General features: G+C 42.8%; 1 long non-coding RNA gene across 1 annotated transcript; it reads left to right on the top strand.

Moving 5' to 3' along the window:
* Positions 1–29,677: 29,677 nt before the first annotated feature.
* On the top strand, positions 29,678–52,721 carry LOC105875546 (uncharacterized). The gene is made up of 3 exons (XR_012913632.1): positions 29,678–30,115; positions 38,042–38,115; positions 52,596–52,721. It is a non-coding gene; the product is annotated as an uncharacterized LOC105875546 (long non-coding RNA).
* The last annotated feature ends 19,368 nt before the right edge of the window (positions 52,722–72,089 follow it).

Raw genomic sequence — 72,089 nt, 5'->3', positions numbered from 1 at the left:
TATTTATCTTCCCTCTGCCTCGGGTTGATCATTTATGAATGGGGATTATAATAGTACTGACCTTCCAGAGGGGTTTTGAGGGTTAACGTGCTCTGAACAGTGTCTGGCCCAAAGTAAGTGCACAGTCAGTTGGCTACAACTATTATTTTATGTCATTTCTAATCATAGCACGGCTTGCTGACTGCTGTGTACCCAATGTTGTTCATAGGACCTTACAAGGTTTAGAAGTACCTCCTGCATGACAGAATGCAGTTAAGCAGAGTTGGATAAGCTTATTTCCTTGAACTAGAATTTTCTGGATTTCATTAATGGATTTCATGAATGGATATTTCATTATCCATTTCATTAATGGATAATAAATGGCCACTACCATTAATCGGAAACATAAAGAGTTCTCAGAGTTCCTTGTCACATCTGTAGCCCTTATTCTACTGTGATTTATCCACCAATGTTTCTGTATCCTCCTCTAGTCTGTGAACTCCAAGGAAGACTGTGATTTATTTACTACTAATTCTCCCAGATTCACCCTGGGCTCTTAAACACAGGAGCTCACGGAATATTTTTTAAATAAATGAATGAACCACCAAATGATCAAATAACCAAACAGGCACCCGACTCTCCAGCCCTCTTATTTAATAGCATTCTGCTACCGGCTTTGAGCAGCGTGCAAGTCGGAACTGGAAGCCCCACAGGCTAACGGCGTGGATGGCAGCGGGACAGGTTTCACCTACTTGAAATGTATTAAAAGATCATCCTTCAACAATTCTTTAAAGCTTCTTAAAAAGAGGAAATGCCATCATCATATGTGCTTTAGCCATGAATTTCAAAATTTCTTCTTTGAGAAAACATGAAATATTATACCAGCGTAGATAAAATCTTTTGGCTACTTTTGTTGGTCATTCATGCATATATATTGTTACAGTTGAAACAGAATGGAGGAGGGTAACCAAAAGGGAATGTGTTTTAATTTAGGAGAATTAAAAGGATGGGAGGAAATGGATAAATATGGTTGAATTTGCTGAATATTAGTCTATGCCTGGAAAAAAATATCACCTAATACAGTGGTCCCCAATCTTTTTGGCACCAGAAACCATTTTCATGGAAGACAATTTTTCCATGGACCTGGGACTGGGGGGAAGGTTTCAGCATGATTCAAATGCATTAAATTTATTGTGTAATTTATTTCTATTATTATTACATTGTAATATATAATGAAATAATTATACAACTCACCATAGGTTGGGGACCCTGAGCTAATGGGTATTAGATACTTGAACAGAATGAGATATCAGTTTGATTCAGAAAATATTTTGAAGTTTTGATTTTTTTTGGATGAGGTCTTCTTTTCTTTCTTTAAATAAAATATCTAGGTTAGATTCTGTTTGGATGATCCTTTAATGTCTATTTCTCTCTAGTAAAACTTTGTGTATTTCTACTGGAGTACAATGTGCAGTTGAGTTTGGTTTGGCTCAGGGTCCACTGAGGAAATACGGCTCATTCTGGTGGCGGTGTTGACGGGGTTGTCATTCACACTCTGGTTTAGTTCATGTCCCCAGTATTTGTGTGGGGCTTAGGGTTCTCTTTTAGAATAGCAAAAGGAGATCCCAGATGGGATCGAGTGGGGCAGACTCCTTAAATCAGAAACGGGAACTGAAGAAAGACACCTTTCCCTGCGTCCCTGTAGTGGTTAAGGGCCCCGGTTGTTCAACTCAGAACTAGAGGATTGTGGGCGACTCTCTGTGCTGTCCTAAGCAGCCAATGGAAACGCTTTTCCCTCTGAGTTCAGGATCAATCAAGAAACAGCTATGAGAATCAAAGAGAGGAGGCTCAAAGACTCATCTTCATAGCTGGCATGGCGCCACTAGGAAATGTGGCTGCAATGTGTGGCCTAAGGATTGGGCTGCCACATCCTCCTCTCACACCCACCCTCGTCCGGGACAAGGCATGAGGACGACCCCTTCGTAAAGCAGACGCTTCCTTGGTCAACTTCACATGGGATCGCTCTCTCCCATCTGAAAAATCTCGTTAGTTGGGACCTACAGAAATGGCCTTCTACCCTGTCCCTAGAAAGCAGACACGAGGCCCAAGGCAGAAACGCTCAGCCCGAGGGAGCAGGGGAACGGAGAGAAGCCCCCCGCAGGCAGGCAGACCTGGGAGAGGCCAGGCATGTCCACAGCACGTCCAGGCCCTCCCGAATGCCACCGATCAGACAGCCCCTCCTTGTCCTGTGGGGTCAGAGAGTGAGCGGGCAGAAAGGCACCAGCACTGTTGGGGCCTGGATGTTCTCTCTTAGAAACCAGAGGACAGGCAGGCGGGTAGCTCTCCACTTGCAGGGGGTTTGATCCATGCCCTGTCTGTCTTGCGGTTCAAAACAGCACTTTGAGAGCTTTCTGCAGACTTCCGGTTTTATAATGGTGGTGTAGGAGTAGGCTGGCTTCCTGCCCCAACAAAAAACCGAAACCAAACATACAGCTCTGAGATTTTCACCAGCAATAACCCAGAACTCGGATATGAGGATGAGACAGATCCCAGGGCCACAGAGAAGTGGAAAATCTCCGAGCAAACTGTAGAATTGGACCCCCACATCCATGACACCCCTCTGCCCCATTCTGCCCAGCAACAAGTACGAAGAAAATCATCCCCTAACTAATGGTTTCTACACTGAAAAAAAGTGAGATTGGGGCAGTCAGCTGGCTTTCCCACCATCCTGGGGTCCCTGGCAGGGGACCTATCCTTGTCTTAAGCCACAGGTAACATTGAGACTGCCTGAAGGGAGTGATGTCCCCAAGGACAGGCAGAGACCAATGAGGGAGGCGAGACTCCCACCCCCAGTCCCAGAAACCCTGCTCTGTAACTCAGCCAGAGGAGACACCAGATCCGAGTGGCACTGCACCGTAGGCGGTATGTTCGGCAGGTTCCTTGGACACAAACCCCTAACCAACCTTCCTGCACTGCTGGGAGGTAACCCATTTGGGACCTCCCCCATGTGGGACAGGCGGCACTCCAGTCGTTTGCTGGAACAGAGGTGAACCTGGGCCTGAGACACCACCCAGAGCTGAAAGGACATGGGAACCTAGTGGTAAAGATTTGACAAGCAAATATACTCAATGAAAACCAAAACAAGCCAGACAGAGAAAACTGGAATAAATAACTAACCCTTCAGTGCAGACATAGATGTACACCCACAAGAAACAACAGCAAGCAGGGAACAATGGCCTCTCCAACAGGACAAAGCGAAAATGCAGGGACTGACCCAAACAAGATGGCAATTTGTGAGCTCTCTGACCAAGAATTCAAAATAGTAGTTTTAAGAAAACTAAAAACATCTAAACTAAAAACAACTAAAAACATAAAAAAAATCTCCAAGATAACACAGAAAAGCAATTCAGAAATTTATCAGAGAAATTTAACAAAGAGATTAAAATAATTTTCTAAAACCAACCAGAAATCTTGGAACTGAGAAATACGTTTGCTGAACGGAAGAACTAATTAGAGGCTCTCAACAGCAGAATGGATCAGGCAGAGGAGAGCATCAGTGAGCTCGAAGCCTGGCTATTTGAAAATACACAGTCAGACGAGAAAAAAGAAAAGAAGAATGGAAAGGAACAAAGACCACATGCAAGATGTGGGAAATTACTTCAAAAGACCAAATTTAAGAATTGAAGCCAGGTTGGATGTACAGGCATGGGATGCATGGCAAAAACGTTAAACTCAATAGAGAGGGAAGGAGCTGAGCAAGGGCAAGGGGTAGAAAGCTTATTCGAAGACATAACAGTAGAAAACTTCCCAGCACTTGGATAAAGATAAATATTCAGGTACAGGGAGGTCTGAGAACACCAAACAGATTCAACCCAAATAAGACCACCCAAGGCATATAATTAATGTGCAAGCTCTCAAAGACCAAGGACAAAGAGAAGATCCCAAAGCAGCAGATCACATAAAGGGGCTCCAGTTCATCTGGCAACGGAATTCTCAGTGGAAACCACACAGGCCGGGAGGAACACGCTTTCAAAGCACTCAAGGAAAAAACCTGCCATCCAAGAATATTGTATCCACTAAAATTATCCTTCGCACATGAAGGAGAAATAAAGTCTTTTCCAGATGAACAGATGAGGGAATTCACTACCACCAGGCCTGTCTTACAAGAGATGCTAAGGAGAGTTCTTCAATCTGAAGGAAAAAAACACTAACACACGAAAAAAGAAAACTTTGTTCAGAAACTGAGTCCCCGAGCAAAAGTGTCTTCACACATGCAGTGGGGCTGCTCTATTGCTCCTCCACTGCTTCAGAGCTGGGAGAGCCAGGTTTTGCTTTCTATAGAGATTCCCCTTTCCATGACACCTCTCTTCCCCAGAGGTCCTCGTCCTTGTCACTTTCCTCATCCCTAAGAACTGAAAGTCTGTGGTCCTTTCTTTTTAGAAAGGCCTCTTTAATGCCGTCATGCAAGCCCAGTGGCTGTCACCCATTTACGGATATTTTTCTCCCTCCCCCAAACCCTTGCCCCTCACCCCATTACACAGAAGCTCAGTTTTAAAGCCAAGACTTGGACATTCAGATGATTTCTTAAGCACTCACTGTGGTCACACCCTATATGAGACGCCTTCCTAGGGAATTTTAATATTCCCTGTATATACTGTTTTTTTCTATACTTAGCAAATGTAAGAATCAAAATGCAGCCACTTATAGCTAACAACAGTGATTGCTGCTGCTGTTGATGATTTTGTGTTGTGTTCTGTTGGCCTTGCTGCATGTGACTTCTCGTGCAGATGGACTCACTCATTCACTCATTCATTTGTTAATTCACCTACAGATCTTTATTGAGTGGGCTTGGCACTGTGCTTGCTGATCTCTAGGGTTACAAATAGGACAATGCTCAACTCCTGTGTTTGAGGACACGGTCTGGGCAGAGAGAGATGAACACACAGAGATTTGACAGTCTGGCCAGCTAAGCCGTGCTACTGAAGATCACAAACTTTTGTGGGAGTACTGTCCCAGGGTGAGGACACCTGGTGTCCTGTGACCTAGATCTTGAATGAAGCTTGCAGGAAGGGTGCAGGAACCTCCTGTGTAGAAGGCGGATGGTCTGGGCAGGGCTGGTCTTCTCGTTCATGGACAGGAGCAGCGAGTGCCTTAGGAACCGTGAAAGGCAGCCGGGGCCCAGTCTGCAAGGCTGTATAGGATCAAGCAAGGAGTTTAAACTTCTTTCTGTAAGCAACGGGAAGCCAGCAGAGGTTTTAAGCAGAGGTGTAACTGATCAGCCTCCTATTAGGGGGATAACTGTGATGGGAGGGATGGCATTCGTTCTCAGCAAGTTAATCCTTAAAGGGCAGTAGGCATCTGGCTGCTGAGAAGCCCGGCTTTTAGCCTAGTGTTCAGAGGGGTCTCGAGTGATATTGATGTAATTGAGCTTTTAGCAAAAAAAAAAAAAAAAAAAAAAAAAAAAAAAAAAAAAAAAGATGAAATCGTAATAGCCAATATGTCTAAAATGAAAAGAACGTGATTTGCCTTATAATAACGCACCCCCTAAAAATAAATCTTTAATTCAACCTATGAATCTTTAATGCCCAGAACACAGCATACGCTTTGAAATTGAAACTCGAGACACAGGCATTGCGAAATCAGCCCTACCGTGGGTTTAGGGCATACAAATTGAGCAGTATGAACTATTGACACCTCCTGGTGGCAGCAGATGTGTGCTGTTTGCTTGGTCAAAACAAGAGGGGAATGAATCAAAGGCATTAAAAATAAATAACAACCGGCAGCCCAGGAGGAAGGGGTGGGAGGATGAAATGGCCGGGTCATGGGGCAGAGCTGGGGGGGCCCGCTGGAGGGAAGAGACGGCAGGGGGATCCAGGCCCAGAGTCAGGGCCCGTCTAACAAATACAAAACCGAAAGGTAGATTACTGACATAGGTGATCCTCAATGTCTGCTGGCAGGTTTTTTTTTTGTTTTTTAAAGGAAATTGCTTTCATTGCTCAGCCCTAAAGATCCAGCCTAATAAATGCTTTCTCCTAATAATCTCTTCCAGCTCTAGAAGCTCTTTTTAACCTTCCCTGAGCCTTTTCACTTACAGGATCGTATTTACTATGAAAGGTTGCAACTCGAGGGAAAAGCGCCCAGCGTCATCTTATTTCTCACTCGTGCTCTATTTCCATTAGTTAAAAATCACGGAGACATTAACTTGTGAGATGTTGAATAACAAAAAACAAAAGCCGATCAAAAGCCACTTGAGACCGACACCCTGACCCCTGCGCAGTGGGAAACCCGACGGCACAAAAGGAGAAGTTTGGGTTCTGACCTCGGACTGGGTGTGGGAATGGGCTGGAAGGGAGATGGGAGGTTGAAGGGTGCGGACTCAGTGTCTCACTTGCTGGACAACCTGGGACATATCCCTTAACCCCCCAGTGCTCTGCGGCCAGGCCTCAGTTTCCCTACAGGTAAAGTGGGAAGATAGGATCCAAAGATCTCCAGGACGTAGCGGGTACAGGGCTGCACGGTGACTTTCGTGGCTCTTAAGCACTTCGTCTTCATTATTAAAAGATATTAAATATTACGTCTTACTCCTGGTCTTTGTACCAACGCAGCTGAAGTGTAAAGCAGAGCATTCTCCGGGTGCCTGCGAGTGCCGTGGGCTCCAGCCACCGCGCCCGCAGAGGTTGGCCCCAAGTGGGTGGCGAGTCTAAGCGGCCAGGAGGGGCAAAATATCCCAGAGGTTCCGGGTGTGAGCTCAGCGTTAAATAAACCCGGAGTCGAACTTGTGCTCAGCTGCTTGCTAGCTGTTTGGCCTCAAGCAAGTTATTTAACCTTTCTGAGCCTCAACTTGCTCAAATGCAAAATGAGGCTAATAAATCACACCAACTCCGCGAAGGTGTGTGTGTGTGTGTGTGTGTGTGTGTGTGTGTGTGTTGTGGGCGGTTCTTAGACCAGGCAGTGCCTCTGTATCAAGGCCATACTTAGCTCAGTGTCCGATGCTTAGTACGCGCTCAATACATGGTGGCTGTTACGCTGCTTCTTATTTTGTGATTGTCACCATCTCCCCTAAGAGTGTGACCGGTGTGGAGAGAGAGGTTGCACAGCTCAGAGCACCTGTGTCCCCCCCACCCCAGCCAGGTGATTGGGGCTCCTTCCTCCTGCAGGCATCGGGCCTAAGTCACAGCAGCGTGGCTTCGGGGTCCTCTCTGAGAGAGGTACGCAGCATCGTCTGTCTGGAGGGCCAGCTGGTGGCTGTCCTCAGCCCTGAGCACGCGCTGATGAGCTGTGTTCACCCTCACACATAGCCATGGGAGGCAACGATGGCAGCCACCATTGTCCACCGTGAATTATTTAACACATTTATTAATAGTTTCTTTTTCAAACATTTTTTCTATGTCCAGAGATCATTATAATTTTTTTTCAAAGGATGAGACTTATGTACTTGAACTTGTCGTTACAAGTTATTGCTGGAGAGCAAAAGTGTTTCTTGAAACTGTATGTGTGTGTGTAGGCATGTGTGTGTGTGCACGTGGGTCCTTTGCTATCCTGAAGGTTCCATAACTACACCTGCTTAATATTCTGTGGCTATGCAAAGCTCATAGTGTTGATGGAGAAGGGTTATTTTTGCTTTACCAAAGGCCAATAACATAGGTCAGTGGCACTCCCTTGCTCAACCGCTTTTCTTTGGGCATTAATTTTAATGTTTAAATAGCAAGTGCATTTTCCAAAGGCGGCATACAGCGCCAGATAAGTAGAAGCCCACTGGCTTGGGAAGCGCAAATGCTCAGCGAAGCCTTCCGCATAGGGAGAATGCTGAATATCTCCCCCATTATTTAGCATCAGAATCAGTTATGGTTGTCTGACTGATGGACATTTTTTTTCCCGACCTGCTCTTTTTGCAAGTGACCTATACTGTCTAGACAGTTGCATATTATTTATACATTCATTTCAGATTTTATGGGTTTTTTTTTTTTCACTAAAGTTGTGCAGGTTTCAGGCAGCCAAGCAACTGTTGGAAATGTAGTCCACAAAAAAGCCACATAATTGCACCAGGTGAATGCTTGCTTTCTTAGATCTGTGTCACCATTAAAATTTTTTCTAGAAACCATTATATGAGTTCTGAAAAAAAAATGGGACCAAACTCCCCACCCCATAACCCCGCAACAGAGGCGCATGTGAGTGCATGCGCGTGTACATGCAAACACAACACACACACATACACACACATGTACACACACACACATCTATCTTTACAGTACCAGCAGCAAGCCATGGAGAGAATTAAAGACAGCTAATTTCAAAGGTTCTTAATCAATTCAAGTTGATCCCATTTGTTGATTAGGGAGTCAAAATGCAGTATTTGCATTCTGTTTCAAATTCAGAATTTTTTTTTGAGGAGGTTGGAGGCTGGAGAAATCTTTTACAGAGCGATCCCCCTGGGCAGAAAGGGAGTTAATTTGAAAACTCTGGTGAGTCTGATGGGCTGTGAAAGTTCCACATGAAACATTTATAATGGTCCCTCCCAGGGCGGTGGGTTTTGGGGATGTGTGTGCGTGTGTGTGTGTGCATGTGCGCGCGTGCGGTAGTCATGAACCAGTGACTGAAGCTTTATTTCAATATCTGGGTAATGTGCTAAATGCCCCACTTTCATCCAGAGACTTGGTGCTGCGTAGACATCGCAGCCAGAGGAAGGAGAACAGGGGAGTTCAGAGATCCTGTCTTCCTAAAAGAAAGAGCCCAAGTGGGGGCTAGTTGGCTAGTTCGGTGTAGGTCTCAGGCCCGGAGTCTGCCCAGCTTGAAACATTATTTTCCTGGCTTCCTTGAGGGGTCCCTTCAAGCCGTGACCTGCTAAGCTCCCAGAAATATGTCCTGGCCAGAGTGAGAAGCGAACCCCAGGGCCGGTTCTCTGGGGAGAAAATGCTCAATGTAGCCAGAAGTAAGGGCATGCGTCTGGAAGTCCCTCCCCTCTGATTTCATGCCCTGTTGACTTTTGCTAGAAAAATCCCAGCCCTGCTTACAGTCGGTGCATATGTGTCCTACATATTGGGAAGACGCTACTTTGGGGCAAGATTATACATTAACCTATTTGCATCTCATTTATGTCAACCGGAGATGGTGAGGATAAACATTTCATAGGAATCATAGGAAGGAAAAATGTAACTCCATCTGCATTAAATGTGTTCTGCAGCTTTGGAACCTTCACCCTTTAGCCCCCAAATACATATTCGCGTACACTGCTTGCTACTGGGAGTCACTATGGACATCTTAAAATTTACCCCGGCCACCAACGGCTAACCATGTCCTGTTTATCAACCAACACCAACATTAAATTGTAAAACTTGCTTATCGTGTGGCTACAGTTATTGTGGTTGTTAAAAAAAAAAAAAAAACTCACAAGGATGAGAGAATATAGTCCCCAACACTCTTTGAGAAGGGGAGAAAGTTTTCCTTGCCTAAATATCAATTCTAAAACACACCATTTCCTTCGATGACTGCCCTTTTCAAAGGCTGTTCCTTTCTCAGCCTCGATTTTATTTTCCATTTCACTCCTACAGTATAAGATTAATTCCCGCAGTCTGCACGTTGCCGGGAGTTCAGTGCACATGTTTACTGAGGTGTACAGCTCTCAAATAACTTTGGTGCTTCTTCCACCCACTGTTAGGAAGTATATTTAAAAGAAATTGCCTTTTATAGATTTAAATTACAAAAGTCCTGATATCATGCAAAAGGCAGTTTAACTCATGCAAGCATACAAATAGGTAAATCCCAGGGAAAAGATACCAAGGCTAATATGAATGTAAATGGGATTAGCTGCCTGCATTAGCAACGGCTGGGAGATTTTAAGTGCTCCCTGTTAGGTTATTCTTTAAAATACACCTATATTTCATGTGTGCGTTTGTAGATATTTGGCAATATATTTTGTCTTCGGCTTGAATTTTGAAACAAGGATCGACAATGGCCTTGACTTCTGCTCATTCGCAGCAGCCAAAGTAGGAGTGAAATTCAACCTTCTTGATGGTTAAGTGTTTACTGACATAAAATTTTAAATCTCTCAGTAAATATGACAGAGTGTGACCAAGAAAATACAGATTTATATTGCAAAGAAATTAGAACACTGAGTATAGTGTTTTAATTTCTCTCTTAAGGGAAGCCTTGTTTGCGCTCTAGCGTTAGCAGGAATGGTAGTGGCTGGGGGTGGCAGAGACAACTCCAGGGCCAACTTTGCTCATCCCCCCCAAATCAGAACTTTTAAAAATATTTTTAAATGGTTAAAAAAGACTCAAAACAAAAGTACTATTTCAGGACATGTTAAAAATTATATCAAAATTCAAATTTTAGTGTGTGCAAACAAAGTTTAACTGGAATGTGGCCACACTCGTTTGTCCAACGATTGGCTGCTTTGCCCTAAAATGGCGGAGGTCAGTAGTAGGGACAGCAACTTTGTGACCTGCGAGGTCTGAGATGTTTACCGCCTGGCCTTGTGCAGAAAAAGTGTGCCAACTCCAGCTTTAGTTAAAGTGTCTTCATGCACTTTATTGTTGAGGATCATAATTAGATTGCTGGAGTTGGAAATCAGTTCTAGGAAGCTCTTCATGTAGCCCTTTGAACTTAGATTCTGTTTTCTTAGCTGGAGCCACCAGAAATAGATTATAGATAACAAGTCATGTGGGATTTTTTTTTTTTTTTTTTTTTTTTGCTATTCTTTTTTGTCTTTTTAAATGAAGTCACCATCTAACAAAGATATCTCTGGAACCACAGGCATGACACGTTGGGAGGAGGTGTAGGAGATGAGGGGAGAAGAGCCCAGCATTGGGGCCCAACTTCCTGGGTTCAAATCTCCAGTCTGCCATATAGGATATTTGTCCCACTGCTCTGTGCGATAGTTTAAGGAATCAATGATGAGAACTTGCCTTATGGGATCATTGCCAGAATTAAATGAGATGATGCACATGAAGTGCCTGGACTTTGCAAAGCTCAATCCATGTTAGCTAGTATTATTGGTTTTTAAATAGGACATTTGCATTTATATCCTTATTAATTTAAGAATAAACTTCCATTGTAGGAACATCTATTCTTTGAGGCAGACCATTTTCAAAGGGTCCATTGGGTAATGGTGATTTGGGGTTTAGTTAGCAGAATATTTCCATGTGAAGTACATGCCTACTGAGGCCAAGACGCTAAAAACATACCTTCCTGCAGCATTGGTCATTTTTCTCAGGATTTACTGCTCTGACCTCAGAGAATGGGATGGAAACAACAAAACTGGCGAGTTGGTTTGCTTCGACTAGGCTTGCCCTGTGTACTATATACTTTAGATCTAGTGAAGGCTATTGAAGCGCATCATTTCAGATGAGGACAGTGAGTCCCAGAGACTGGATGGGCTTGGCTAAGGCCACATAGGAAGATGATGACAAGGCCATGAGAAGAACTCTTAGACCTGGAGTAAAAGTCATGCATTCGGCTCCCTTTGTCTTAGCAGCGGGACTCCTAGCACCATGCTTAGCACATACCCAGTCCTCAGTAAATACAAGAACAGCAACAAAGAAGAATGAATGAATGGATAAATGCATGAAGGAATGATCTGCTTGACACCTTCAAGGTCCCCTAGAACACACATAAGCATGAGGAGGAAGGAGATTTATTCCAATGGTTAAATGAAAAAAAACTGTCCACAGGGAATTTTTACGGTCGATCTGCCTCATTTTCTTACACTCGAGCATCTGCAGTGATTGCTAGAGTCCAGCCCATCATTCTTTTGCCAGGTAAGAGTCTGAATTATTAGTGATTCGGCCCATATATACTGAGTTTATGCTTTTTCCTTTACATTTTTAACCCACTCATAATTTATATTATCATGGTGTATGCCACGAATCTCTATAAACAACCTGCAATCCATATTGGAATAAGGTATGGTGTGCATAAACAAATAAATAAATGAATGGATATACGTGGATAAAGAAATAAATAAAAATGGGTAGAATAAATGCATAAGTAGGGTGAAGGAGAAATGGTCACTCAAACAACCACCAATCCCTGTTTTGATTGGCATCCAGTAGGTGCTTAATGAATTTAGCTAACAGGATGGTTGGAGTGATGCATTTTAAAAGCTTTTCAATATGCAGAGTTGTAGCAAAATATAAACCTGACCATTATTAACTGGAGTAAACTGAGCATATTATTCCAGAGTCCTTGTGTTAGACGAGTTTTTTTGTGTCTGTTCTCATGGAGGATCCAGAAATATAAGAGCTCATCCTTCCTGCAGCAAGTCTAATGCATGAAAATTTGCATCCCCAGAACAGATCAAAGAGGGGTACACCTCACTACTCATTCATTCATTGAGTTTCTACATGTTTGCCCATCTGGTACTAAATGTTGGGGATTTAAATCTTTGTTCCTGCCCTCATGGAAATTACAATCTAGAGGAGCAACAGACATTCAAAAGATCATCGCAAACTACTATATAATTACACTTCGCAAATGGATGTGCCGCAGCATACGGCATGTGGGGATTGGTTTGTCTAAGTGGTGCCTTATTTAGCAAAACTTGAGCATGTTTTTGAGGGAGGACAGATTTAATAATATATGAGTCTGAACATGTTCTCCTGGCTTTAATGGTAGGCGATGCGCTTCCCACAAGTAGGGTCCGTGATCACACCCCAGCCACCAGCACGTGGGGGAGTTTCTATTCTCAGTGGAGAGATTGTAAGACCAAGGACCAGAGAGACTCATCAGACCTAGCTGTGCCGCTGGTCCACTCAGGTCGCTTTTCTAAGGCTGTGTGCACAAAGTCAAGTTCATTTGGAAGGTAAAGGATGTGACAAAGAGGTCAACTTTTGAGGATGATCTACATCCAAGAGATCAGACAGCCCTGTTGGTTGACCACACATCTATTAATAGCTCATCAGTTGGGTACTGTCTCATTGTGATTGTGAATATTCATCTCACATAATCATAAATAATTGATATCTTAATAAACATTATTAACAATTTATGCATTTGACAAGTATTTAATGGAAGCATTTTATGCGTGCCTAGATTGCACAAAACACCGATCCACACACTGCAAGGTGGCGGTGATGAAGATGTACCACTCAGATCTCCCTTCAAGCAAGAACTTGCCATGTAGCTGCAAGGGAGGCTTACCTGGCAGCCTCTAGCTATTGGCATTCGGAATCCACCTCGGGTTTCAGCCAGGACCATGCTCTTCCTGGGTCATCTTCAGGAAATCTTGGCCATTTTTGCCCAATACCGTACTCTGCCAATGGGCAACCTCTGCTCCAGAGCTCCCTGTTGAGTTGGCTAAGACTTTATCAGATGAACGTCATGTTTGGACGTTCTGTATTTCTAATCCTGCTCCTTCCCACCTTTTCCTTGAGCAGGTATGAGATGTGCAGGGTGTTCAGAAGGCTTCCCCTAACCAATCTTAGTCCTCCCTAGTCCCATCCTGCCCTTTAGGATGGCCCTCCATTCTTGCCACCTCCTGGTATTCATGCCCTCCCCTTGAACATAGGCCAAAGCTAGTGATGCACTTCTAACAAACAGAAGTCAGTGAAAGTGATGGGATGTCACTTCTGAGATTAGGTCGCAAAACACTGGGGCTTTGGTCTTGCTGGTACACTCTTGTCCTCTCTCCCACGTGCCTGCCCTGGTGAAGCAGGCTGCCGTATCATGAGCCGCCTTATGGAGAGGCCCAGGTGACACTGGGCGTGGACTCTGGCCAACAGACAGCAAGGAACTGGATCCTGCCAATGACCATGTGTGTGACCCTGGAAGCAGATCCTTCCTCGTTTGAGGCTTTCCATGAGACCAGAACTTCAGCCGACAGCTTGATCACACGTTTGAGAGAGATCTTGAGTCAGAGGTGCCCAGTTAATTCATCGACCTACAAATATGACAGGAGACATTTTTTACCTAGCATTGGCTAAACAGTGCATCCTTTTGTTAATTTTTTTGTGAACATGACTCCTAACAAATCTCCTAACTCCTTGTGGCCTTCGCTTTCTGGAGAACTCAACTGGCACGTGGGCTGTCAAATCTGATGCTTGGGAGAAAAGTCCACCTGGGAATGCTGATGTGAAGGCCAGAAGCACAGATGAGCAGCAGGAGGTGTCAGCATTCCACGACAAGAGGCTGAGGAGAGGGGACCAAGGTGGGATACTCAGAAATCAAAAGAAGAACCAGACAAAGGGACTGAGAGTGATCAGAGGGCTTCCTCCTCCGCGACCTCTTTGCTCACCCCTCCCCACCGAGGCTGGGCGAGATGCGCCTCTTTCCTGCTAACAGATCACTCATCATGCTCTATCAGAATTGTCAATTTCAGCGTCAGCTCCCTAAGAACCCATGGGAGATCCTTGGAGGCAGAGGATCATTCACAAGGCTGGTGCTTAGTAGAAACTCATTTAACGTTTGGACAAATATATGATAAAAATGTATGAAATCAGCAAAATAGGATGTAAGTTTGATGATTAAAACATAACTAAGTCTAGAGCACTCCAGTAATGTATGTCAGTTTTCTCATTCAACCATCCTAACTCTATGAGATTGTTACTACTATTTCCCATTTTATAACGGGAAGACCAAAAATGAAGCAGCGATGAGTGAGCAGCAGAGCTAGACCTTCAATTCGGGCTTTTGGGACTCTAAGGTCCCCACTCTGCACAAGAATTAAAAGTCAGGGGAGGGCTCCCTGGGCCCCTGGGCCTTCAGGCTGGAGTTAGATTCTGCTTCTTGCGGTCAGAGGCTAAGTCTCCAGGCAGCATAATCTGCCTTCCTTGTCCCTCAGCCATTTGGAAAGGGCTGGAAAATCCAGGCCCTTCTTGCTGAGATCTGTGGAGTGACAATCAAATACCTAGTGTGGCTGACGTTGGCTGAAAATGTCTGAGTCCAGCCTTTTTTGTAGGAAGGGGCTGGTCTGTAAGCAAGAATAATATTCTAACTGTTTGCCACCCAGGTGTAAATTTCAGTGTCATGGAGACATGGAGTCTATCCTTTGAATCATGCCACAACCATTTGCTTAAAAATCAAAAGTTTAGGCCGGGCGCGGTGGCTCACGCCTGTAATCCTAGCTCTTGGGAGGCCGAGGCGGGCGGATTGCTCAAGGTCAGGAGTTCGAAACCAGCCTGAGCAAGAGCGAGACCCCGTCTCTACTATAAATAGAAAGAAATTAATTGGCCAGCTGATATATATATAAAAAATTAGCCGGGCATGGTGGCACATGCCTGTAGTCCCAGCTACTCGGGAGGCTGAGGCAGGAGGATCGCTTGAGCCCAGGAGTTTGAGGTTGCTGTGAGCTAGGCTGATGCCACGGCACTCACTCTAGCCTGGACAACAAAGTGAGACTCTGTCTCAAAAAAAAAAAAAAAAAAAAAAAATCAAAAGTTTAGTCAATGACAGGTCATTTTCCTTCACCCCTCCCCTGTTTTAAACTGACAAGGTATATGGCTGTTCTATAGAAACAATTTCAATTAACTGATTTTTCCCGGTAATATTAATGAATATGAGACTGGGGTGATTATATACACGCAGGCACATAAGCGCTCAGAGTGAACATGTTTCCCTTGTAGTATAGAAACTTCATGCTGAGCGAACATCTGGTAATCATGATGTATTTATATTTTGGTGATAGATAGTTGCACAATTTTGAGCAAATTTTGATTAGACGCATGCCACACTTTTCCAAAGGAATTGAGAAATACATGAAAATGGCCATGGGAAGTGTTCTGTATTGAGTTAATTCAGTCAAACAATGGTTTTGAATGATTTTTAGCAATAGTTCTAGACAGATCCTGGGAATAGGCCACTTTGGTCAACATTTATTCTGTTTCTAATTTATAATATAGCAAAAAAACATTATTTTAGGGCCCAGGAAATATTTCCTTAATTTTGATGTGTATTTCTGTCACTATAGTAACTGGCTTTGAAGAACTAGAGATATCAACTCAGCAAATAGAACCAGAATAAGATAAGGATGCTACTTAGGTAAAAGTACCAGTTAGTTCCACTTACAGAGAAGTTACAAGGTAGTAGGACAAGTACAAATTCAGAAGACTTGCATCCTAGTTTCTTGCTTCTTAAAAAGTCAAGGGATGGGGCTGGGAGTGGTGGCTTACGCCTGTAATCCTAGCACTCTGGGAGGCCGAGGCGGGTGAATCGCTCAAGGTCAGGAGTTCGAGACCAGCCTGAGCAAGAGCAAGACCCTGTCCCTACTAAAAACAGAAAGAAATTAGCTGGACAACTAAAAATACATATAGAAAAAATTATCTGGGCATGGTGGCACATGCCTGTAGTCCCAGCTACTTGGGAGGCTGAGGCAGGAGGATTGCTTGAGCCCAAGAGTTTGAGGTTGCTGTGAGCTAGGCTGACGCCATGGCATCAGATTGAGACGCTGTCTCCAAAATAAATAAGGAAAAAGTCAAGGGTTGGTGTATAGATAGACTAGAAGCACCAATATCAGTCTCAGACCCTATCCCAGACCTATGGGATCAGTCAACAAGATGCCCAGCTGATTCTTATGCATGTTAAAGTCAGAGAAACTCTGCCGTAGCACCAGCCTTACCTAAAGCTAGTCACACCCGAGTATTATTCACCCTCTTTAAAATGAGTAATTCAACCCAGAGCAGCATTTCCTAAAGTAGGACCTCTCAAGCAATGGTATCATGAGATGCTCTTTCGAAAAAAGGATTCTGTGGTCAAACATATTTAACAGTGCATACTATTCATTACCAGTGCGTATTATCTCATTAAAGACCCTGAGAAGTCCTGCAATGAAGACATTTCTTTAACTAAGTATAAACTTATTTGACCTGTGAATCATTTTGCACATAAAATTAAATATCATCCTGTGGATTTAGTGTTCCATTGAGCACACTCTGAAGGAAATTGTTTTTAAATCTTCTTCACCTCCGTGAGCCTATAAAATAAACTTTATGTATAAGTTTCCGTCAGGTTTTGTGTTGCAACAGATTGTATAATACCACTCAGTAATCTTCAATGAAATCTAAACATCTCCCTTTGCAGCTAGTGTGAGGCTTTTGCAGGCTTCATCTAAAAGCCTAGGTTAAAAGAAAAACAGTATAGGGTGACGACCCGTCCCAGTTTGCACAGGACTTTCCTGATTTTAGCTCCCGATCCCAGGAAGCCCTTTAGAAGATTAAAAGACTGTTCATCTTCCATCTCCCGTCTCTCCCTGCCCATCCCTATCCAGGTCCCATCTCTGCGCGCCCCTCAGACCATCAGCGCAGGCAGGATTGCTGGACACTTTGGTCAAATTGAAAAACAAACAGATCATGTGGGTTTCAGTTTCCATGAATGGGTTTGTCTCATTCAGCCAACCTGACACAAGAAGAAAAGTGAGCTTAAGAGAAAGTGAGAAAGTGAGTCTTTGCTTCCCAAATAGATGCACAGTCGTGCTGAAAAGTCAAGATTTGCTTTTGAGGAAGGATTATTAATGCTAAGCATGTCAGATGTCTTTTTGCATCTCTTATCAGTTCTTAAAGAAATGTAGTATCCTCTGAAGTATTGAAATCTAGATCACTCAAGTTTCTGGGTATGGAAATTTTGTGAAGGCTGTACCAAGACTGCCTCCATCCTTTATCAATTTGTTTTCCTGAGACTTTCAAATATATTATATTTGATAGACAAGATCCACATTTGTGTACAGACTTCCTAGTTCAGGGATTTTGCTTGCTTGCTGTGGTCCAGCCTTCAGGATGTGTACTTCTTTGTTAAAGACCTTCAGAGTTTGTACCCCCTACATATTATTCTAAATTCTAGCCTCACTTCGCTGTGCATTGTGTTTTCATAATTCCAGCTAAACAGAAAATTTAAGAGACACCATTGTGACCAGAATTGGATGCCTTCTTTTTTTTTTACAAAAGCAAAAACAAGTAAGAACATCCTTTAAATAACAATATTTTCTGATGTTAATGTTGAATTAATCCAAGAAATGAATATGTATTGATGGTATTCTTTTGGGTTTTGAAAATCCTTACAACCACATAATTAAATGAGTGCCTTTAGAAATACTGATAAAAACCCATTGCCATTCAAATATCTATACAAGACAATGGCCGTAAGCTGTGGGCTTGCGAGATTAGTTTGGCCACGAGCCAGTGTTTATCGCAATATTTCCATCTCAGCTGATAAAATTTAATCATTCTTATTTAAATAGAAATCAGAATTAATGCAGGTTTTAAAGAGAAGGAATAATAAACGAATTGCGCTATCTTTATTTCAGAGCTCCTGGCGTGTATTGTCTATTCAGAATGGAAATGCTAGGGGTTGTTGTTTTGCTTTTCTACCTTGGACTTTCCTTCCCAAGTCCTCAAAAATAATGAGCTATTGCTGCTCGAATATTTATTTCTTCAGCTCGTCTGCGGTACGATACGCAGGGCTTTGTGTGCGGTGGGGACAGGGTTTGAGCTAGAGTTGGCGTGGCGGGGGCCTTGAGCTGTTTCTCCTGGACCGGTGAGGGGTTCGAGCCCATCCCTTCCCACCCTCTTGCCTGGGTCCCTGGAGCCCCCCAGCAGGAAGTGAGAAGGCAGCTGGCATGGACTGAGTGCGAGGGTGGCTTTGGGAATAATGGCGCTCCCAGTGGTTCAGAGTCCAGAGTTAAGTCTGTTCCAGAAACAGTCATTTATGCAATATCCTTCTAGAAGCACGTAGAGCCTGGGGAAAACTTACTGGGCATTTAGTCTAATCCTCTGATTTTGTGGGTGAAGAAGTTTAGGCCCAGAGAGCAGAAACAACTCACCTGGGGTCACCCCCCAAGTTAGGGGTAAAGCCATGATGCAAATCAGGTCTCCAGGAACCCTCAGCCTGGTGTGTTCTTGACTTTGTATGGCCTTTTGTGCAGGCCTAGACGCACAGTGGACGGAACTCAGGACCACTTTGTTTGACTCTGCCCGTATGTCTTTGGTCAATGTCTCAAATGATTTATATCAAACGAAACCCATTCCAATGAAAACACCTCCCCATCCACAAAACCAACCAACCAACTAAAGGAACCACGTTTCCCCCCAGAATTCCTATTTCTTGGGTAGATTGATGTAAAGAACCCCTTATTCTTCCTACTTCTCCTCCTTTAAATAACATCTCAAAAAAACTTAAAGACAGAAGATCCTCAACTTACCATAGTTTGATTTAGGATTTTTGGACTTTATTATCATGCAAAAGTAATACACACTTGGTAGAACCCGTACTTTGAATTGAGACTCTTTCCTAGACCAGTGAGGTGTGGTAGGACACTCTCTCTTGATGCTGGGCAGGGCAGAGAGTCACGGCTCCCATCAGCCACAATGTCACAAGGTAAACAACCCATACTCTGCCGTGTACTATGGTGCCAGATGATCTTGCCCACCTGCAGGCCAGTGCACGTGTCCTGAGCTCGTTTAAGGTAGGCTGGGCTCAGCTGTGATGCTTGGTGGGTTAGGTGTATGAAATGCATTTTCGACTTAGGATATTTTCAACTTACCATGGGTTTATTGGGACGCAACCCCATGTAACCTGAGGAGCATCTGTTTGTCTTACATTTCAATATGCAAAGAATGAACCCAAATTTCTCCGTGATTTCAATGTCTTGATAAATACTAGTTAGCATTCAAAAAATAAAAATAAAATAATTACGGTAGATAAAATGCATTGATCACTCACTATGTTTTAGGCTCTTGGTTCTTTCATTCAATACATACAACATCTCTGGGAAGTATCATTTTTATCCCCATTTTATTGAAGGGGAAAATGAGGGCAGAGGGGTTGGGCAATTGGCCCAGGGTCACCTGAAAACAAGTGGGGGAGTTGGCATTCTTGCACAGCAGTGCCCAGGCTTAGTTTCGATTCTCTATAGTCTCAGAAACGTGGAAACTTTAGCTGGCTGTAAGGACTTACCTAAATTTTAAGTTTTATTTCATCCCCAAACTTTATTATCCATACCATTTTTCCATGGCCATATACTTTTTCCCAAGTAGGAATTAGGCCCCATTAAAGTTAGTTGGTGTAAACATTCAGATTTGTTAGAAAAGGCATCTTGGAATCAATTTGACTCTATTGCTTTTGACTTTGTTATGAATTTCAGTTTGGGTTAAGGCTGTATCAGACTTCAAAACATCTGGTTAGGTCATTTAAGAATCTTCCTGAGACTTCACAACCCCTTAAGACTTCCTTTCAAATTCAGACATTTCCTCTGTCACCACACTCTTAAAACTGTTTTGAGAAACAATGAAACAATGCTTTATTCATTTGTACAGAAGACTCTATTAACCTGGGATCAACGAAAATAAGACATTTCACACAAGGAAAACTTCAAGATAACCAAACCTTCAATTTTTAAGAGCTGACAATTTTTTTCTTAATAGTGTTTAGTAGTTACACCATATCCTTTTTTTTTTTTCTTTTTGACAAAGTCTCACTCTTTTCCCCGGGCTAGAGTGCTGGTGTCAGCCTAGCTCACAGCAACCTGAAACTCCTGGGCTCAAGCGATCCTCCTCCCTCAGCCTCCTGAGTAGCTGGGACTACAGGCATGCGCCACCATGCCCGGCTAATTTTTTCTATATATTTTTATTTGGCCCATTAATTTCTTTCTATTTTCATTAGAGACGGGGTCTCGATCTTGTTCAGGCTGGTTTCAAACTCCTGACCTTGAGCAATCCTCCCACCTCAGCCTCCCAGAGCCCTAGGATTACAGGCGTGAGCCACCGCACCTGGCCACACCATATCCTTCTTGTTGTTGTTGTTGTTGTTGTTGGTTTGTTTTAACCATTTCTTGATGACCTGGACTCCAATTACAATCATTAATAATATTTTATGTGCACCACTGAGAGATCTTTGGTGAAAAATGTTGTTTTGGGATCTGTGACTTCCAAATGAGTGCCGCTTTGTAATGCTGATGTTTCTTAAATTACTTGACACCCTTAGATCTTAAGATATAAACAGGACAGATATAACTTCACGATAATGCATCAGTTTGCATACACAAACCTGTGCTTGCATTTCGAGAGTGTGATCAGCCATTAGGAGCAGGAGTGGAGAGAGTTGGTGAACTGTTTGTAGATGACCCAGCCCTGGCTCCTTGTAAGAGGCATGACTCTACCCCGTTGACGTTCCCTGAAGGGACAGGACATGTCGGAGGGTCTGTACCATTGGCATCACCTCTGTGGCAACCAGAGGGACTCCTGGCACCAAGGACATGGCCACCTGCCTACTCAGGGCCATCACCTGCTTTCCACTTTCTCGCGGTTGCAAACAGGGCTGGAACGCGTATCTTGGAGGGAGCATGTTTCTTTGTGCACCACGAGCAAGGTCTTCCCTGGGACAGGCACCTGAACTGTTAAACCTGCTAGACACTGCTAGACACCGTCAGCTTTGTTCGGTCGTGCAGAATTGCTCTGCAAAGTGGTGGCACCAATTTACACTGCCATCAGCAAACTATAAGAAGGGTCCCCGTGTTCTACTGCTCTCATCAACGCTTGGTCTTATCAGTCCCTTTATTTGTTGCCCTTAGTGTGCGTGTGTTTTATCCTTCTGTTACAAACTGATGTTTGTAACGTAATAATTCAACTGGGAAACTTACGGGTGAGAGAGAGATTCCTCTATTTCGGTTGGGCAATGGCTTATCCAGAACTTACAATGTCCTGAAAAAAATCAGTCAAGTAGAGGAAGGAGTTACATTTTGCATGACATCGAAGGCCTCCCGCCATCGAGCTGCTTTAACAGGGACATTGGTGTTTAGGTCTTTAAAAATATCTCTTTAGAAGTCTGTTTGACCAAGACGCAAGAAAGAGAAATCCTCACTGCGTTCCCTGCATTCTAGCCACTGTCCTGACCTCAGCCCAAGTGCCGGGGGACAGTGTGAGCCCCCAAGGGGCAGAGGCTGGGCTTTGCGCGACATTCCCATTAGACTTGGGCTATGTCAGGTTTATTTATCACTCCGGTCTGTTTATCCTGGTATACTTCCATAAATACCATTTTGGGGCACTTTCTCCTGGTTTCTTTTTGTGATTACGGCACTGGTGCCCTGGCTGGACGTCTTATTGCTGCCACAGTAATGTCACCACGCTCCTCTGCCGCTGTCTCTCTTCCCCAGAGAGAACCCAGGATTCAGGGCCTTTGAGAAGCATCCTCCTCCCTCCTTTCTCTCCCATTTTCCCCAAGACCCATTCTTTTTTTTTTTTTTTTTTTTTGAGACAGAGTCTCGCTTTGTTGCCCAGGCTAGAGTGAGTGCCGTGGCGTCAGCCTAGCTCACAGCAACCTCCAACTGCTGGGTGATCCTTCTGCCTCAGCCTCCCGGGTAGCTGGGACTACAGGCATGCGCCACCATGCCCGGCTAATTTTTTTTATATATATATCAGTTGGCCAATTAATTTCTTTCTATTTATAGTAGAGACGGGGTCTCGCTCTTGCTCAGGCTGGTTTCGAACTCCTGACCTTGAGCAATCCGCCCGCCTCGGCCTCCCAAGAGCTAGGATTACAGGCGTGAGCCACAGCGCCCGGCCAAGACCCATTCTTTTGTTTCCACCTCTCAACCATTTTCCTTTTCCATTTCTCTATCCTCCTCCCATCTGCCGATCTATACCCTCCATACTATTTCTAGTTCTAACCAGGCCACTAATGCTGTGTGATCCTGGGTGAATTGCTTCACCTCTCTGGGCTCCTTGAATGCAGCTATATAATGAAGGAATGGGATTGGATCAGCAGTGCCATACCCAAATGCAGGATTCAGAAACAAACAACAACAACAACAAAAGGACTTATTCACTTTGTTTGCATATTAAATAATGCTTAAATAAACATATTCTTCATTTTCCCATAGATACATGTTTCTTTTTAATTTTCATGGAAACATATTGCCCTTTCTGTTCAGCCTTCATTTTCCCACTAAGGATAGAGGCAAGGGGATGAGAAGTAGGTCACACTCCTCTTGGCTAGAAGAACAATGGCGCAGGTGTGATACGGAGCAAATGGCACCAGTTTTCATGCCTTGGAGGGAATAGAGCACAGTGGGGACTGCGGTAAACTAGAAAGCAGAGCACACGCCCAGGCTAAGAGAAGCTACTTACTGTTGGCAGCCCAGGTCGGCACATCTTGGCTCCCCGAACACCAAAAGAATTTGTAAACTCAGACATTTAATACAAATTCTCTCAATATTTTATTTTATTTAAAAAATATTGGCATCTACTTCAACTCTAAAATTAAAAAAAAAATCACTATATCAGTGAGCACGGTGCAGCCCTAACAAAAGAAGCCTATGGTCCATATTTGGTTTGTGGGACACCAGTTTGTTCCCTTGGCATTGTGTGGCCCCTTTTAAGAGTCGCTACAAGTTTCCAGTTAATAATTCAACACCTCTTAATCATGTCTTTACTCCATGGATTTTCAGCGCTTACTCATTCGATTTATACTAACGTAGCAGTCGTTTCATTTATTGCTTTGCAGTTTCTCCGATAGTTTCATCTCTTTGTTTTATCTCATTATCTGGATTGGGAGCTCCTTCGGGACAAGCCAGACACTGGACTAGGCTCTAGAGAGTGGGATCGCCAGATGGAAAGATCACAGTCCCTGCCTACAAAGGGGGAGGGGGACATCACTGAGCCTGCCAGAGGGTCTGGGGGACCCATGGCTGACAGCACACAGCATCCTACCTCCTCTAGGTCGCTTGGCGCTACCCAGTTGTTATCTCTATGTTCTGAATCTCCCAAGATTCGGCTTCATTTTTCCTTGCCTGGACCATTGCAGAATCCCCTTCACTGACAACCCCCCCCAAGAGTGACTCTGCTCCCCACCACCACCCAGGCCTTTGAAATGCCTGCAGTCACAGCCGCTGATTATGTTACGATGGCCTGCTCCAAGCCCTTCACCAGCTTCTCACTGCTCTTAGGATAAGCCCCCATCCTTAAGGGAGCCACAGAAGACCTGCAAGGTTTGGCCCCCACCTCCTCCAGCCCCACCTCCCCCAGGCCCCTGCCCTCTTCATTTCTTGCCTTTCGGTTTCTCAAACACACTGTGCTTCCTCCCATCACGGGGCCTTTGCACATGCTATTCCCTCTGTTTAGACTCTGCTCTTAAAATCTTTCCCACCTTTCAGATCTCAACACAACCTTGGTTCTGTGGGGGCTTTCCCAAGCCCTCAGGCCAGGCCAGGCTTCCCTGGGGTCAGTGGGACTCCCAGCTGGGCTTTTGCCTGTTTTCTTCACCTTTATATTTCTAGGTAGATTTCACTATACTCAGCAGGAAGTGGGCACTTAAATGTTTGTTCGATGAATGAATGAAGAATAAAGAACTGCAGGAAGGGTGTGATTTTAGGAGTATCTGCCAGGCTCCCACTGTCCTAAAAATACTCTCATCTGACTCCTCTGTTAGAAGATGAGGACTTTAAATGTACAGTAAGGAATATGTTTAAAATGCCAATTCTTCCGAGAGAGAAAAAGCATCATCCTTCTGTCTCCTCTTTGTGACGCAGTGTTTAAGGAAGAGTAGGTGGGGGAAATGCTTAGCTGACCAGGACTGTGCCCCATGCCTGATAATGTTTGGATATACCCTAGCACCAAGCGTCACATGGAGAGATGGGAGAAGAGAAGACAGGACATGAGAAGACATGTTTTAGTTTTGAGAGAGCAGAGTGTGGAAGGAAGGAGTTCTACGGTTGGCTACCTGCTACCCTGAGCCTGGTCTATATTTCTCCAGCCTTGGCATGACCTGAAAGCTTGTTAGAATGTGAATTTCATACGGACAGAGAGTTTTTTCTAATCATTATTCTATTCCCAGACCCTAGATTGTTGCCTGGGGCACAGAAGATGTCCACTCAGTGTTGGAATGAATAGGTGATTGAAGAAAAATCTCTAGAGTGAAGGAATATTTGGGTGAGAGAGTATCTGAGAAGGTGGAGGAATGAATGAATGAATGCATGAGCATTCATGAGGAAGGAATGAATGAATGCTTGAATGCGTGAGCATGTGCACCTGCCTTTGTAGATGTGTAAATGATGAACTGTCTCCCTAACGGTGCAGAGCCCCAGAGGAGGGGCTGAAGATGCCCTTCCTACTTCCCCAGAAGGGAAGGTGAACAATTACCCACCTGTCCAGAGAGGCAGAGCTTGGACTTCGGTACAAGAAAGGGCCCGGGACAGCAGCCAGACTTCTCTCTTTCTTGTCCTCACCCAGTCTGTGACATGGGAGAAGCCCATGTATGGGGATTAAAAGAGAACTGTTTGGTCTACTAAACAATGTTCCTGCTATGCCCCAACCTCAGCACTGCTTGCTCCACTTGGTCCTCCCCTGTTGCCATTATTGATAGAGACCAGCACAGCCCAATCCCTTGGGCTTCACCTTGTTCTTCAGCCTTGTTCTTCCATTCAGACCTTCAACAGATTGGCTGATGCCCACCACATTGGTGAGGGGGATCTTCTTTACTCAGTCTACTGATTCAAGTGCGAATCTCTTCCAGAAACAGACACCCAGAAAAAATGTGTCGCCAATTATCCGTGTATCCCTTAGCCCAGCCATAAAATTAACCATGGCACTGCCTCTCCTCTCCAGGAAAGCTTATAATGGAGATGAGGACTTTGGCTAGGAGCCCAAGGAGCCCACCTGTGCTCCTTGCAACAGCTCCCAAGAGCAGAGCCCAGCCACAGAGGAGAGAAAAGGAATAAATGGTCACCAAGGGCTTGGGGAGGCAACTAAATTAAAGCCTGCATATCGAGGCAAAAATGACATTTTCTTCTTATTATAATTCCCAGGAGAAATAGGCCTGTGAAATATTAAATGCTGAGTATGGAACATGGAATGTACCATATTGTTTGGTAAATTTTCTATCACGATGAAAGTAATAATAGTTAATATTTACATAGCGCTAATTTTGTGTTAGGCACCGTTCTAAGAAATTTGCTTATTATATTAACTCATTTTACCTTCATAACAATCCAATGAAGAGCTGTTATCACCCTCTGCTGTGGTTTGAATGTGGTTTGTCTCCTCCAAAACTCATGTTGAAATTTGATCCCCAATGTGGTAGTGTAAGGAGGTGGGGCTTAGTGGGAGGTGTTTGGTCATGGAAGCAGATCCCCCATGGACAGATTAATGCCCTTTCATAGGAAAAGATCAGCATTAGAGAAAGCAAGTTGTTTTACACAAGCACAGTCTTTCCTGCACGTCTCTTTGGGTACACCCACTTCTCCTCCTGCTTTCATCTACCATGAGTTGGAGCAGCATGATGAGCTGCCTGATCTTGGACTTTCCAGCCACCAGAATCACGAGCTAAACAAACCTCTTTTCTTTATAAATACCCAGTCTCAGATATCCTGCTATAGCAACACAAAATGAGTGAAGACACCTCCCTTTTATAGATGAGGAACAGTGGTCTAGAGATGTTAAGTAATGTCACCCAAGGTCACATAGCTATTGAATAAGTGACAGAGCTGAGCTTCAAACCCATGCAGTCAGGCTCCCCAGAGCAATTGATCTTAAGCTCTGCACTAACACAGCCTCTTCTGAAGTCTGAAGATTATTAAAGGAAGGGATGTGTGAATGAATGCATGTGCATCAATTCTGCATATCTGTGAGTATTCATTAAAAATCAGGCCCACTGTGCAGGGATTCAAAGGCAAAAAGGCAAAATTAGCAATCCCTTACCCTTGAGTGGTTTAGAAAGTGCTTTCTTGATGGTCCAATGACCCTATTTACAGATATGGCCACCTAAAAGCCAAAGAACTTACATACATTTTTCAGGCCCCACAATTAGAGACAGAATAAGTTTGAACCTGGTCCTAGATGTTTTTTTCCCCAAGCCCAGTATTATTTTTATGCTTATGCACTTGCTTAAAATACCAGAGGAGATTGTAATAAGCACAGACACGTGATGGGAATATAACAAGATAGCAATGATTTGTGCTTTTATAGAACATGTAAAATGCCATGGGTAGTTATAAATTAAGATTATGTAATAAACTAAATGCCACCATCCTAGCCAAAGTCCTCATCTCCATTATAAGCTTTCCTGGAGAGGAGAGGCAGTGCCATGGTTAATTTTATGGCTGGGCTAAGGGATACACGGATAATTGGTGACACATTTTTTCTGGGTGTGTCTGTTTCTGGAAGACATTCGCACTTGAATCGGTAGACTGAGTAAAGAAGATCCCCCTCACCAGTGTGGTGGGCATCAGCCAGTCTGTTGAAGGTCTGAATGGAAGAACAAGGTTGAAGAAGGTGGATTCACCCCCTCTGCTTTGCTGAGACATCCATCTTCTCCTGCCCTTAGACAGCGACGCTCCTGGTTCTCTGGCCTTCAGACTCAGACCGGGACTTACACCACTGACTGCCCTGGTTGTCAGTCCTTTGGGCTTGGGCTGGAATCACAGCTCTGGCTTTCCTGGGGCTCCAGCTTTCAAAGGACCGATCATGGGACTTCTCAGCCTCCATAATCATGTGAGCCAATTCCCATAATAAAGATCGCTTTCTACATATCTCTGTACGTCCCACCGACTCTGTTTCTCTGGATGAATACAGGGAGTGTGTTGTTTGAAAGAGTAAATATAAGGCATCTAATGTACAACTAAACTGGCCATGATTTCCATTCACAAGAACGTAATGTCCTGAGTCTCATAATAGTATGTAGAAAGCCCTGTTTCCCAGTTGATGAAAATAATTCTGGGTCCACTTTTCCCCCCCGGCTTATGGATTTACTTGCCCACTGAGAAGGTTGCCCTTTTGTAATGAACTCTCATTAAAATGCCCAGTTAGTGACATCGATAAGTTTATCCTTCGGAGAAGGAGAGCATGCTGGGGCTATAATGACATGTTCTTTCCGTGTTCTTAAGGCATTGATTAACCCTCACCTGCCAGAAATCGTTAGCAAATGGATTGCTGTTTTCTGATAGTTTTGAAAGGAGGCTAAGTTTTAGTAAATAATCATTGGCTGCTTTCCCAGGGGGAGAACCAGGCTGGAGTAGCTCTGAAATGCTACATCGGTTTATTTTTTCGTCGGTATATTTAGGAAGGAATGGAAATTGCATTCCAAGCAGCTAATTATAGGATAAGCGTGCCTACTTAACCAGGCAGCAAGCATGTCAACTCTGCACAGAGCTATCACATTATATATATTTTCTGTTCTCTGGATAATTAACAGGATCAAAATATTACTGTCAGATTCAAGAGGAAAATTAACACATTATCTTAATTGTCTTTTCTACTCAGGTACAAGGCATTACCATTTCAAAAAGGACTTGTCTAATACATTGGAATTTTAAACTGCAATTCCTGAAGACGTCGTTAATCCCTGTCCAAACTTTGATCTGCTATTGCTATATCTTTGGACCCTGGCTTTCTGTTTTTACTTTTGAACTACAGTCACGGGGTGGCTCGATGATGGGGCTATGTCCTGAGAAATGCTATTTCCTTGTTGTGTGAATATTATAGGGTGTATTTACACAAATCTAGATGGTGTAGCCTGCTGCACACCTAGGCCACAGGGTACAGCCCATGGCTCTGACTAGCATCATTCTGTCGTTGACCGAAACATCAGTCTGTAGTTTCTGACTATATTTAAAAATCATTACAGAGGGTGCAACTATGTACTGAAGCCAGACTGTACTCCCTCCCAAAGGCGGACTGCTAACTTTTCCAAAATTTTGTTAACTGGGTTAGACAAAGCTATTATTCAAAGGCAAATTTATAAACTTACAATTAAAGAAATTACATCAAGACAAAGATAGTCAATACTTAAAACTTATCACTTCCTGATTATTTTACTGCAGTTTGCTATTATCTCTGATCTTGAGGTTGTGGCTGCTGTACCTGTGTGGCAGAGAGACAGCGTAATGGGGAGTTAGAGCTCATTTCTTCCCGGCTTGGCATTTGGCGACATTGCACTGGAGCATGAAATCCGCTGGGGTGGGAGTGTCTGTACCACGGAAACTGGCAAATACTACAAACCAGGGCTTTAGTGCCTGTGTAGACCAGAGGTCGGCAAACCGTGGCCTGCAGGCTGTGCACCTCTTTTAATAGAGTTTCTTGGAATATTTGTTTACCTATTGTCTATCTATGGCTGCTTTCGTGCTCCAATAGCAGAAGCGACCAGAGTCTCCTGCAGAGACCGCATGTTCTGCAAGCCTAAGGTATGTACTAGCCGGCTCTTCACAGAAAAGTTGCTGACCTCTGGCCTAGACTGGGAGAGTGACGGAGAAAATGTTGAAAGGACAGATGAGATTTACGAGTGTCATGTCGGTAGCTATTACCTTGGTGACCTGCTCATGTAACCGAAGGAGCCGGGGACATCTGTCTCCAGGTGTGGCCGTATCTGGGGATTCAAAGGATGTCACGGGTCTGCTGGGCTCTGCTTTCTTCTGTGTTAGCTTTATTGTCAGGCGTGCCTTGCCACAATGTCGTAGAATGGCTTCTCGGCGTCCCTGACTGCTAACACTCTGGCTCTAGTTGAGTCTCCCAGCTAAGAGAACGTCACTTTGGCAGCAAAAGCCAGGCAGGAGTCACTGCTCACATGTGAACCAATCACAGAGACAGAGCGTCTTGATTGGCTAGGCCTGAGGCGCAGGCCCCGCCCTGGCTGAGGAAGAGGAAGTGCGGTTCTCTAAAAGGAAAGCGGGTGCCATCTTAGAGAAGGAGGCATTGGACGCTGGGTGCCCAAAGCGACGGACGTCCACTGTCAGCATCACCCAAGCTCGCCGCCGTGGGCCGTGGTGGCCGGCAGCCTTGGCACGACCTGGGAGCCTGCTAGGATGCAGAGTCCCAGGTCCCCGTCCCTCTCCGGGCCTGCTGAGCCGCACCTGCAGTTGGCAAGCTCCCCGGGTGATGGGTGGCTAGGCCGTGCTGTGGGAAGCGCGGCTCTAGGCCAAGCCTTTCACCCCGCAGGAAACCAAGGCTCAGAAGGTTCAGTGACTTGTCCAAGGCCACCCAGGTTAAGTGGACATGCCGCGCCGGCCTGAACTCCATTCTGAGCGCCGGCCCACTGTTCTCCCCGCACACCTGCCGACACACCGTCCCCCAAGCAAAACTGCCGCAAGTGCTCTCATCCACCTCTTGGGCCGGAGCTATCTTGGATTCTACACCCTTTCAGGACAGAGGTTTTCAGTGAGACCAGCAAATAATCCCCAGTGTTTCCAAACGGATTCTGTCTTCAGCTCTCCACTGCTAGAAATCCAAAGGTAAACTCCCAAACCCTTATTCACACGCATGTTGTTGGTGTTGCCTCAGTCCCCAGGTACCAGCCGGTCTTGTTTTTTTTTTTTTTATTTTGGGCTAACGCTGAATCCTGTGCATGTTCATCATCATTATGCTAACGACCGCAACAATGGCAATAATAAATAGACATTTTTAAAAGCCAACAGTGCTCTCCCCCATTCTTGAGGCCGGCGTGGAAATGCACAAATGTTAGCCCTCTCCTGTATTTCCTTGCATGTTGACATCAGGAATGACACACATGGTTAACAGATTTTCCACATGTTTTTCTCCTTGGCTGACATCTCCCCACTCAATCAGACAGCAAAGGCTGTGATCAGAGAGTGTTGATTGACCGCTTAGAGGGCATGAGCCTTCATGAAAACACAGGAATGACAGTTTATATAAATATCCTGACACTTTTTTCTTATTCTCCCCCCTCCCTTAAATTCCCATTTTTAGTTTTTTCTTTGAGCTTAAAATTAATATTTTCTTTGTGGACATGTCCTGTCCCGGCATGCCTCAGAGCTCGCTCAGGCAGCTTGTTAGCATTTTCCTACTTAATTGGATCTCTTTTGCCTTACCCATGTGGAATTCTCCTGCCACGGGTTTCCAATCGATCTAATGTCAAAAAAGAAGAAAAAAGACCATCTCCCCAAATTACATAGTGTAATATATCGTTTCCTTTAGCAGAATAACCACCAACATTCAGACTTAGGCTGATGTTATTTTGAGGGCCAAGTCCACAAAGTTTCAGTAATTTGAGTAATTTGGGCAAACAGACCCCCGCCCCCATTTGTCCAAACGAGTTGGCTAATTGCAGCTGTTTAGTTCTGACCTGGAGGATTTTTGGTTGCTTCCAAAGTACAGGGAAATAAATGATGTCGTTTCCTTTGGAAAAACATTAAAGTTGGAAAGATTTGAATATGTGCAATTTTCCCACTGATAACATTTTGATTTCTGGACACCCCGGAGTGGAAGGAAGATTACACCATATTGACAGAAGCAAAATTATTACTTTTTTTGTTTGTGGTCTCAGAAAGCTGTCACAGTTGGGTAATACATAATTAAAAAAAAAAAGTTTCAGCAACTGAAAGAGATTGGTGAAATACTGTCTTTTAGTTATTCAAATAACACCAATCGGCAGCAGCCGGCTGACCCCAAACTCTCTCAACGTCTACTCGGGATCTTTTGGTATTTAAGTTGGTCCTGGGAAACGGAACTGGCTATGAACAACAGCATCCTTTTTATCACCACTAATATAAAACCTTCACACGGGGACAGATCTTCCTTTGCCTTCATTCTAGTGTCCACTTCCTCCCTGGTTACACTGAGCGTTTACTCCCCAGTAGTGCCATGGTCCTGAACTACCTAATTACTAAAGGATAGAACCTTGGGTCATCTTTGAAAATCTGTTCCCTAGGCTTTCTCACTCCTGAGAGTCCAAGGAGGCCGCCTGTTTGCACTTCCTAATACCTAGGGGATTACGTGCCCCGAGACCAACCCCTTACTGTTGAAATTCTTAACTGCTTCCCTAACCCCACCCCTGTCCCCAGATATTTACTCTGGCAAATATCTTTTAGCTTACCTTTGCTTAGAAGCTATAGAAAAGGTCAAGGTAAGAACTCTGCACTCAAATCCTGGTTTTGACTATCTGCCGTTTGATCTTGGGAGGGCACATTCATTTCTCTAGGCCTCAGTTTCTCCATCGATGAAATGGAAGGCATTGGCTCAGGTCTGGGTTAAATACTAACACAAAAGATGAATCCATTTCAAGAGAAGATCATCATATACCCAAAACCAGAATACGGCTTTGCCCATCTCTAGAAAGATCCAAATGATCATGCATTTGTAAGATCTGGCAAAATAATAACCAGTCTTAAAAAAAATAGTGCGGTAGTCCTTGCCCATGGCATACATAAAACTGCTGAGTCTTTCTTCTGTAATGAATGTTTTTGTCTCTGCTGCTGTGAATGTCTAAAGACTTCTAAAGAGAAAATTTCAACTCTAGTTTTCCCCTTTGTGGGCCAATCTTTTGAACTGCAAATATATGAGCAGAGACTATTTATGCATTCAACTTCTCCTGTACATGTTTGTTTGACTGGTAAAATAGAAGGTAAGGGACTATTTACAGATATCTTTGAGAATAATATAAGTACACGAGGGGGCAGGAATAATAGGTTAACATCACAGAAAATGTAGGCTGGGTATAAATTTCCCAGCAGTTTGCATGATTCAATTATGAAAGAGTATCCCATAGGAAGGGCTTTGATCATCTGCACTTGAGATGTTTTCAACTTTGTCGGATTTTTGAAAAATCTCCTAGACTGTGAGCTTTGCACAAACAGGACAGGCTGCTGAATCTAGGGCCTTTTGCTGCATTCATTTCTTTCTCTTTTTTCTTGCATTTGCTAATTCCTCTGAATAATTGTTACAATGCAGTATAACAAAGAATCCATTGAGAATTTCAGAATAGCAATGATCTACATGTATCTTGTAGAGAGTTGCTGTAAACCTAATTCAATAGTGTTGGCTCCTATTTGAAGTAAAAATGTTTAACTTCGTACTCATAACTCATAAGTGTATGTAACTTGCTTATCACTGACTCGGGCTTTCTTGAAAACTAGAATACTCCATTTTTATTCTTCTTTCTCTAATTTGGGTTAAATGTTTTAAAATAAAGTAAGAAAGAAAAATAAACGTGCCACAGCAAAAATATGTGCTTTAAAAGGTTATTATAGGATAAGCATCCTTGCAATCAGTACTCAGAAGGAGAAATATAACTGCCAGCCACCCTAGGCGACCTTTTTCTCTGCCCCATTTGGATCATAATGTCCTTCCCCACCCGCGATCCTGACTTGTACAAGCGTCACTTTCTTACATTTTAAGAGTTCTATTAGGCACTCTTATAGTGCGTGGGCATCCCTACACACTATACTTTACTCTCGCTCATTTTTAAAGAAATTTAAAGAAGTTTTACATTTTAAAAGTCCCTTTTAATTCATTTAATTTAAAGTCTCTTCTTTGCCTTAATTACTTTTGTTGAACCTAGGCCATTTGGCCTTAGAGTTTCCCACAGTCTGGATCTTGCTGACTGCAAATTCAAGGTGGAGTCCAGCATGTTCCTCTACCTGCCATTTTCCTGCTATAAACCCCCAAGTATGGTCCAGACTCTGGATTTCAATGGATTCATGTTTGATCTGTCGGGGAAGAATACAGTTGGTGGCATGTTCTTTCATAGTGAAGCACACGAGTGTGTGTATCTCTCTTTTGTGATACTAGCAGCTGTGACATTCAATGCTTAGATATTTTCATTGATTTGGGTTCACAAAATGGTAATATTTTAATTCTATCATTTTTTTCATTTAATAGAAATATGAATATAAAGAAGTGCTTTCTCCTCTTTATATTTGATTGCCTAGTGGCACAGTTTACATATGAAAGGTGGGATAGAATAAAGGCTTAATTATTATGGAATAAAGGCTTAATTATTTCCCCATATTTACTAATTTTCAAGATAATACATTGACTCCCTATAGCCCCAAAGGTGACCAATTAGTGTTCTTTAGAAATATCATTATGAATTGTCATCAGAAAAAAGAAAAAGAAAGAAACTGAGTACCAAAAAGAATAAAGGAAAGAGAGAGATAGAGAGGGAGGGAAGGTAGGAAGGAAATGAGGGAGAGAGGAAGGGAGGGAGGGAGGGAGGGAGGGAGGAAGGAAGGAAGGAAGGAAGGAAGGAAGGAAGGAAGGAAGGAAGGAAGGAAGGAAGGAAGGAAGGAAGGAAGGAAGAAAGGGAAGGAGGGAAGGAGGGAAGGAAAAGAAATATTTAGATATGAATCGAACAAAACATATAGGATTTATATGTTGAAACTATGCAACACTAATTAAAGAAACCAGAGAAAATCTAAATAAATGGAGAGACACTTCATGCAGCAGGCTTTAGTTTAAAAGAATGTATCAATATTGATTCATTAATTATAACAAATGCAATTACAACAAATGTATCATACGCCTGTAAGCTGTTAATAATAGGGGCAACTAGGTGTAGGGATTCTCTAGACTATCTCCACAATCTTTCTGTAAACTAAAACTATTCTAAAATAAAACGTTTATTTACAAAATGTCATTATGTGCTCATGAATTAAACGTATTTGATCGAATTCATTCAGTTGCAACTTTTATCCATTTGAAGCTTCAGTTGTCCCATGGTTAGCTTCTTCAAAGTTGGCTCTTGAGTCCTTTTTCACACAACCCTAGTCTTTGAAAGTTTTGTTGATATCTGTTTTGACAAGATACTTTACACAGGCTCAGCTGTGTAAAGTATCGTCATTGAAATATCTGATGTCTAATTTTCTTTCTAAGTTTCTTGCTCTTTTTCCTAGATGTCTAAAGGATTTTCTCCTTCCCTCCCTCCCTCCCTTTCTCCTGTCCTTCTTTCTTCCCTCCCTCCTTCCTTCTTCCCTCCCTCCTTTTTCCTTCTTTTATTCTTCCTTCCTTTTTCCTTTCTTTCTACATTCAATCATTTTGCTAGAGTATGTCTTGACACTAATAGCTGTGGGTCACTGTTGTCAGGCAGGCATTGTACTCTTTCAATGTATATTCTCAAATCTTTTTTGTCACCAGGAAAGTTTTCTTGAATTATAATGCCTGATATTAGTTTTCTTTTCTTGCTTTGGTTTTTACTTTTACAGGCATTGTTATTATCCCTATGTTGGGTATTCTTTTCCTGTCTTAAAGATTTGTCACTTTATTGAAAGAAATAATCCTTTTTACCTCTTTTTTCTTTTTCCTTTGTTTTGATCTACTTATCTTAAGACATAATCTGTCATATTTATTTATACTTGTGTTTCTTCCAGTTTACTTTTCGGTTCTGAAAATTATTTTCAAAAATTTTACTCTTCTTATTTCTGTTTTCTCCCTTCTGAGCTTCTTACATTCTGATTTATATTGGTCTTTTGTCTTGCACATTTTCTCATTGTCTCTTAAATTTTAAAATTCCTCTGTTGAAAATAGAAGTTTATACTTATAATCCATTTTGTGGGCTATTTTTTCTCGCAAGTTTTTATTTTCTGTAAGAATGCTGTTCTACACCTTTTCCTCTTTTTTTTTTCTTATAATAACTTCATATGGGATTTACTTTGATACTTTTTGCTTATCATGCTTTTTGCAATGATATTGCTGTTCATTTTTATATAAAATTCGCTTTTCTGAACTTTTTGAAGAGAGTGTAGTCCAGAGCAGCTTTTGTAACTTTAGAGAATTCCCCCTTTGGATATTGTGGTACTGGAAACCATGATGACTCACTTTCTGATATTTCCTGACTGTTTCTCTCCATGTTTATTTGGATATTCTCCTTCATTTGTATCTATTCACTCTCTCCTATTTAATTTTGATTATATTTCTACCATTTTTTTTATTGATGTGGAGTCCTGTCCAAAGGGATCCCTGACATACTAATATTGGAAACTGGGAGGAGCCAGACGCCTATAATCTTTTCAGTTCTTACTATGGAGCCCTCACACTCACTTCCTATTGCATTGAGCAAAACCTAGTTTTAGCTACGATGCTCATGCCAGTCCCCTTGCTTTCTCATGAACATGTGTTGGCTATATTAAGATTTCCATGTTCATCGAATGCCCTGTTGCTTTCTTCTGCTTCTTCCTACACAGGCACTGATACCACCCACATGTAGTGATTTTGGGGTGGTTCATGCTCACCTGTTTGTATTTCAGGGCTCACAGGAATAATTGGCACATAGTATAATTATAAAAGTTGTCCATACGTGTTTGGTCTGTCCATCTAGTTGCTCTATTTTTATATCAGGAATTGGAGAGATTAAACACTACGCCACAGCTGCTCCAACTTTTTTCCCAAAATTTCTCCATTTTTCTAACCCATAACTAAACTGGTTCATCATTTGATACCAAAGGTGTAAATTTTCACATATTCATATATACAGAATATGGAGATTATTTCTACTTGTATTTTATTTAGAAATATTCATATATAACATGGATACTCTGAATTCATTCATAAATTCTCATAAATTTTCATAAATACTCATAAATTCTGATATTTTTTGAAAAAAATTTAGGAAAGTAATAAGTCAACAAAAGGGAAATAGACACAGAGACACACAAAAAATTATGCTAAAAAATTATGCTAGGTCTCTTTAAGAAAATGATATGCTAGTAAAATAAGGGTGACTTGCCTATCTCTCAAATGGTGTAATTACATAGTCCCTTCAAATCTAATTCGAGATACTCTTCTTCATGATTAAGAACCTTGGCATTTAAGGATAGTCAACCCAGTTTGGAAATTATCTGTATTCTTGTTTCTTCTTTTTGTTTTTTGTTTCCCATATCTGCCCTTAGCCATACACTACCATCGGTATTACCCTAAGAGTAATTAATATTCATAGAGCTTGGTCTTGTTTTCAAAGTACTTCCCTTTATCCAATGTCACTAAAGCATTATAACTCTACAAAGACGTGTATCTGTTTAAGACATGCTCAGTTGCAAATGACAGGAAACCCAAACTAGTAGTGGCTTAAACATATAGGAAACTGATTTTCTTATAAAACAAAACCCAAAGTTAGACAGTCCAAGGTTAATCAAGTTGCTTTGCAGGACCTATTGTAGCTCTTCTATTTTTCTTCTCTTTGATCCTTACTGTGTGGCTTTTGTCCTCTTGGTTGCAAAATAGCTGCTGCATTTCCAGATATTACATGGACTATTGTCAAGATTGTGTCTTTGATGCCAAATTATGACAAAACAGAACTCAGACACACATAAATATTATGAGCACATTATTCATTCTTTCTTAACTTCTCTCTGTAGAGAGAAATAGTTGAATACTAAATGTCATTTGTCAAGATACACTCTTGCAAAAATAAAGTGCCCTTCTAAGAGTTTCATGGAAATGTTTTGGGACTTTGTATCTGATCTCTGAGTACTTCTTATTCTACCAATTGTCTTTTTGCTATTGTCCAGAGAATCTGCCAGGGGCCACACATAGTCCTGGGCTGATGTACTAGAACTTGAATTTTACTTTTCTGTACCATATAGCCAATCTAGGTCCTTTTGGTTGAACTGGAAATTTATTCCTCTTCACCTGGTGACTGGTTGGGTATTTTATCTTTAATAGGCAAATATTAATAAAAGTGTTGGAATTTTGTTGTTTGCTTCATTTATTCATTTATTCAATAGACAGGTATCTTGGTTGGCATAATGTTTTGCTAACAGTAGGTATGTAAGGCATGGTGCCCATCAAGACTGCTATGAATATAGAGGTTAAAAGTAACCACTGTCTGATAGTTGGGAGCTCATATAAGGAAATCCACCAACTCTCTAAATAATACCGAATCATGCTGCATAGAGCTGGCTGCCAAAGTCATGGAAGGATTGTCTGTTTGGGTCATCCATCCTGACCTCAGAGTCTCCTGTCCTTGATGCCATTTGGCTGATCTTGTGGCTATCGCCACACTGGCCTCACAATCTGCCCCTCCCTGCAGCCTGGACTGTGGGTGAACACCAGTTTCTCTCCATTCTAGGAGGTGGGACCAGGAAGAGACGTTTGAGTTAAACATTATCAGATGTTTAACCAAAAGAAAAAAATCCAGAGTCAAGTCCAACCAGATAATCCGGCTTATCCTTCATTGCTCCCTCATCTTCTGCTCTGGCTCCCTAAGAGCAGTGACTCTTAAACCATCCTCTCTCTGGGGCCAGAAGCACCTAGATTCATCAGTGTTGCACATCTTTGGTTTTATAACAAACACTGATGATTCTGAAAATCTTAACACGTCATGAGCTCCTCAACAAAAATACAATTAAAATAAATTTCACATAATTTTCAAGTTAAAAGGGACTTACCTACTTTAAAAAAAATCCAATCTTTTTTTTTTTTTATAGGTGAAGAAGTTCAAACTCAAAAATGTTAAAGATCATTTGCCCAAGGTCACCTGGGCGGGAAGGAACTGGCCAAGGTAAGGGTCTGGATTTTTCAGTCCTGTAATCTTGCCATTCGCAGTATGTAGAATGCCATCCTTAAAGAACATCCAGCCCACCCAAGCAGCAAACCTATTTTAATTTAACAGCTTCTGATGCCCCGAACTCGGCATTTCTTAAAGTAGGTCCTGAGGCCCTTGTGATTTTTGTGGGTCTATAAGAATTAGATTTTTCTTTTCAAAGGGAATTGACTGATGCTGACTATAAAAGTCAAATAGACTCTTGTTGAAGCAGATCATGTCAGTATCACAGAGGATGGCAGTATTATCCAATGTATAGTATATTTTTGTGTACTTCTCATATAACTGTTTTTCTTTCTTCAGTTATGGTATTTTTCTCTTCTTTAAAATACTCTTTCTGGCTTTTTTTTTTTTTAGTACAACTAATTAGAATGATAAGAACCAATATACTCCTTTAACTCCTCCATCTCTGCTTCTATTGCCCTTATAAAACACGATATTCCACCATGACATTGTGCCAGTCTGAGACTTTCTATTAATATATTATTACTAGCAAGAGAATTAAGTGTCGTAAGATCATCAAAACTCCACGAGAAATGGAAATCATGGAGTCATTTTGTTTTCGCCAAATAAGTATTTGACATCAAGTTTTGTACTGCAAGGCATTTGTCTAAGCCTAATACTTGACATTTGCAATATCGATATTCCAAAGCAATGGAGATTTCCTTATGAAATAGTCACGAGGTTAATTTTGACCTTGGACCTTTTAGATGACAAGTTCTCTTAACTGATCCCAAATACCACAGGGAAAACCAATAGCAAGCCTATTAACACCCTGCCATGTGGCAGGTACGCCACTGGAGGACATTATGTTCATCACGTCCAAGTTCACGGCGACCCTCTAAAAGCAGGTTGTCCTGTCTTTATCCTGCCGATGAGATGAGTCAGGCTCAGAGACAGTAGACTTTCCCAAGATCACTCATCCATTCAGTGACAGAGTTCAAGTTCAAGTTTGCATCTCACTTATTTCATAGCAAGCATCTTCTCCAATATACGACCCCTAAAAAGTGTTGGCCATTCTCCCAGTGAGAAAATTTTAGGGTCTCCCAAGGCAAATGACAGAGTAACTTTGAGTCAGTGGTGACTAAGGTATTTCCTTTTGTATGTTCCTTTACTGTTGGTTACATGAAGAAGGAACTCTTGGTTTGCTGATGCTGAGCCTTTCACACCTGTCCAACACTTGCTAATCTCCCTTTTTAATAAAGAGACAGCAGCCTCAAGCACAGAGCTCTGGGCTAGCAATTATGTCCAACCAGAATTTAATAGTGGTGTTGTTTTTATACTTGTATTTATTTTCTATCCTCGTATTTATTTTATGACTTTCTTTTTATTCCAAGTGATATTCACATCCCAATTATAGTAGAGATAAAAAGTTTCCTTTTAAAATACATCTATTGAGGTTCTTAAAAGTGAGTCAAAACTGCGCTAGTACACTCTAAATCTATAAAAGTTTTTTTTTTTTTTTTTGAGACAGAGTCTCGCTTGTTGCCCAGGCTAGAGTGAGTGCCATGGCATCAGCCTAGCTCACAGCAACCTCAAACTCCTGGGCTCAAGCGATCCTCCTGCCTCAGCCTCCCGAGTAGCTGGGACTACAGGCATGCACCACCAGGCCCGGCTAATATTTATATATATATATATATGTATATATATATATATATATATATATATATATATATATTAGTTGGCCAACTATTTTCTTTCTATTTATAGTAGAGACGGGGTCTTGCTCTTGCTCAGGCTGGTTTCGAACTCCTGACCTCGAGCAATCCACCCGCCTCGGCCTCCCAGAGTGCTAGGATTACAGGCTTGAGCCACCGCGACCGGCCTATAAAAGTTTTTAAAAGGTGACTCAATGTAAAGAAAAATGGTAAATGAATAATAGTAAGGATCATACGCAGACAGAGAAACTATGTAAATGGTACTCAAATGACTGAAATGTTGGGAACATTGCCTTTCTCCATGCTCCACTTATTGATGGTCTGCAGGAAGCCACGCCCACGTTACGTGCAGAAGGACGTGAGGACAGGTCAGCTTTTACACTCTTATTGTGCAGGTACTGTCATGTGAGATTTTAGTATTTTCTCAGAATTGGTTCATAGAAGTCTTCAAATGATTTAATATACATTTCCCCAAGGCCTCAACTTTCATGAGCTTCTATTCTAGCTGTAACTGTAATAGAAGATGGACAATGAGAAGGTCTGGAAGTGAGGCACAGGCAGGTGGTGTGGTAGGATCTCCATGCACATGAGGTCACTTCTGGAATGTGGATCAGGAAGGCTTCCTGGAGGAAGAGGCATTTGAGCTAGGGCTTGAGGAATGAATAGCCCTTGATTATATGTTGATGTGGGAGTTGGGAGGAGAGAAGCCGAGAGATATTTCCAAGAATAGTTGGGGGAGTAAAACCCGAGTTTGGAAAACAGCTAGTGTCCAGTTTGCCTAGATCCCTGGAAGACGTGGTTGGAAAGGTAGATTGGAGCAAAATCATCAAGGTCCTTAAAAATAGGCCAAGGGCCAGGCACGGTGGCTCAAGCTTGTAATCGTAGCACTTTGGGAGGCTGAAGTGTGAGGATTGCTTGAGTCCAGGAGTTCGGTACTGGCTTGAGAAAGAGGAGACCCAATTTCTACAAAAAATATAAAAATTAGCCAAGTGTGGTGGCATGCGCTTATAGTCCCAGCTACTCTGGATGCTGAGGCAGGAGGATCACTTGAGCCCAGGAGTTTGAGGCTGCAGTGAGCTGTGATGATGCCGCGGCACTCTAGCCCAGGTGACAGAGCAACACTCTGTCTCAAAAAACAAAAAAAGGGCCAAGGAGACGGGACTTATGCTGGAATGGAGGTGGAGGTCCACGGAAGGCTCCTCAGTAAGGAATATAAATTGTTAGGATCAATCACTCACAGGACTCAGTTGTCCCAGGAACCTGCATTTCCCCAAATTTGTCTTTTCCTTGTATATTATGTCAGCTGCTCAAAATTCCAACAGCATAAATGCATTTCTTGACGTTTCAGGTTGAACACTCTCAGAGGGGCGACATACTCGGGCCTTAAATGCTGCACTGAGTGTAGAAAGTTGCACTTCCAAGTGGACAGTTACCCAGGCTTGGAGGGTTTGGGGGGTTTGGGGATTTGGGGTTCATGGCCACCTTGCCATCCACCATAACAAACATGAGATATTCCCCTTTTCTCTGATTTTTGCCTGGCTGTTCACGTGGAGATTATGAAGGGTCCCCCACCAGAAACGATATTTATGGGGGGAGTAAAACATTTGGCAGGGTTTGTCTATCCGGGTGGTGAAGAGATGAGTTTCTTTTTAAGTTATCAGCCTATTTACCTCTGGCCGCTGGAGGAGATACCTTGAGGCCCAACTTTGAGCGTGCATGGGAGGCTGCCTTTTCCTTCCTGTGTTTTGTAATTTTGTATTGTGACATCATCTTTAGTGGAGTTTTTTTGTGTGGGACTCTTACTGGGGCTTGTTTGGGAATATGTCCTTCTAGTGTGCTTGTTTACATCTGCCAAGCATCCCTGGGGCTAGTCCCAGCTTGAGATCACTCAACTTGTGGGTTCCAGAATGAACCAGAGCAAAGTCAGTCTTATAGTTCTTAATTCTCATGGGAGATACTTATATTTTTTACCCACTCAGGCCTAGGTCTAGACAGTTAAGCTGTTTTATCTTCTCGTGCTGGAGAGAATATTTGCTAGTCTCTCCTGTGACTGAGGGTGTAGCTCTTTGAGTGTCCTGGCCTCACGCAGACAAAAAGACTTAACTCCTGTCCCTGTATGGCTGTGAAAGCCTAAGCTCCCATCTTGCCCAGCGTGGCAACCCTGAACCCCATCCCGGGCCAGCTGCGGGATCAGTTCTCACATAACCCTTAAGACTTCAAATGCTTCTTTGTTTTAAGCCTTCGGGGATTTCCCTGATTTTTTTTTTTCAAGCTCAGCTTTGCATTTAAAAGGATGTTCATTATATGTCATCCAGCATTCCTGGGGGTTTTGTAACCAGAGATTCTTCAGGTTATCTCATCCAAAATATTCCCACAAATGACGGTCTGCGAAGGAAATTGAAAGCCCTTTTTTCACTGTCTATACCTACCCTGTGTGGGCTGTGGCTAAGTTTTCTCAGAAAATAAACATTTTCATTGTATGCTTATATCAAAATATCTCATGTATCCCATAAATATGGACAACTATCATGTACTCATAAAGGCTAAAAATAAAAATAAAGAAAATAAACTTTTTGAGGAGGTTTTGCAAGATTGAGGAAGAAAGAATTGAAAATCCCATATCTCCTTTTTAGGTGAAAGAATAGGTTAGGGGTATTCCAGTCAACTGCTCGGTATGAAGGAATAATGGCATAATGGCAGGACACCTTATTACGTGATGTGTAGCTTCTTTTTCTTAAATTATGGAAGAATAATGCAATAGAGAAAAGGATATTTCATTTTAATCTTTTACATCTGTTCACAAGGTACAAAAGGATAAAATAAGATAAAGCAGTACTCTCTTGAGAAGTCTGTATTTTCAAAGGAGTTTGGCATTAATGTGCTTATTAATTGTCATAAATTGTCATTGTCATCAAAAGAATATTATCTAATATATAGTGATCTTTATAGGACTAAGAGAGAGAATTTCAAGTTTCTCTTTAACCTGAGACACTAAAAATGAAAAACAAAGATCATTAAATCCTGTTCATCTGTAGTGGAGCCTAAATCTAGTTTATTAGGGCTCTTAATTCACCCTGAAAAATTCTGTAATTATTGAAAGTGTCCAAGCTGTTAACTCAAAAACAACATATGCCACATTTACATAATGATTTGCATATAATTTCCATGTAATTCATTTAATGTCAAAATGTACAGTTACGTTTCCAGCCCCTCTGCCTTTTGCCCCCGTGCCCTTCCATGGCCCTGCTGTGTTAAATTGGAATATCTTATTTGTTGGAAGCTGTTTACGGATGGGTTTCCAAGAGATGGATGGGTGGATATAGTCTGTCATCTTGGTCAAGAAAGATTTGGCCAAACGTGGATTTTTCCTGCCTGGATTGGTTGTACTAACTGTCTGCATTGTGCCAAGATGGGTACCAGTCATTCAGTTCTGCTTGAGACATAAGGGCTTATTTTACAGATAAAGAAACTGAGGCTCAGAGAGGTTCCACCTGGTGTACTGGGGCCTTCACTTGCTTTTTGGATGGCATCTACCACCCCAAAGAATTTCTTGCACATTTTTTTTTTTTACAAAATGTCATGTGCTTTTGCAAAAGACCATCATTTGCCACAGCTCATGTGATTATTCATGATGCCAAAGAAGTAGCTCTTGGCTTTGTCATCAAGAACAGGGAAGAATTCTTCCATCTGATTCCATGAACATACTTATCTAATTTTAAGTGGGCCAACTTTCTGTCTAAACCAATTGCAGTGCCCCCTAACATGCCATGCTTTTCTAGCTCCTACCTTTGCTTTCTGCATGGGCTACTTTTCCACCTCTCCCCTCTCCCATTATGGACTAACGCCCACTCAATGTGCAGTGCTTGGTTGGTATATTAGCAGGGGGCCTTTTTCCATGCCCCTACCACTAGGTTTGATGGTGCTGGAGTGAACTCCTATAACACCCTGTTTGACTTGGACTCCCCCAAAAGCAAAACCTTGAGACAAGAACTTGAGTGTAGGTAGTTTATCAGGGATGTGTGCCCAGGGTGCAAGAGTGAGGAATTTGAGAGAACACTCCAGCAACAATAAGGTACATTATCAAGGCCATCGCTCTGGAGCTCATTCCACTGGGTCCTCCCGCAAAGCGTGTGGAATGCCTCCAGCACGTCCACTTGAAGGATGGGAGGCTGAGGCATCCACCCCCTGGTTCGGTCACCACTGGCTCAATGTTGTCCCAGGAGTTGTTACATCCCCTGCACTTTCTAGCCGTGCAGGTGCATGGACTAAGCAAGCCATCCAGGGTTTCCACAGTGGTGGGGGCAGAGCAGGAAGCAGTGTGACAGGTCATTAGCCTAAAATGCATTGAAACCTGCCTGTCCCCCAAGCTGGAATTAGAAGTAAGGCAAAGCAGAGGTGAGATGGTTACCAGACGTGTCCAGTACTGTCCTTGCCAATCTGTGTGGAATTTCTTTCCTCCTCTAGACTTCAGGCAACTTGAGGACAAGGACAGGGGCTGTTTGACCACGGGGCCTCCAGTGAGACACAATGTTCCATAATCGTCTGTAGAATGAATGGATTAAGTAGCAAATCCAGTTCAGCTTCAGAAAAGCTGGTTACCATGAAGGGTAAAGACGTAAGAGTTGGTTTCTTTAATTTAGCTTCCCCCACCCCACAGTTCTAAAAAGCTGGAAGACAGTAAATGAATCAAGGAAAATCCCTCACATACACATTATAAAATTGCCAGAAGCAAAAAGAAAACCAGGTTAGTGGGGATTCTTCACTTGAATGTACCAGCAAATTCTGAGGCAAAATCATAGCTGATAATTGGTTTCATTCAGTGGAAGAGCATTAAATAAATGAAGTTAGATGGGTGACAGCCAGGGCCAGGGTCAGAGACACCATGGCATTTTCTCACAGAAGAATTCCACTTCTCCGATTTCTCCACCTACCTCTTCTTTGCTTTTTCTCTTCCAATGTCTTTTCCCTTTTCATGTCTGGCCTCCCCTCCTCTCCTTTGTTCCTCACCCCTTTTGTCCTTTCTCCACTAGATTTTTGACTTCATGGGTGGCCTCCAGGACGGCCCCTTGGAGGCCGGGAGTGAAGCTGTGAATGGAGGGGTTTCCTGAGTACTGGGCCCGGCCCAGAGCCCGCCTCCCTCACTGCACTGACAGAAATGCCAGCGGCAGGTGGGGCGGCTTTCACCTCAGGCTGCACATTTTATCAAGTAAAGGAGGGAAGGGAAGGACAGCGCCCAGGTGCCCACTGTTCCCCCCAAACAAATATGGAGGCCCGACAGCCGGGGCTGAGAGAAGACCGTGGAAGTAGACAGACCTCGTGGCTTCCTTATCAGGAACCACAGGCAGTGGCCCTCAGAGGTGGTGTGACAGCCCCCCCTCCCCCATGTTGAGTGTCTCTGTGGAATTCTAGGCGCCACAGAAGTCTTGGCCTCCCTGAGGTGGGGACCTCACTGCTGCCGTCCATTCGTGGGCAATCCCGGGGAACTGCTCACACGTCCTGCTGCAGGCTGCTGAGCCATGACAGGGAGAGTGACTGAGAGCCTGAGGGACCTTGGGTGTCAGACAGGGTGCCGCCTCGTCCCTCTGTGATGCAGTTGGCACGAACAGCCGTGCCCGGTACGTCTGCTTCTGGAAGAGGCCGTCCCAGCCAAGCCTGAGGTCTCCACTGAATTGTGTTTGTGCCTGGTGGGCAAGACAGGCGGACAGGGACAGACTTTTTCAGCGCCCAGTATTTATTTGTTTACAATAATAATGTCAAGTAAATCTATCAGGTAGTTTACCAAGTTGCAGGCACCGTGTTAAGGGCTGTGCAGATATCATGTCATCTCATTCCACCCTCACAGCAGCCCTTTGAGGGGTAGGTTCTACGAATATTCCCATTGCGCATGTCAAGGACTGAGTCCCAGAGAGGTTCAGTGACTCACCCAAGGTCAGACCGAGTAAAGGGAGTTGCTGGGCCTCACTCAGGCAGGCCACGCCGCAGGAACCCAGTCTGTTATCATCACGGTAGACGGTAGAGAACTGCAGGCTGGGTTCTAGCTGTGTGTGAGCACGCGTGTGTGTACAGAGTGCCCGTGTGCAAGTGCGTACCTGTGTGAGCGTGTTGCGTGCCTGTGTGCGAAAGCAGGTGTGTGTGTGTCCTCTCTGTGTGTGAGTATACCGAGAGTAACGGTTAGGGGTACAGGCCACGGGTTCGAATCCCAGCTCTGCCATTTCTCATCTGTGTGATCTTAGGCAGATAGCTTAAACATCCCTCTGCCTCGATTCCATTCTGTAAACAAGGCATGACAGTACGGGGCACACACGCCTGGGAGCCTGAACATACGCTGTAAAAAGTGTTACTAGTAGCAGCAATAGTGTCTTAGTGTTCAAACTAATACCAGACATTTACCGATGGTGACAATGACAGCAACAGAAGTATCTCCTGGGGGTCCACTCTGGTGCAGTGCTGTAGATACATTCCCAGATTTCGTCCTCCCAACCCTTGTCGAGGTAGGTGTCAATATTCCCATTTTATAGGCAAGGGACTGAGCCTCAGAGGTGGAGATTAAAAATTTGGCCCAGAGACAAATGTCTAGCTAGAGGTCAGCACGCGGAAGCGAACCCGGAGCTGCAGCCTCCTGTCTCACACGGTTTGTGAGGTCGTCCCTGCCCTATGCAGCACAATACCTTTCCTGCACACTTAGATTTTTTTTTTTTTTCCAAATTGGAAATTACGCCCGTCTGCCTGCTTGAGAGAAGTTTTGCCACGGAGCTGCTTTCCAATGGCGACCCCCGGCAGCTTTTTAATGGCCACTATCTCTTTGAACATGTGGAATTTGTAATGAAATCACTTTCTAGCCCTGATTCATCCCAAATTCAATATTCTGTTTCCTTTCAGCTTTTTTTTTTTTTTGTTTCCCCGGCAATGAAAAGATCGGTAACTTTATAAAACATCTGAAAGCATGGTGGAAGTTTCCCGGGGCTTCAAGTGTTGTGTTCTGTTATCTTTGGAATAACTTTGAAGTCCCACCGGTGTAATCGAAGCCGTTATTATGTCATGGAGCTGATTAGCATGCCTGTGGGAAACATTAATGTGTGCTGACATCATAGCTGGCTTTGCAATCAATCAGTTTGTTTTGCTTCTTTGAGCCTGCCCCCCCGCGCCCCCCAATGCTCCTAATGTAAAGGTGACGGGATGACTTTCCGAGGACAATGGGACAGGGATGGATGTCCCTAGACAGGGGCCCAACTCAACCACGGCAGCCGCTGCCTCCCTATGGCCCTGGGAGGAAACGGTGAAACAAAGCCTTTGGCAGAAGCAGGCAGAGGGCTGCTGGCTCTTTGATTTGCCCTGAAAGGTTTTGATTTAGTTGGCATTCAGACTCCTGATACATAAAACTTTTTAACTCAGTAGTCAGCATGGCTGCCTGAATCCATTTGGTTCCGGTCATTTGTGATTAGGCTGATTGCCGGTGGCGCAGTGTGACACGGAGCCATGCCGGCCTGCACTGGGCAAGACTGTCACATTCCAAACTATCTCTTTCTTCCGCACAAACGTTCATGCCGTTGACAAAGGGAGCTGTAAAGAGGAGACATGTAGACTCCTATTATCTCAAATTGTTAATATTTAACATGCATTAAAGAGCTATCTTTCTGTTCTCCACGTACAATTAATTTAATCACCAATGCACTGTTAAGTATCTATCAGAAATGTGGATTTTTGTTCGCGATGTGTTAATCTGGTAATGATGTCTTCCCTTTTACCTTTAGGTTTACTATTATTATTTTATGCTACACGGAGTGTTCTCTTGGGACCAGGGAAGAAATTTAGAGGAAGTGTTTGGAAGATCCTAATAACATTGAATTTGGGGTAGGGAACGTTCAGGACGTTGCTGGTTTTAATTCATCTCGGGCTGCCCTGTTGGCTTCAGGGCCCATGTGGCCTGCTGTCCTCACTTGCTGTCACCTGTAGGCCTACATGGTGCCACTTTGGAGATCGAGATGGCTGTACTCAGGAAAATGGGGTGATCATCTTGCTGTGGTGATTTTTGACTTGGGAGATGGAAGCTCTGTTGTCTTGGGAAGCCAAGGCAAGAGAAAACTGGGGAAGGGAGGCTTTACTTCAGTTCCGTATTTTCCCACCTGGGGACTGCTTACCCACAGTTGTAAGCCCCCAAAACTCCCTGCACTCCCCCTCTCTAAAGTGCCCATCACCCTCACACCTACTGGCTCAGGGTCCAGACCTAGGCTGCATAAAGGCAAGACCCGTACCTACCTTGCTCACCACTGTGTCACCAGTATTGGGCACATAGTAGGTACCCAATAAACAGCAAGTAATAAGTCATCAGCAAATAAACATAAAGCGTGAAATGCACATTAAAATGATGTACAACATAGCCACATTTAAGAACGTATTCCTATGTTAAATGGCAAATTTCAACAATTCTAGCACATCAATTACTTTTTCAGCAACCTGTGCATAAGCTGTGATGGATGATGAGAACGCTGGTTAGCCCATTCCTGGTGTACCCCTGCAGCCCTTCACTTGTGCACCAGAGACACATTTTAACTCCTTTCTAGAAGCCAGAGCTGCCCACAGGTGGAACTAGGCTATTTCAGGAGACATCAGGTACTATTGTGAAGTGGTCTGGTTCTACTGCGTGATTAGGCGAATGACCCTTGAGTTTTCCTCCCACTCTGAGATGATGTGTTTTCATGTTTTTATTTGCTTCTCATAACCCCACTGTGAAATATTATTTGCCTCATGTACACATGAGGAAGCAAGTTCTCAGTAGTCCATTGGCCATGTATAGCTGCCCAGTTAGAAAATGGCAAAGCCACTTAGGGCAGCCAGCATTTATTGAGCACCTTCTATGTACCAGACACTGATTTAGACCTTAGGATTATAAAGATGCATGAGTTATAGTGCCTGCCCTCTGAACGTTTATATTCTTATGTGGAAAACAGCCATGCATTAGAGTAATCAAAATAATATTTTTAAAATGTTCTAAGTGAGGCCTATCCTTGATGCAACAGGAACAGAGAGGAGAAGTGAGGTTTGAAATGGTTTGAAAGGTAATTGGGGATTTTCCTGGCAGATAAGAGGTGATGGTCATGTCAGCAGAGAAAATTAAATATGCAAAAATATGGAGGTGTCAGAAGGTGCGTTTTTGGTCACCTGCAAGAAATCCAGAATGGTTCCATGGCAGGGGCCAACTGGGAGAGAGAAAGGGCAAGGAGCAGGGAGAGAGTATTTAAGCTCAGAAAAGCAAAATGACTTGCCCAAGTAGCACAGTAGACAGAGCTGAGAGTTGAAGCCAGGTCTACTCATCAATTCAGTGCCATTTTGGCTGGGTAATAATGAAAGCAGGAGTGACTAGAATTACAGAACCTACCTTATCACCAGGGCTTTCCCTAGGTACCCTAGCAGAATTGTCCATAGCAGATTTCTAGTTAATACATATTTTTCAAGCCCCCAATATTGACTGCCAAACCCATGGGGAGCACAGAGGTTTAAAAAATTCATAAGTTATCAATCTAAACAAACAAGTGAACTCTGGTAAAAAAAAAATAGAAAAGGACACAGAAAAAATGGAAAGATATTCCATGTTCATGGATTGGAAGAACCAATATTGTTAAAATGACAATACTACCCAAAGCAATTTACAGATTCAATGCAATCCCTATCAAAATACCAACGACATTCTTCACAGAAATAGAAAAGGAAATCCTAAAATTTTTATGGAACCACAAAAGACCTCAAATAGCCAAAGCAATCCCAGGCCAAAAGAACAAAAGCTGGAGGCATTTCACTACCTGACTTCAAAAAGTATTCCAAAGCTAGAGTAATGAGAAGAGCATGGTGCTGTATTGGAGAATGAGACTTTTGCAAAGACAAAAGCACACAGTATGCATGTAAAAACTGCTGTAGAAATCCCCTTTCCCAGCCAAAGTGCTAGTTAATCATGCTCTGTTGGCTTTGTTTTATTTTCTTCCTCCAGTTCATTCTAGGTGATTCTTTACTTTATTTTATTTTTTATTTTCCCCCCTCTACACCCCACCCTTACTCCAAATCCTTGGCTTCCCATAGATGCATACCTGCTGGTGTAGCTGAGGCTTTTTTAATCTGCCCCTCCATACAAGGTTGATATGCCATGTCCTTGAACATGTACACATTTTGTGTAGGTTTGTGTGCTATAATTAGGTGGCATTAGATTACAAGTCTCATTCTGCAAGCTCTGAACAGCACGCTATAATCAAACATGTTTCTATTTCCGCATCAAAATGTATGACTAGTCACACCAAGTGGGATATCAAGAGACTCTAACTTACCTCCAAAGAAATTTGTGCCAAATTTATGAAAAAACTTTATATTTTCACAGGTTTCTGTATCTCAGAATCTCAGGTAAGGGATTGTAGACCTGAATCATCTTTTACTCTTCTGCCTCTAGTGGCCACCTCTGCAATTCCAACTCTGCCAGTTCAAACAACGCTTCAAGAGAGGGCCTCCCTCATGTCTCCCTGTGAACATTTGGGGGAATGTCTCTGGGGTAGACACCCAGAAGTGGGGGTGGTCTAGGGTCCTAGGATTTGTGCATATTGAATTTCACTAACTACTGCCAGATTCCTCTCCAGGGTAGCTGCAGCAGTTAAATTTCCACCAGCAATGTATCATAGAGGATTTCCATTTCCAAGAACGGTGACTCTCATCATCATTTAATATTATCTGAATGCCTAATTTCATAAATATAAAGTGCCACCACAATCTTTTCTTAATTTGCATTTCTGTGTTCACTAGTGAACATTATATATGTTAGCTACTCTTGTTTCCCCTACTGAGATACAACTATTCATGGCCTTTTATCCTTTTAGTTTCCCATCGCTTTCTCCTTTCTTTTGAAAACCATATCATTTGTTCTTTTGGGTCTTGACTAAGTAATCCTTGTCTACTCTAAAGTCACAAATATACCTATCATAATTATTTACTACATTTCTTAAGTTTTACCATTCACATCTCTGTCTTTGATTTTCCTAATTCATCTGGCATTTATGTTTTGTATATGGTGCAAGGTTGTGATCTAACTTTTCTCCATGGTATAAGCCAATTTCTCTATTTACCAAATAATCTGTACTTTCCTCATTCATTGGTGATGCCACCTCTGTTAGCAATCAGTGAAATGTAAAATTTTGCTATGATGTTGACAGGAACTGCATTGAATATATAAATTTATTTGAGGAGATTTGACATCTTTATATTGCTAAGTCATTCCATCCATGAACATGGTATGTCTTTCCCTGAAATCAGATTTTCATTTACACCCTTTGAAAATGTTTTTCTTTTTTGTTATTATTGCTGCTTTAAAATTTTACTTGCTATTATAAGTAGTATCTTATCTTTTACTATCATTTTGTAGTTTGTTATTGCTCATGTAAAGGCCCTATTGACTTACACCTGTCTTAAAAAGAAACACACTCAAGTTTCCTCAATTGAGTGTGCCTTGTGCCTTGGCAGTTTCCTGTTATCCTTTAAAAGCTATTTAAAAAGAAATTTTAAATATTCATGTTATAAAAATTTTCTATTTCTATTGAGATAGTCATGTAATTGTTCTCCTTCAATTTCTTAATGTTATTAATTATATTGGATTTTTTCTAATAGTCAATATTCTTATATTCCTGGGATGCAGCCTATTTTGTTTATATATGTTATTTTCAAAATGTACTGTTAAATTTGACAAGCTATTTTTGTCATGATAGTAACATCTATATGCTCATTTAAACTTGGCTTTTTTCCTTCTTTCTCTTTTTATACTGTTCTTATATGTTTCCCTCTCTGCTTATGGAGAGAGATTTTTCTTTCAATTTTTTTTCTAAATCACTATAATCCTGCCTTCCAAAAGACTCTGGCCAAATCCAAAACAAGTTTTGTGTGTGTGCATGAGTGTGTGAGAGGCACACACACACACACACAGAGAGAGAGAGAGACAGAGAGAGACAGAGAGAGAGAGACAGAGAGAGACAGAGAGAGAGAGAAAGAATGGCTGGCCTGGTCTGGGGGAAGAATATGGATAATCTATATTCAATATGAGTTTGCCAAATGTAAATCATGTTAGGCATAGGGTCAAGGAACAGAAGGAGGACAAGTTCTTTGTGTTATCCGACATCTGCAGAGATTGAGTTTTCTGAGGCAGAATACATTGCAGTTTGTTTACTTATTTTGTCAAATTTATTCTTGGAGACTCTGTTATTGTGATCTTTCCAAACCTGAGATATCGTAAATGGGGAAAATAAGGTATTTCATGCTCTTAGTCATTAAAATTAAATAACTATGACTTGACATATTTGGGGGAAAATAAACCTTTAAAAAATCAGGGTGGGAAAAAGGGAACTAATATATTGTGTATTTATTATGTGCCAGGTGCTATGCTAGGGGCTTTATATATTATATCTCACTGATTAAGTAAGATAATTCCTGATAAGAATACAATCAGTTAGATGTTATATCCCTAATTTACAAAAAAAGGAGACAGTTCCTAGAAGCTAAATAAACCAGTTAATAAGTGGTAGAGCAAGAATCCAAACCTATATATGTCTATCTCTGAGTTTTTTATTACTCCCTTGACTGGTATTAATAATCTGTCTTTCTCCTGTCCTTGTGAATATATATCCTTGCCTGTTTATTTATGACCAACCACCCCTCCTGAACTGCTTTCCTTTTGCTATGGAAATAACCTAAGGGTAGCAGTTGCCAAAGCAGCCTGAGTTAGCCTATAAATGTTTTCTTCTTCTATCTTAAACCCAGGGGAATCTCATGGCTGGCTGCCACAGGAACCAGGAACAATAGCTTTGAGATTCTGTCTGCCCTCAAATCATATTGGGGTCTTGAAGAAGTGACCTATTTTACAAATAAAACAAGGAAAAATAGACTCTATAAGTAAGTAATTTCCATTTTTTATTTTTTAATTTATCCAATGAATAGAAGAATATCTGACAGCTAAACTTATGGAAATTTGAAGTTTACAGAAAATCCCTACTTGAGTCTGGAAAAAAAAATTATAAAATATTTATGGTAGCAAAATAAGTAGCAAGTAATGAGAGCAGTAACAGGTTACATAACTATAGTTCTTTGTAGTTGTCAAAGCAAAGTCATATTCTTTATTTCCTTTGATCCTCCCAACAATCTCTTAAAGCAGGTAAGGTGAGCTTTCATTTTACAAAGAAATCGAGGCACAGAGTTTTATCCAAGTGTGGCTGTTTGCATTAATTTCCCCCAATTTTTCACCTGTAACGTCATTCACCCCCTTTGTTACTTATCTCTGACATCTCTCCCATTGAGAGGTTGAGTATATGTCCCTGACCCTTCAGTCAGGGTTTGACCATGTAATCTACTTCGGCCAGATAGGGTGTTAGCAGACATGACTAAGACTGAGGCTTGGAATCAGCTTGGTGTGCGTGCCTACATGTCCCTGCTTGTTCTCTTGCTCTTTGAGCGTTGCCACGAGAGGAACAGTCCAGTCTAGCCAGCTGCTTCAGGGAGGAAGATGGGAGACCCGTTGCCAAAACTGCCTCAGCTGAGATGCCCCAGCCACGCACAACCTGGAGTGGGGCCTCCCACTTGACCTGCACAATCATGAACTTCAATTATATGTGCTTGTTGCTTTAAGCCACAGGGTTCGGAAGATAGTTTGTTACACAGCAGTAGCTAACTGATACATCAAGATAAAACAGCTAGTAAGTGGTAGAGCTGGAATTAGAATTCATATTTTTAAATATATAGTTTTACACACTTTTGGCTATGCTAAGTTGCTTTTTATACAGAGAGACATTTATTTGGGTGTGTAAATACCTCAACACAGAGTCTTTTATGCACAGGAAACATGTCCCACTCATCTTTGATTTCCCCAGAACCTGCCTTCTAGAACCTTCCTCATGGTACATATTCAGGAAATGTTTATTAAATAAATAAGAGACAAAAATATTAGAAATACACCTCTGTCCCTTTGGTCTTATCTTACAATTTCTGGTTAATAAAGATAAAATCAAAAAGGAAGATACATTGCATATGGTCGGTGAAAGTCAGCTTCCAAAAATAGGCCCCGGCAACTACACAAAGAGGGCACAATCGTCATTTTCTTTTCCAGACATCTGTCCATATGTGGCACATTTCCTTCTCTGAAGAAAGATCAAACCCCATAAAATGCATCATTTATATGCCACTCCCCATTATGAAACAGCATGGAGACCACTAATGAGAGGCAAAGGCTAAAAAGAAGAGTTCCATGAGTCGGTTTCAGGCCAACTGCGGTGAAAATGCGCAGCCCTTTGGGAATCGCACACATGGAAAAAGAACAGACGTCATGCCTGGTTCCCGTGCGTCCCCCAGCCGCGCCCCCAGTCGCCACGACAGCTTGGGGTAGAGAATTTGTAAAACCCACATGGAGAGCTTTTTCCTCTGATTTTTTTATTCTCCGAAGTCCAACAGTGCCAATGAAGGTGGCTGTGACATTTGCAATTTTCCATGCACCAGCCCATTCCATTTTCTTGCCTGGTGCTGCCTCCATGCTACAGTAAACCTCCAGCTCCCAACAATAATTATAGCCAGGGTAAAATGCAGGGAGTAACAGGAACAAAGCGTCTCCGTAATTGCCTTTTCATTATTTGCTAACAGTTAGTTATTCAGTCACAGGGAGAAATTGCACAGTAATTGACTGACAATGGGGGAACAAATGCCGAATCCCACAACTATGATATTTTTGCTTGTTGGGCTTTAGACCTTTTATTCAGATTTTGATTAAACAGCTGGAGCATTAAACTGACATATGAATGTATCCTTGGTCAAATGCTGATGCGTTTTGTTTCTACCGCGCTCAAAATGTTGAATTTAAACTATCGCATACAGTAGACCTGTCTATATTGTCGTCTATTTACTTTCAAATAAATGCCTCCTCTTTACCCCAGTTCATGAAGAAAGCACAGCGGGGGCAATAGCACACACATCTTTCAAGACATCCGTTTTTAGTTGGATATTTGGAAAAGAAAAAAAGGGAAATCACAGGGTGCATGTTTTCTGCAATCAAATTTTCCTCCAGGCCAGGCACAGTGGCTCATGCCCGTAATCCTAGCATTCTGGGAGGTTGAGGTGGGAGGATTGCTTGAGCTCAGGAGTTCGAGACTGGCCTGAGCAAGAGCAAGACCCTGTCTCTATTAAAAAAAAAAAAAAAACCCAGAAAGAAATTAGCTGGACAACTAAAAGCATATATCTAAAAAAAAAAAAAAATTAGCTGGTCATGGTACCACATGCCTGTAGTCCCAGCTACTTGAGAGGCTGAGGCAGGAGGATCACCTGAGCCCAGAAGTTTGAGGTTGCTGTGAGCTAGGCTGACGCCACGGCACTCTAGCCAGGGCAACAGAGTGAGACGCTGTCTCAAAAAAAAAAAAAAGATTTCCTCCATTTCTCAACATAAAACCTTTATAAATGGACCCATAGAAAACATCTACTCATACTTCCTCCTACAGGTAGGGAAACTGAGGCACAACGAAAGTCATCAGCTCTCTCCTTTCTGACTAGATAACCAGTTGATCTGGTTATCTTTCCATACTCTTTCCATTTGATCAAAACTGTCTTCTGCCTCCACGTTCCCCTGCAAGAGGGGAACAAGAAAAGTAAGAAGCTCATGAGTGCGACATTTCCTTGGATTATTCCAGGTATCCAAGGGCCTAGCCTGAGGCCAGATGTGAAGCCTGGGAAATGTTTGATGCTGATGAAGAGGGAGATCTCATTCTTATGGCCAAAGCTTAGGGACCTTTTTAGTTAGATGACGTACATGTCACTCTGATTGAACCAGCAGAGCGTTTATTAATAGTTGATGTCCATATGGAGCAGGAAATGTAGCTGAGACAGTGCGCTGCACAGGATAAATCTGCTTGTGTGTGTGTGTTTGTGTCGGACACTCATAACAGAAGATGCACAAATTGTCGCAAGGTCTTCATTAAACCTGGAGATGCTCTGTTTAGGAGGTAGAAATCTGCAAATCACATGCACATGGCCTTGAGCCCATTTCAATAAGTAGGTAGAAGATGCTTGAGCCCACACTTTGGAGGAACTGGTTATGGATGGTTAGGGGACAAGGAAGGGGGACAATTGGGAAAAGAATAGATATATGCGACTCACACCCAGACCTGGGAAATAAGATCAGTGTTTCACACAAATGATACCGTTTGATTTTTCACCGGGACACATTTTATTATTCCCCATTTCGTAGACACAGAGACTAGGTCTTAGACAGATGAAATTGCTTGCTGAACATCACCAGGCTTAGAAGTGGCAGAGCCATTGATTAAATCCAGGAGCTAAGCTTTGACCCTGAGGTCATTGGGGATCTTTAGCTCTTGCAAATTATTGGGACTGACCCGATTTCTCAAGTCAGAGAACATTTATTTGATGCCTCCTCTCTGCAGTGCACCAGGAGATTCAAAGATGAATGAAAAATTCCTGCCCTCAAGGAGTTTAGCTTCTGTTGGTGGCAACCATGAAACAAAGCACGAATTGATCATCGAGGTGACTCGGTGTGGGTTCATCATCAAGGTGACTCGGTGTGGGTTCCTCCAGAAGCAGGAACTGATCAAAGACTTCAAGTGTAACTATTATTTGGGAGGTGTCCCAGGAAACGTGGGTACAGGGTGAGGAGCGAGACAAAACCAGAGCAGGGAGCCATGGGTCCAGAGCTGCCACTGAGGCATCCACTCTTTGCATTTCCCCCAGCGTCCCCGGTGGCCAGGGCAGAGACCTGCAGGTGTGTCCAGTGACCATCCTTCCACGCCTGCAGGTGAGTGCCAAAGACATGTGGGCGGGGTACGCACAGCATCTGCCCCAGCGGTGACAGTGTAATCCGCCTTGCAAAATGACCCCTTCCCTAAATTATTTTTTGTACCCTCAGACTTTAACCAGTCCAGCCTAATAACCAGACTTAACCAGCCTCTCCACGGGCCTCCCCCTCCATCACCAACAGCTGATTCTTGAATCAGACCACCCTGTGGCTTCAGACCCCAACCCCCCGACCTGCCTTCCACGGCCCACTGCGACAGCCCTTGCCCTTAATCCGTCAGCGAGGTGCATTTGAGCCTGTTCCTTCCTGCCATTCTCCCGACAGACATCTTTGGCATGAAAATCCCTTTCTTCTTCTAGCAGTCCTCATTGCCTCCACTGGCTCTTTGTGCAGCGAGTCACGTGACCCAGGCTGGGCCCTTTTTTGGCTTTAGTAACAACGGGCAAAGCGTGTCACCAGAGGCAGCCGTGCTGAGCAAGGCTTCAAAGGTGAAGGAAGGGGCATTAGAGCAAGGTGCCACCTCCACGCAGGGGCGTAGCGCCAGACCATCCGTTTCTAGAGGGACAGACAGCCAGTCTGCAGAAATAGCCTGAGATGCTAAATTCAATCCTAAGGAAATCAGTGTCTTGTACACTACAATAAAGCCAATATTCTTGTCCTGACATCCAAGGCTCTTTACAATCTAGCCCTAGATTACGTCTTGACACATTCTTATTAGCCCATCTTGGGCTCTGTGTCTGTCCATTGTCACCTGCCTTTGAGGTCATGTGTGTCCTTGAGGGTCTCAGCTCCAAGCCCACCCCCTGCAATCCACCTCTCCTGACCAGTTTGGCTGGAGGAGACCTTTGCCCCTTCCTCCTGTGCCCTGGCCAGACACACTTCTGCAGCTTCCAGCCACGTTCAGCAATGAAAGCCACATCCTTATACACATTTCCAAAATCCCCAAAGCTTCACAAACTCTTAAGAGTTTTGTTTTTGTTTTCATGGGTTTATTTTCCACTTTTATTTTGGATCTTACAGGGTAACAAAAACTGCCCTAAACTAACACGAAGCTATTTCTAGTTTTTATTTGATTTAAATATTCACGCATTTCACTGATAAATATTCATAGATTTAGTGACAAAATGCAGCCCCAGACCTTGCTGATATTTTATGTAATGCCTGATATGTGTGTACCATATTTCCTTTTTACAGGATGAATCATTCTGAATTGTAAAACACATACCTGGCCCAGGGGATTCGATTCTGGGGTTGTAGGCCTGTAATATTAAATAATAATAATAAATAATAATTGATCCTACAATAGTCCATACTATTCTAAGTGCTTTACATATTTTACACTTTTAATCCTCACACTGGCCTGATCAGGTAAACTCTATTAATATCTGTATTTTCCTAATATCCTTTAGGAAAGGAAGGTTCGGAGATGTGCTGTAACTTGCCCAAGATCACATAGCCAGTAGGTGCTGGTGCCAGGGTTTGAACCCCAGGCAGTCTGGTGGAGTTTCTACTCGGTGCTTCTTCTAAGTGTAGCCCAGCCTTGAGGTTGTTCATAGCATTCGGCCCAGGCTTGTCATCTGGCTTGTCCCTAGGTGCTCTCTTGGAGACCCCTCTCTCCTTCTGCCTCTGAAGTCTCAGCTCTGAGCTCCAAGCTCCAAGCCCATTCTGGCCCACTGAGTCAATGCCAGGATTCGATCTCTCTGGGATACACTTTCAGCAACTTTTTACCAACTTTAGTGACTTTTAACCCTTCTAACTGCACAGCCTCAGAGAGAAAGCAGTGTGCCTCTTGCAGCCCAGCCCCAAAACTGGCTGCAGAGTGAGCCCCAGATCTGCAGCCCCTCCTTGGGTATCTCCTCTCAGCACCCAGAAAGCCTCACCCCTGCCTCTTCATGTCTCGCAGCCTCCTGCCCTGCCTGCCCCTCAAAGATCAGAGATCATGTAGGTCTGTGTTCCTAGCACTGTTCCAGAACCTTCCTCATAGTGGGGCCTTAGGGACACGTGGTGGCAGTAATAACGATCTCAAGGAGCAGCTCCAAGTCTAGACTCCTTGGCTACAACATCCATGGCCTTGGTTGTGAAACTTACATAGTGCCGGAGCCAGGGTTTGAATTAAAAAAAAATTGGATCCAGATCATGCTCTTAACTAGGATGACAACTGCCTGTGAACTGCTTATTCTGCGTCAGTTGCTAATGGTGAGCCCTTTGCATGCCTTGTCTCTGTTCATCCTCACAGTAGCCTGATGAGGAAAGTACCGGCGACTCATCCTTTCACTATAAGAAGAAACCAACGGACTGAGAAACTGCCTTGCCCGGGGCCTCCCTCCTACTCCGCCAGTCCCCCGTTGCCTCAATAACTGGGGAGCAATTCCCGAGCCGAGCAGCTTAAAGGGACGGTCATTTATTCTTGCTTACACATCTCAGGCAGCTTTCCTAATCTCATCTGGGCTCCAGAGGGCTGGACCACAAGGGGTGTCAGGTCTGTTCTGCTCGCCCCTCGCCCTGTTTGGACCACTGGCTGGTCTGCACGTGTTTGAGTCACAGTTACAGCAGAAGTGCAAGAGGGAAGACCCGATCACCCAAACACAGTTTATACCTCTGATCACATCATACACACGGATATCTGTTGGCCAGTGGAAGTCACATGGCCAAGCCCAATGCCAATGGCACAGGAAGTGCCCCTGACCCAGCACGAGGCCGTGTGCACGGCCAAGCCTGACATCGGTGGGGGAGGGAGGAAGTGTACTCCTCCCTGAGATGTAAAAGAAATGAGAGACAGAAAGAATATCTGCCAAATGGTAGTACACTCTACCACCTCAATGAACGATAGAACCAGAAATCAATCACCCAGGGCTCCCAATCCCTTTGCCTCAAATACTTCCAAGCATGTTGTCTCAAATACTCTCTTTGAGTAGTAACAAATACTCAGAGCTGAACTTTTGGTCAAAGAAGAGCAAATGCCTGTGCACTTGGTTGAGTGTTTGCCCTTGACCTTGAGTTGAAAGACTTGAAGTTGCTCCTACTACACACAGGAGCTGGCAGGACAGCCCAGGCAGTGCGGTACAGCACAGGTGAGCGTGTGCTCCGCCATGCTGACATTCCCCCTCCACACACACACGTGGCCCTGCTTTTGTGCTTCTCCTGAGACTCAGACCTATCATTAGAGGATTAACTTTCCTCTCACCTCTTTACATGTGTTGCCACGCAGCCTTGGAATGCATCATTCAAGGCCAAAGCAAGTGTATTTGAACTCTTTGCTGGGCAGACCTGCTTGCTTGTGTCTACAAGAGATTGCTAGAAATTCCTAAATTTTGGAGCTGTGCTTTTACTGGGAGAGAGAAATGAATAGAAAAAGCTCCCAGTGGATTAATTTATTTGTATTTTGTTCTAGCTCTTGACATTTGGAAAAGGCTTGAAGATCTTATTAATGTTTGCTATTTTGATCTGCTTTCGAAGATGACAGATTAAACCACAGAGTCCTAGGAAATAGACTTGTTATTTTCCTTTTCAGAGGCACAGAGTCTGGATGAATTCTCTCCTGCACCGGTGTGGCCATTCCTCGGCTCCGGTGCTGCCACCGTCCCCACCCTCACCCTAACAGACTTTGCAAATAGAGTCCAGCACTGCTGCCCTCCCAGCCTGGAAATGGCCACAAGCTCTCTCGACAGAGCCCTCAGGATGCCACTACTGCTTGATCAGAGTTAATGCAACCTAGTCGCCACCCTTGTTCTATAACTTTTCAGGGAAATAACTTTATCCAGATCTTTATAGAATTCCGATAAACACAGTGCCATTTTCTTTCGTTCTCATGATGCTGCTACTCAATTCAAACATCGTCAGTCTCCAAACTCCTTAGCTCCTCGGTGGAGGAATCATGAATCACAATCATCTGACACTTTCGCACCCCAAGCTGACGTCCTTCTAGTCCCTTTAGGACCCCTTGTGACAGGCAAAACTCTAATTTGGCCCAAGATTCCTGCCCCTGGTATATTCTCCCCGGGTAGTCCCTCTGCCTGAGTATAGGAGAAACCTAGGAGTGTGATTAGGTTACTCCTCAGTTGGCTTGGAATTAATCAAAAGAGAGTTATTCTGGGGGGTCTGTCCTAATTATATGAGTCTTTGAAAAGAGGGATTGGATTCTTCCTGAAGTCAGAGAGCTTCTTCTGCTGGCTTGAAGACATAAACTTCCCTGTTGTGGGAAGGTGCAGGGGTTGTGAGGCAGGGACCTGAGGGTGGTGTCTAAGAGCTGACAGTGGTCCTTGGCCAACAACTAACAAGGAAACAGAAACCTCAGTTGTATAATGCCAAGGAACTGAATCCTGCCAGCAGAGATAGCCATTTTCACAAGGCTTTTAGCTTACAGTAATGTATACAGCCTGGTAATTAACAAGAATTAGAATCTTTGGTAAGGTACATCATGTACCATAGAAAGTAAATACATACCAGCTATCAGTCATAGAAATAAAGGCCAGATGCATCTAAGAAATGCATTTTGGGTAATGAGAAACTGCAGAAGAAATATTTGGTGAAGGGTGTGATGGAAAATAAAAGTTAGGCTCTTTGTAAACTAAGATTAGGAATCCAGGAGGATTGGCTACTTGTTACAAAACTGATGGAATTGGATTGAGAAAGGTAATCAGTGGGCCATCTGTATTATGCCACCAGAAAAATGTAATGTAGTTAGGGACATCATTCATCCCTTCCCAACCCCCCTCTGTTCCCAGAGTTAAGCCCCGTATCTTCCAGAAACCAGAGCCGCTGTTCCTTTCCGGCGCGAAGGCTGCTCTCTGAGGCCATGTGTATCTGTTGGGACACACTAGGTATGAATAGCATTCTCCTTATTCAAGGAGGAGTAAATAGAGGGAATACTTAACACGCAGGAGAAAACACAAAAGAATATTCATTCTGAAGACCCAGAGAAAGAGTAGGCCTCCGAAAACGATTTACTGCAGGAAACAGAAAATTAACACTCTCCATAGAATGCCAAGACAGCATATTCTTCTTGAAGAAGGAGCTGGAAGCCACCGGCAGACATGAATTGGGAACAGAATCTCATACAGTGAGAGAGCGCCAAGAATTACAAGCAAATTGAAAATGAAAGACAAAATTAAAATCTGCATTGGAGACAAATTATGGCCAAACTGACAGAAGAAAATAAATGAACAAGGCAAGGAACAAACTTGAGTAGCTCTGTCAGGACCAAGAAATTACAATAATCATGCACTGCAGAAAACATCAATGAAGGCCTAACCTAAGGAGTATAGAAGTTTCTGAGGGAGAAACAAGCAGACCTGGAATCAAAGCAGTAAGCAAAGAATAATTGGAGTTAAATTTCCTGAGCTGAAAAAGATCTGAGTTTGTAGATCTGAACAGCTCAGCACATTTCAGGCAAAACTATAGAAGAGAGTGACCGAAATTAGCCCACACCCTAATCTCAAAAAATTATGAACATTCATACAGAAAAAAATCAGATTATCTAAAATAAAATGAAAATCAAGTAGCTGCTAAAGTTCTTCAGGGCAAACCCTAATGCCCAAAGACTGTGGTACAAATGTCTATAGAATTAATTTGCAGGGAAATGCTATAAAACAATACGATGTATGTCTAGCCAGGTGGTCTTTTGTATAGGAAGATATCAGAAAGACAGTCCCCCATATGTAAGAGCTCTGAAAAAAAATGAAGGAAAAGAAACCAACATTTAACAGATATTTACCTAACATCTTTACTGCATCAGGCACCGTTCTAGGGACTGAGTATAAAATAGTAATCAAGACAGATGGAGTTCCTGCCATCATGGGACTTATACTTTAATAATAAGTATTATATAATTAAAATATAATTAAATTTTAATAATGAGTTTTAATAAAACTGATTAGATAGATATTGGATAAATATTAGATAGATAATACTGTGAAAGTATTAATACTGTGAAAGAAAGAGCAAAGTGATCAAGAATGACAAGGGTTGCCCTTTTAGGGGGGTCATGGAGGAGCTCTCTGAGAAAGGAACACTAAGAGAATAAACGAAAGAGCTAACCATGGCCGTGGAAGCAGCATTACAAGGGCAACGAGGAGGAAGCTTGCCCTCCATGCTTGAGGAAGAGTTAAGGAGGTCAGTGTGGTGTAGTGGAGGTAGAGGGAGAGAGATTTAGGAGGTAAACTTGGAGATAGAGTTGTGGAGCACGTCGTGTATGTAGAGCTTGAACCAGGATTTCAGCTTGGATTTCATTCCAGAGACAATAGGAAGGGATTGTGTGGATTTTTTTCTAAGAGAGTGATATGATCTGACTTATGTATTGGAAAGATCACACCAGTATTGAAGAGGAGACAGACAGGGAGGGAAAAGGGTCTATAAAGGTGGGGAGACCAGTTAGGAAAGCTATTGCCATAGCCCAGGGGATCAATGAGAGTGACTTTGATTACGGTATCAGCTGTGAAGCTGACAAAATGACCATATTTGGAATATATTTGTAAGGTATTTGCTGGTGGATTTGATGTCCACCATGACAGAAAGAGAAGAGTCAAAGATGACACCAAGGTTTGTGACTTGAGACATAGATAAATGGAGGTGCCATTTTCTAAGATGGGAACATTTATAAGGGATCAGAGAAGGGAAAAATTATGTGTTTCGGTTTTAGATGGTTGCTAAACATATGTACTAGTGGGGATGCCACTACTATAACATAAATTTCTATATTTCTGTAGCTTAAAACAAGCTTATATCACACTCCTGTAGGAGACCAATGCAGGTATTTGTGTTTGATGAGGGACTTCCACGTGGTCACTCAAGGACCCAGGCTCCTTCCATCTTTTAGCTCTGCGCTCGTCTAGGGCTACATTCCATTGGCAGATGGCAAAGAGAGAGTAGGAAAGACACACAGGGAAAGAATGAGTCACGTGGCCCCTCCTAGATGCAAGGGCTTGGAAGGTGGGAAAGGCAATCTTTGGCCAGGTAGTGACTTCCTAGAGATAAATACACTTCGGAAGTAGGCACACAAATCTTGGATGGGAAGTCATCTCTGCCACAACGTCCAAGTGAAATGTTGGTGGCCAAGTAGAACACAAATATGGTCATCATGGCCAAGATTGGGGCTGGAGATGTAAACGTGGGAGTCATTAGCATGTAGATGACATATAAAGCCATGGAGACTGGACTAGATCCCTGGGGTATGGGTTGACAAACTACAGGTCACAGCCTAGGTCTTTTCCATAAAGTATGGGAATACAGCCACGCTCATATGTTCATGTGATCTCTACAGCTGCTTTCACACTCCCCTGAAGGAAGAGCTGCTAATAGTTTCTTGTGTGCCCTTCCAGAAAGTTTATCTGTCTGTATGTCCATCCACCTACACATACATATCCATGGGAAATATTTGTAGATGCATTTATCTGGGCTGTATATGCATAGCTTTTTAGGTTACAAAAGTGAGATCACACCATACATATTGTTTATAACTTACATTTTTTTGCATTTAGTACATCTTCAGCATCTTTGCATAACAGTGCATGCAGGTCTCTTCTCTCTCTGTCTTCCATAGCTGCCTGGTATTCTGTTATATAGATTTATCACAAAACAGATCCCTATTAATTGGAATATTTATTATTATTGACATTTTTTAACTCTTCCAATGCTGTAATGATATCCTTATTCATTATTTTTAAGCACTAATATATTAATAGTACAAGTCTATCTGTAAGATAAAAATCCTAGAAAGTAACATATCTTTGGCTAAGCCAAAATTTTTAAAACTTTAATAGTAACTGACCAATTGCCCTCTGAAAAAGTTGGGCCAATATGCATTCCCACCACCAGTGTATGAGTCTTATTAGTTTTATAACCATTTAAAATGTAAGATTGATTTGAATAGACTGACATAGAAATATATTTAAGAATGAGTAGGGCAGTCACTGCAACATGTACATAACTTTGATTTCTTTAAAAACTTTGATTTCTTTATGATCCATACCATAGTTGGTAGTATGCTGTATTTGTTTAATGCAAATCTCATCAAATTAAAAAAAAAATTTTATAATTCACATTCTATAAATCTGAATTGGGTTTAAGCAGTACTGTATGAAATCATATTAGTATAATACCTCACTTTGCCTTTCAACATGACATACACAAAAATATATATTAAATATATATATTATGTGATAAGGGAATAGTTTTCTATTTTAAAATGTCAACCACACTTCTCCCAGGTTCTGTTGCAATGCAAATGTTGTATTATGGTTCTCAGTACATTTTTTCTTACAGCTAGATCTTTATTAAAGTCAGTCAAAGCTTGTGCTTTTCATGTTATGAATAGGCATCATAATTATCTAATGCAACTACTCCAAAAATCAAATTAGTAATTAGCTGAACCAACCGATTGGTATGACTTCCTGGATGCTGCTCTTTAATGTTGAACATTTATTTTGTGCTTGAAGGATTTGTTTGTGTGTTTCCTACGTGTGATGAGAGCTTTTCGATAATTAGCTCCCAAGGGATGTCTTATTCCAATAGTTAAAGAATAATTACAGCCTTATAGAAAGTGAAATGGCCTCAGCTTTCTTTTGTTGTGGTTTAATTGTATGCAACAAGTCCAGGAGGTGTCTCATTTCAAATTGTGATAGTGAAGATGTAGCTTTCATTAAAAAAAAAATGTGAATTTGGTAAAATGGCAAATTGCGATAATTTTAAAAACAAACAAGCAAATCACCCTATTAAAACAAGCCTCGTATTATTTCATTAGTTTGTAATTTTGATTACAAATTAAACTGTGGCAGAGTGAGAAGTTGTAAGGTCATAACTACAACGAGATGGAACTTGATGAAAAAGATCACATCAAACGGCATCAGCTGGGGGAATGACATTGTAATGGACTATTAATTAGTGCCAACCACAGAAATGAAGAAAAGTAGAATGACAGGCTAGTTCTGACAGATCATATAGTTTGGGATTGAAATTAGAATAAAACATACTAAAAAATAGGTTTCCTCCAATGCCCTTTCTGTTACTTTTGAAAAATTTGCTTTTTGAGAAAATACATTTTAAATCAAGCTATAAGATTTTTTTTTACTCTAAGAAAATGTAAGTGATAAAGGATGCTACTTTATGCAATAAAGTAATATGTTAGTCAATGTTGCTGCAATAATGCTCCGTAACAAACCACTCCAAAGTTCAGTGTCTTAAAATAGCAAGCATTTATTTGTCACCCATAGTCTGTGGGTTGGTAGCAACTTCACTTGTGGGTTGGACTCAGATCTGCTCTTCATACTGTCCTTGGACCAGTATATCCTTGGATCCATAATCTCATGGTAAAGGGCAGAAGCACAAAGTCCAAGCTGAAATGCACAAGGACATGTAACGTTTCTGCTAGTCTTATGTCCACCAATCTTCCATTCATCAAAGCAGATTCCATGGCCATGCCCAAGATCAGTGGGGTGGGAAGGTATGCTGTGTACAGCATCAAGAAGAGAAAGAAGTATGTACGGACAATCATTCAAATCATCCCAGTAACATGTGTTGATTGTCATGCTTGAGATTATTTCCCCCACTGATGGAAATTAAGAAAGATTCTCCAACATTTTGATTTTTTTCATATGTCTTTGATAGCATCAGGCCACCCTTAAATTGGAAAATGTTCAAGAAGAGAAAATATGATGAGACCAAGTTACCTGCAGCACTAGATGTGATAGGATTTAGGAAAAAGCCATGCTTCTTGTGAACTGAGGTTTGAGTCAATGGAAGCACGAAGTCAACAGAATTAAAGGAAAATCTTCTCCCAGGTTCTGTGGCAAGGCAAATTTTATATTGTCCATTTTGAAAATCTGCTACGACAAATGGTGTTATGTGAAAAGTAGACTCATTCTAGAAATGCTGAAATTTTACCTAAACTTGCATTGAACACATGCAAAACCTTCTTTGCTTCAAAGGATCCTGTGATATTGCTAATCCCAGCACCAATGACATCGTCCACATAGTTGGGACAGCCTTTTGAAAACCATGGACCTTGGACATAGCTAGGGTGTGGTTTGGAAGGAGGAATAAAATTGTAGTACTGCTTCGGTCAAGGGACATCGCCCATTCCAGAATCACTGATCTGTTTTCTACTTGCTTGAAGCAGGTCATGGAGGGGTTCCCAGCCACCCTGTGTCCCTCCATCAAACGACTGGAGGAGATTAGAGATGACCTCTGTGCAGCCCTGTTTTTGCCCGTTACATGGAGGACCAATAAAGAAAACTCCTTGCTTATGATCCTCCGTCCCCTGCATTCTGGTGACTTCTGCTGTAAACATCTGAGGCTCCCTCTCTCTGCCAGAAACTATTCTTCCCATGCACCGGGCAGCCCCTGATGCTGGAAAACTGAATATCCCCAGGGAAGCAGCCCTGAACCAGTGACGGATGGATGGGGGAGTTGGTGTTTAAGTACTCAAGCTCCCTCAGCCCTTGCTTGGGACAACTCAGAAGCACGTTCTACGCTCCCTCCCAGGATCCACCAGCAGAACTGAACCTGAATGGCCCACAGCATTAACCTGCTTGATAAAGCATCCTTTATAGTCTTTTTCTCCACTCCCTGACTCACTCCCCCACTCCTCTACAGGTGCTTACTGGGATCCCCTCCAAAATAAACTACTTGCACTCAAGTCCCCATGTCAGAAACTGTTTTGGGGGGAACCTGACCTAACATGCCATGTAACACCTGCAAACCTTGACGTCTCCTCTGGTTTTGCCACTTGGAATAGAAAGAAACTCTGTACATTACCCTAACTCCCTGCTGTTTTCAGACAATTCCTCTAGAGTCAAAATAGTCTCCCAACGATGCTGCCAGGCATCTGCCCCGTCCCCTGTAAGAGTCTCCGTGGCATCCTGACTCACTGCAGCCGTGGAGGTTTCATCAGCAAATGGAAACAGACAGCGAAGGCTTTCGCTAATATCCCGAAGCGCTCGGTTCCCAGGGCAAGTCTTAATGTGCTTCATTAACCTTTGGGCAGAAGATAAGTGCCCACTCCAAACGATTAGGAAGAATTTCTTTACCTCTTGGCATTCTTATCAGATTTTTTTTTTCTTAACCAAATGAACAAAATAAATCTTTTAATTCAAGATTGCACCATTCCTGTTACGGAAGCTGTTGCCAAAAAGGAAAGAAAGGAAAGAAAAGCTCTCAGCCCCTTGGCTTCCGTATTTCTATGGCAGGTGAGGGGGCTGCGGGGGACAGGTTGTACGGTTCCCGGGTCATAAGATCGAATCTACTGTAAGACGCGCTGTTATTCCAATAGCGGTTCCAGTGGGGAGGGGACACCACGCACTTTGGATGGCTCTACGCGGGCGCCCTTTCTTCGTCCAGAAACTTTACCTTGTGCATCTGGGACGGGAGGAATTGTGGGGTGCCGGTGGAATGACCTCGTGGGTGCAGTTGACAGTGGCAGATCCTGGTCACTTTGGGCGTAGGTAGAAGCCGGTGGACGTGTAGAAGGGTTGCAGTGGCTTTTTGAGGTTTTAGTCTGAAAATTGACACGGGTAACCTTGTCTACTGCCACAGACCGTGCCGACGAGACAGATCCTGCCACGGGTGACCTCTGCAACTCCACAAAGGGGCTGATGCGAAACGGGTCTCCTTAAAGTCCTGAGGAATTCGGGTGTCCCGTGACTGGCCTCACCCCCGCCAGGCCACAGGGCCCCCCAAGAGCCCCAGACCCGTCTGCCACCCTTCGCATTTGTGGCGTGGTCTTGTCAGCACCTGCCTTCCCCAGAATGAGTAAGAAACGAAGCGGATGGGTTGTCAGCGGCAGCACGCTTTGCCAGGTTGAAGACTGATCCAGAGATTAAACTTCTTAGTCAATCCAAACAAAAGAATCTCACTGTGGAAATTTGCTTTTGAGCAGAGTTAAAGCTTACTTTTTATGTTTTTTTGTGTCACCTGTATCTATTTCCTATTGAGGGAGGGGGAAGTAGCATTCATTTTTGTTGGGGGAGGGGAGAAGTAAAAGAGACAACATTTTTATGCACATCAATCTTATATTATGACTTTATGAAAGGCATGTCTTTCCAATGTCATAAATGAGCTATATGCACAATTTTGCAAATATGTATATTTTCTGAAGTTCGTAGATTCCTTTAGATTTCAAAAGAGTTCACAGTTTCCATTTTTTATTTTTTTAATAACTGACTCACACTTCTTTAGAGACTGAGGCTAGGAGAGAGCATTTACCGCACTAAGAATATTAGTAAAGTATTTTTGAAGTTATTGGAGAAGTCTTGTTTTGTCATCCAGAGGAGGAAGGAGTCTCCCTTGCAGAGGAGCTGGCTCTCCATACTCTGTGATCTGCCTTCGTGGATTCAACCAGGCAAGGATCGAAAGTATTCCAAAAAAAATTGCTTCTGTACTGCTGAACTTTTTTTCCTTGTCGGTTTCCCTAAACAATATAGCATAACAACTATTTACATAGCATGCACACCATCTCAGGTATTATAAGTAATCTGGAGACGATTTAAGATAAACAGGAGGACGTGGGTAGGTTATATGCAAATACTATGGCATCTTATTAGATACAAGGGACTTGCTCATCTGTGGGTTTTTTTTTAGCCCTAGAAGGTCCTGGAACCAATCCCCGACAGATACCGAGGAACAAATATAGTGACTTAACTATTAATTATCACAATAATCCTCACCACCCTTCTTAAATGGTGGGGGAAATAGTCTGCTATTTGGTCCGATCACAAATGCACATGTAGTAAATTAAACTTAATAAGGTTTCCCTGCTTACGTCTTCTTTGTTTCATTTGCACAAATCTCAATTATACTCTCTTTGTAAAGAGTGGATAATCTTGCAGGAATGTTCTCTCCTGTGCTTAGGGACAGTTTGCCTTTTCTGGCTACAGTGTACCTCCTCGCCCCCACCGCTACTCCAAGAGTCTTAACATAGTTTCCCTCCTTTAGAACCTCTATAATTGTATGTTTCTTTGTGATGCTAAAAACTAAGCTTTGTTTCTTCGGGCTTTTAGGAGGGACACTTACCTTAATCCTCTTAGGTCTGTGTTCCTTAAAGTGATAGCACTTGGGAAGTTTCAGGTTTCAAGGGGCAGGAGTTCCTTGGACCCGGTTGGGTTGACCGTCCCTGGGATTCCTGCCCTGTCACCCTTGCAGGGGAGCACTTTAAAAAGATTTTTGGCTCCCACGATTGCTCCATGCGTGGATATTTATGAATGGCGAATTTACCAGAAAGAGAAGTGGGCAGGCGAGGAGAACACAGAGAGTTCAAATCGCAATACCTTGTTTCTACTTTTCTGCTTTTCAAATATGATTATTTCCTAATCATGGAGATGTTTTCCTTCCCTTACTTCTTGTAAGGTTTCAGAATCCTTCTGATTTCATTAAAATACTATATCCCCATTTTCAGGCTTGTTCATTTGATAGCAAGCTAGTGTCTCTGAACTGCCAATCAAAGCTGTTTGTAAGTCCCTTATATCTTCGTGTCACTGCTCAACACACCGTCCCTCAGCAAGGTGCCTTGATGCAGATGAGCACCTGGCACTGCCCGAGAGGCCAGGAGAGGTGCAGTTACTGAGCAAGACAGAGAAATTCAGCGAGAGCCATTGTCAAAATTTGCTTTGTGTGTATTAAAACCTCCCTCTGGCTACAATTTGGGATTTAGCGAAACTCATTTAATACTCAATACCTGATCTGTCTTCCTAGGACATAAACCAATGCCTCTTGAAAGACAGTTCTCAGGCCTCCACCTGCAACGCAGTCCTTTAGGAGAGCTTGTTAAAGACGTGAGTTCTCATCTCCTCGCCAGATCTGCTGAGTAAGGGTTTCTGGGGATAGAGAACAGGAACTTTCATTTCTAATGAAGCTTCTCAAATGGTTCTGTTGCAACTGAAGTCTGAGAACCAGGCTGCCTCTAGCTTCTCAATGCATCCCTGCTGTGGCTTCTTTGTCCCCATGCTAAATACACTCTCTAGTCCCTGCTCCCTCGCCCAGGCAGCAGCGTCCCAGAGAGAGGACATGTCATGAGCATCTGTTGATTTTTTCCTGTTTGAGGAGCATTGATTCCCCCATTTCTGGTAACAGGCCCCAGAGTTTCCTCACCTTTTCCTACTCTTAATCATGTGATCAGACAGGGGCCCACAAACTCACACCTTAGAGGTAGACATGTGACCAGGCCTAGCCAATCAGCACATTCCATCCCTCCGGCCCCCAGGATTGGTTCAGTGGTGGGCACATGACTAAGCTCATCCAATGAGACACAACCTGGGATTTTTTTCCAAAAGTTCTCTTTGTCAGAAAGACAAAAAAAGAAATCTCTCTTTTGTCAGAAACTCTCTTTTTGCCAGCATCACTGGCAACAAGAATGATGTAATTGCTTGCTTCCTTATGGAGAGGTGACATTTAAGAGCTTCATCAAACCTAGAGACAAATACAGCTAAGAAATGAAAAGGGGTGGAATAAAGTCCCGTCAACTGGATTCAGACACACCTGAAGACACAACCTGCCTCAAGAGTTTTCAGTTCACTGAGATGGTATATCCCCTTTTCTACTTCTGCCAGTTTGACTCAGGTTTCTGGAAATTTCCACAGAAAGAGCCCTGTTATGGAGAGAAACTGAAAATAACTGACCTCTTCTGCATTCAACATTGGTCTGGTTCAGACCAAACACTGGGTGTTTGGTGCAGGGCAGGCCTTAGCCAGAGTGGTATTCAATCAAAGTATGTTGGGTGAGTAGTCTGGAAGTTCAGAGGTGTGGGTAATTCTTGGGTTAAGTCCAAGAGTCTCAGACTAAGTCAAGGCCTGCAACGTCCTATAAAATAGTTCTGAGCATGTGCTATATCAAGAATGAGTATCCTTATGGGAACAATGGGACAAAGTATTTGAAGTAGGGTTTCATGGCAAACTCCAGACTCTGGTCATTATACCCTTAGCCTGGATAACCACATAGCTTAGGTGTGGCCTGTAGCTATTTTAGACCTTCCAAACCATTACCATCACCTTGCTGTCTAAAGCCAACATGGCGCCTACTGGAATTCATGGTAAAGAAACAAGCTGGAGTTGTGAACAGTGGAAGGAAAGTCCATATATGTTTAAGAACAAGGATTTTGACGTCAGACAGAACCAACTCCAAGTCTTGACTATACAAATTGCTAGCTGCCTGATCTAGACAAGTCGCTTAGAGATTTTATTTATAACATGAGGATAATAATGGCCCCCGGTGCATAGGTACCTGTGAGAATTAAATGAGATAAGGTGCGTAAAGTGCTTAGCATAATGCCTGGCCCACAGTGATTACCCAATTAACATTAGTTCCTCTTATTTTTGATCTCACTATACACCTTTGACATTTATGTTCCACTTTTACCATATGTTGATGCATTTTGTAAGTATCTCCCCTGCCCCTACTTCAGTTCAAACTTTTAATAGGCATGTGTGTTAACCACTAGTGTTGGTCTTAGGTCTCTGGGCTTCGGTTTAGCTATCTGAATGGAAGCA

The sequence above is a fragment of the Microcebus murinus genome, chromosome 20 (genome assembly GCF_040939455.1).
Source record: "Microcebus murinus isolate Inina chromosome 20, M.murinus_Inina_mat1.0, whole genome shotgun sequence".
NCBI classification, from domain to species: Eukaryota; Metazoa; Chordata; class Mammalia; order Primates; family Cheirogaleidae; genus Microcebus; species Microcebus murinus.
This window is presented reverse-complemented; position numbering and strand designations above follow the sequence as displayed.